At 41.7% G+C, this 60,948-nt stretch overlaps 1 protein-coding gene across 1 annotated transcript; it reads left to right on the top strand.

Moving 5' to 3' along the window:
• Nucleotides 1–2,360: 2,360 nt before the first annotated feature.
• Nucleotides 2,361–59,996, top strand: RORB (RAR related orphan receptor B). The gene is made up of 10 exons (XM_032595511.1): nt 2,361–2,383; nt 3,187–3,349; nt 8,610–8,751; nt 17,159–17,560; nt 36,736–36,857; nt 38,256–38,388; nt 41,927–42,034; nt 43,545–43,655; nt 46,580–46,692; nt 59,012–59,996. Exons 1-10 carry the CDS (start codon nt 2,361–2,363, stop codon nt 59,165–59,167), a joined length of 1,473 nt encoding a protein of 490 aa, XP_032451402.1. The 3' UTR covers nt 59,168–59,996.
• The last annotated feature ends 952 nt before the right edge of the window (nt 59,997–60,948 follow it).

Consider the following 60,948-nt stretch of genomic DNA (forward strand, 5'->3'; position numbering starts at 1 on the left):
ATATGTATAAATATGCAGATACTCTACCGAATCATTCCTGATCCCATTTGTATTTTCCAAGTTGTATAAGATAACCTTTGTGGCTTTCAAAAACATCTTCTCACACCCTAGGGGGCAAATTACCTCTATTTTCATTTCCTTTAGAGTTAGATCATTTTATAATTAAGAACTTATTGAAGCAGATTCTCCCCACGTGTAAGTTACTCCCTGGGGAGTAATTTATGCAAAGAGCACCTCTGACTTAATATCATATAAGCTTAACAACTGTACAATGGATACCTGGTATTTTTAGTCAATTTTGTAATCATTGTAAAGAATCCACTGTGTGAAAGGTTATCGGTAAAAAAAAAAAAAAATACAAATTATGTATAGTGTCATTCGTTTGTATTTTTTAAATAAGATTTTTAGTAAAGGAATAATAATGTGGCTTGTCATAATTCTCGTCCAATAGCATTAGAAATACCAGTTAGCAATGATTCTGACTCTGTTAAAAACTGACATTTTGTAGCTCTTCACTATTTGCAAGGCAGTTCTACATAAAATATCTCATTAAACCTCAGAAATCTATGAAGTTTGTCAGCTAACTTTATAAACCAGGAAACAAAATAAGACTTTTATCTTACCTATGGACCCAATCATTATCAGGTTCAGGACAGGAATCCAGGAAAACAGAATAGAAATTACATCAGATCTCACATGTTTTCCCCATATCACAAAATCTTGAAAACAAATACTAGTTCATATAATCTGAAAGCTGAAAAAACAGAAGCAATAGAAATACTTAGTCTAATAAGTATTTTAGTTGACTTTGTCTCGTGTCTTGATATTTTTATCATTGTCTCTTTAGCTGGTGCTATTAGAATAATACAGAAATTTAAAATTGTATTCATGTTGTGTCTCTGTGTAAGCAGGGAAAGGGTCACAGAACAAAATATCAGGAAAATTGGCTAATTTCTGGTTGCCATCTCCCAATTCAACTCAAAGGTATCATTAACCACTTGGATTCTGAGTTTTCTCATATGAAAAATAGGCCATAATGCTGAATTTTTTGCTTATAAAGATGATTTGAACATACCGTGAAATACTGAATTTCAAAAAAAATTTAAGATGCTCTCCTCAAACTAAGTATTATCTTTTTTAAAATGTAAAATAATAAGACAATGAGGGTTATGTCTTGCATTTATCTGTTTTGTATATTCAAGGGTGAGAAACTGTAGAAAAGCATCCACATGGCAGATTGATGTACAAAGCATTTTGAGGCATATTTTGCATAATTATTTTAAATTGGGAACGGGAATAGCAGATCTTCCTGGTGTGTATAATTTTAACAACACTTAGAATACTACCAGAGACATAGGAATTACTACATTCTAAATAAAGTGTATCTCGTGGATTCATCCATAACCTCAATGCTGATGCCTTAAAATCATCTTTCCAGAGGGTTCTGTATACAGGTGCTTGCACATGCACACATGCAAACTGGAAATCCTGTCCCCCACCCCCACCATGTTCCATAAAGTGGTTGCCTTACCAACAATTCCATTTGTATCAAACCAACTGTTGAACCTCATCCTAAGGGTGAAGCTAGAAGTCATCTTTGGAGTCTTCATCAGTTTCTATCTCTGTGTCCTTTCTTTCATTTATCTTCATAGAACTGTCCTTCTATTTGCTTCTCCCTCTCCCCTTATCCTGCCACTGACGTCTTCCACACTTCCATCTCCCGACACCGGGTTCGGAATAGCCTTTTAGTCTCCTGCCTGTTTCCAGTTAGCAAAGGTACCCAAACCACCACTTTGATCCTGTCGTCACCCTGTTCCTTCCCTTGAGCCCTTGTGGCCAGTGGTATCAGGTAGAAATTCCTCTGCCTAACTCCCAGGAGCTCCATAATCTCTTATCCCTCCCTCTACCCAACCATATGGCCCACGTCTCCAGTGGAGCCGAGGTGTTTGTCTCAACGATCATGAGCCACAGTCATTCCAGACGTCCTTCATTCCATTCTGCTTGCAGAAACAGCCTTTTCCTTTCACTTCAGCCCAACAGTCTTCGGAATCAACCCTAATGTCTTCATCTCCACGAAATTATTTTCTTCGTATTGAAGTCATAGGAGCCACATTTTCTATCATTTTCTCCTGGTTTTTCCATGCACTAATTTTTTTTATGAATGAAATAATCTGTGTCACTAATATATCTTGTGTCAACAACTTTTATTATTTTAGAGGACGTATGGAGTGTGCTCAATAAATATTGTCACCACTGACATACTCGAAGTAAACATCCAGCCACGTTATTTATAAAATCACACCCTTCCATTTCAGCTTTGCTTTGTTTACTTATTTAAAATACTGTTGAAATAAGGCAGCATGATAACTCTCAGTGACTTGATGTTTGAAGTGCAAAATAAGAAAACCGAAGCCACTGGTTCAAGGGATTTTTTTAGTCTAATTAATAACCAGGTCAGGTTTATTTTTTGAATGTGCTTTTTTTTTTTTTAATTTTTAAGTTTACTTGTCTATTTTGAGAGAGAGAGAGAGAGAGCAAGAGCATGTGCAAGTAGGGTAGGGGCAGAGAGAGAGAGAGAAGGAGAGAGACAGGATCCCAAGCAGGCTCCAGGCTCTGAGCTCTCAGTGCAGAGTCCGATGCGGGGCTCAAACTCACGAACCGTGAGATCATGACCTGAGCTTAAATCAAGAGTCGGACACTTAACTGACTGAGCCACCCAGGCGCCCCAATAACCGGGTCAGGTTTAAAAAGGAGAAAGCAGGGGTGCCTGGGTGGCTCAGTCGGTTGAGCGTGCGACTCTTGGTTTCGGCTCAGGTCATGATCTCATGGTTTGTGAGTTCGAGCCCCACATCAGGCTCTGCACGGACAGCACAGAGCCTGCTTGGGATTCTCTTTCTCCCTCTCTCTATCTCTTCCACTCCCCCTCAGCCTCTCACTCTGTCTCTTTCTCTTTCTCTCTCTCTCAACAATAAATAAAACAAACATTTTAAAAAAATAAATAAATAAAAAGGAGAAAGCAGCGAAGTAAGAGTTTAGAAGACTTCCGGTCCCTGGTTATATTTTGTAGTTTTCGAAAAACAAAGCAAACCTTGGTAGATGGACAGATACCTTTTCACTTAGAAGAAGATTCAGGAAGCCGGGCCAATAGTGGTGGGTGAGCCCACGCCAGGGTCTTCCAACACTCAGGTCGTGCCAGGGGGAAGTGCGGAGGGAGCCAGGCAAGCAAAAGGAAGAAGCTCAAAATGTCTGTTTTCCCCTTGCAGCACAAATTGAAGTGATACCATGCAAAATTTGTGGCGATAAGTCCTCCGGGATCCACTACGGAGTCATCACGTGCGAAGGCTGCAAGGTAGGGGGACTTTGACAGGACACTGCCAACAGCGTCTGTGTTTGCCCCAGGCATCCGTGTATGTCACCGTGCGCGTGGTGACATCTTTTTAAAGAGGGCCTGCTAAAGGATTCTTGTGCTTTCTGCTGACACTCGGGAATCTCTGCTTGGTGTGTGGGTGGGTTGGCTTCCCGTTCTTGGCCTTTCAGCTTTTTGTGATCGTCTAACTGGTCAACCGCGACTGGAAAATGGATTGTTATTTAAGAGCTTGAGTTATTCACATTTACAGAGATATAAATACTACCTCCTGCTCTCTTTTAACTGTACTGCCTTCAGTAAACTCAAGGGCATTTATTACTGTATGAAACAACCAAAAGTTAAAGATGGCAAACCAACGGCCTATGTTTCCTTATCTGCTTACAAAAGAAGTTCAAGGTAACAGTTGCAATATGCATATGTTCATCCTTTATTCTCACATTCCAGAAAAGAAGAAGTAGAGTCGTGGAATGTTAGAAGGATACCAGATAATCTCTGAAGTAATTAAAAATTATCTGCCCCAACCTCCTCATTTTCAATGAGATAATGAAGTATAAACAAGATTATGTCATTTGGCCAACATCACTGATCTAGTTAGTGAAAAAGTATGGCCAAAAACACAGGATTTTTCATTCTTGGTCCAGCGTTCCCCTCCAAGGACATTGAACCAATCCTTCCAAAAACAACCTAATTCCTATGAGCAAGATGCTCTTAAAATACGAAGTTGAAAATAGCAGTTAACAGAGACTTAATCTGAAATAAGGGAAACTTGAAACTTCACAGTAAGTGTTTAAAATTCTTCCTTAGAAGGAAAAACAAGAGAGACTAAGTGTCAAGGGGGAAATAAGAAACAATTCCACACCTAATTTCAAAGGGCAACGTGTCACCGGAACAAAATGCAGTGTAATCTGGGAGTGAAAAGTGATATGTTGGCGAAGTTATTGATGAAAACAATCATATTTTTGATCAAAGATGCAAGCAGGGCAGGCGCCTGAGTGGCTCAGTCGGTTAAGCGTCTGACTTCAGCTCAGGTCACGATTACAGTTTGTGAGTTCGAGCCTCGCGTTGGGCTCTGTGCTGACAGCTCAGAGCCTGGAGCCTGCTTCCGATTCTGTGTCTCCCTCTCTCTCTGCCCCTGCCCCACTTGTGTTTTCTCTGTATCTCTAATAAATAATTAAAACTTTTAAATTTTTTTTAAAAAGATGCAAGCAGAAAGAATTTAATATCAGTAGACTGTGGGCACTGGCTGACTCAGTCCATAGAGCATGCGTTGTGAATTCAAGTCCCACATTGGGTGTAGAGATTACTTAAAACGTTTTTTTAATTAAAAAAAACAAATAAGTAGCCTGAAAGAGATGTAACACGATCACAGATTCTAAGGACTAATCTTAATCCTCACAGAGTCAAACATACATGAGACAAAACATACCATAACTCTCCAGTAGTCATGCTATGAGAACACTTGACAAGGTCTTCATAATGGTCTCAAAAAGTATGAATTCTGAAATTGAAACTGAAGCAAAGAAAAGGAAAAGAAAGAAATGAAACTAAAGTGGGAAGAGGACACAGAGAAGGGAGAATAACGTGAATGTAACTCGCCCATCGACATCCTGACCTCGAAGGTGATTAGTGATAATCCATATTTGAACATCCTGAGATATTCCTTGTATTCCTCTGTTTGCTCTGCGGACCTATGATTAAGAACTGCATGTTATCCACCTTGATGCAAAGTTTTCAACTCATCAGAAGACACAATAAAGAAAAATTCCTAATCAGCAATTTTTTACCCTCCTTAGAGTAAGCTATTACTACCTCAAGGAGGTAGGCAAATAGTTTTCTTCATAAATGCTAATAATTTCGGAATCCAAACCCTCCAGAGAAAGCATTTCCACTACTGTGTTGGTTTAGTAGGTATTTTTAAGGCCTCTGGTCTAGTTTATTAAGTACCCACCAAGCATATATATTTTTAGATCAGTGTCAAAGTGGAGATCTGTGTCATTGTGAAAGCTCTATTTGGAAAATGCCCGATTTCAAAATAGGAAGGTATGTTCCTGTTAAAAAGCAAAACATTTTACACAGAAGGTTTAACTAACCTTACAAATATATTCCATAAACCAACAGCTAAAACAAGTGTGTAGGGTACGGCCATCTTTTCTATTTAAAGCAGAGAACACAAAGAAATTATGCTGTTAATTTGAAGCATACTCTGAAGTTTTAGTCAAAATGACATTTTACAGGGCACTACTTTTTTTTTTTATTTCATGGAAGAACCCACATTTGTAAATATGCTGTGTTTTTCACCAACTGGAAAACTCAAGAAATTCCGTTTAGAATAAGATGTCAGTGTCAGCGCATTCGGTATCAACCTCTGAATTTTCATAATACCATTCTGAGTCAACATGAACAACCCATTTTAAATAACATCAGTTCAGCTTGCGCACTTAATTCAAATTCCTATTCATTCAATAACATTTGAAACAGAATCTCTTTTTCGTGCCAAAAACCTCATTTGCAATAATGAGCAACAGATAAGCAAGAAATGCCTCGTAATTAATGTCAAATTGGCCTTAAATTAGGCCTGTAGCTGTGACTTTAGAAGTCTTCTCTGTCAGCTCTTTTGCTAAGTGGCACTGGAGTATCCGAAGATAAAAAACCACCAATTCTTTCTTAAAATGTAAATTCCCAAGTCATCTCTCACCAAGACTGATGGGCCCAAGTTTCGCTTTCTGACACCTTTGCTGGCACAGATCTTCCTTGACTTACATGGGGTCATGTCCCTATAAACTCACTGTGAGCTGAACCTATCTTAAGTCAAAAATGCATTTAATACACTTAACCCAGTGGACATCATAGCTTCGCCTAGCCCACCTTAAATGTGCTCAGAACACTTGCTTTAGCCTACAATTGGGCAAAATCGCCTAATACAAAGCCCCTTGTATAATAAAGCATGGAATGTCTTATGTAATTTATTGAATACTGTACAGAACATGAAAACCAGAATGACTGTGAACGCTGTCGTTCGTTGACCCCCACAATCGCTGGGCTGATTGGAAGCTGTGGCCGCAGCCCTGCCCAGCGTCACAAAAGAGCATCGTGCTGTCTCTCACTAGCCTGGGAAAAGATCCAGACTGAAAATTCGAAGTATGATTTCTACTGAATGTGTATTGCTTTCAGACCATCTGTAATGTCGAAAAATCGTAAATTGAACCATTGAAGTCAGGGACCGTTTGTATATGGAGTACGTCCTCTCAATCCCTGGCAGCTTGGATGGGATCTCTGTTTGAAAGGGTTCTGTGAATTCATTCACACTGGACAGTTGGATATCTCATCCTGCCACCACTGGTCCGTGGGGACCAAACTAGTCCTTGTTTTGAATGGCTTGGGGCTTACAACACAAAACCAGTTGGCATTTTTTTCTCTCTTGTCCCATTTCTGAGTTACCCATTTCCGGAGTTCTTCATAAGAGTGGCAAGCTCACAGGGCACCTGGGTGGCTCAGTCGGCTAAGCGTCGACTTTTGGTTTTGGCTCAGGTCATGATCTCGCAGTTTCTTGAGTTCAAGCCCTGAATCCAGCTCTGTGCTGGCAGTGCAGAGCCTGCTTGGGATTCTCTCTCTTCCTCTCTCTGCCCCTCCCCCACTCACACCATCTCTGTCTTTCTCAAAATAAATAAACTTAAAAAAAAGAAAAGAGTGGCAAGCTCTCTTTATAGTGACAGGCCATGTCTAGGAGAGCCCAAAACTAAAGGAAAATCGATGATCTTGATCCTCTTTAAACTTTTTGGGGTGTTTTGCATTAATGTTGATTCTTAATATATTGTGTTAAAATATTACTTATCCTGATTGACAGGTTTTTTGGCAATCCTTAAATTTTGCGGCCAAGGTGGGTGCCTGACTAGCCACACCCTAGTCCCAGCCCTGCTCTGTCCTCTTGCTGATAATCGAGGAAACCCAGATTTTCCTCTTTAGGGTTTTCTTTTCTTTTTTTTAACGTTTTCTTTAATTTTTTTAATGTTTATTTTTTCAGAAAGAGAGAGGAGAGACAGAGCATGGGAAGGGGAGGGCAGAGAGGGAGGGAGACACAGAATCTGAAGCAGGATCCAGGCTCCGAACTGTCAACACAGAGCGTGACGTGGGGCTCGAACCCACAAACTGCGAGATCGTGCCTTGAGCTAAAGTTGGATGCGTAACTGATTGAGCCACCCAGGAGCCCCCTGCCCCACCTTTAGGGTTTTCTGTAAGATAGCTAAGGCGCATGGTATCCAAAGAATTTTTTAATTAAAAAAATTTGTTTTAAGTTTATTTATTTTGAGAGAGAGAGAGAAAGCAGGAGTGGGGGAGGAGCAGAGAGTGAGGAGAGAGAGAGAATCCCAAGCAGGCCCTTCACTGTCAGTGCAGAGCCTGATGTGGGGCTCGAACTCACAAATCACGAGATCATGACCTGAGCCAAAGTCAGACAACCAACTGAGCCACCTAGCTACCCCAAAGAAATTTTTTTAATAATTAACTCAGTTATGGATTTATTTAGAATGGTAACGTAGGGTTCATGGCAGTTAACTGTGTACCAGAAAGAAACCTAACTTGCACGAAAACCTCCTACATCTCTATAGTCTATTTATTGCTTATTCTTATTGAACAGTTTATATATACCATATTTGCTTTATTTAAAAATATGGTTAATTATAAGGCACATCACTGGTTTAAAAAAAACAACCTTGCAGATGACTTCTGGGCATATTTAAAGTTTTTCAAGTGGGTAAAATGCTTCTTAGAAACCGGGAAGATATTGGCACATGCTGAACCCACCCTCCTCAGTACGGCTCTTGTGACCAATGTCCCCCACAGCACTTGACATAAGCCTGTGTTATTTTCCTCCTCAAGTTTTGTCATATTTGGCTTAGCAGTGACACTGTCCTCTGCCATTCCTTTGATGCCCGGAACCCTGTCCTGTTTTTCTTTGCAAAGAACACAGCACACAAATGTCTTTAGTAAACACTGATTAAATGAATGAATGAAAGATGCCTTCCTATCTCTGTAGATGGTACATATTTTCCCCCAGGCAAATCATCTGTAAGATATCCAAGGAGAAGTATCCAAAAAAAGTTGTTGTTTTTTTTTATTAAACTCCATTACATTCACGGTAGAAAATATAGCAAATGTGTATGTTAATTGTCTCAAACATGTATGTTAATTATCTCCGTTTTCCTTCTTATAAATAATATCTCCCTCCCATTCTCTTTTCTTCTAGGGATTCTTCAGGAGGAGCCAACAAAACAATGCCTCTTACTCCTGCCCAAGGCAGAGAAACTGTTTAATCGACAGAACCAACAGAAACCGTTGCCAACACTGCCGACTGCAGAAGTGTCTTGCCCTCGGGATGTCGAGAGATGGTAAGACATGCCTTCCAGGTTCTTACTTAAAGGTTTTCACGTGGGGCGCTTGGGTGGCTCCGTTGGTTAAGCATCTGACCTCAGCTCAGGTTTTGGTCTTGTGGTTCATGAATTCAAGCTGTGCTGACAGCTCAGAGCCTGGAGCCTGCTTCAGATTCTGTGTCTCCCTCTCTCTTTGCCCCTCCCTTTCTGACATATTCTCCCCCCACCGCACCCCCCCCCTCGAAAATAAATAAACATTGGTAAAAAAATTAAAGGCTTTCACATGGATGCTTTGCTGGAGTCTATTTAAGCCATTGGAAGGATTTTAGACAAAGGGAATTGGAGATAAAAAGACAAGAAAACGATGTGCTGGTAGAACTTATAAAAATTTCATATTGCCCATGAAATAGGAATACAGGAAAGACTTTGCTGGAGCTCATGGAGCAAGCTGTACTAATAAGGTTAGGTGAAAGCCACATTGGCCTAGGTTCAAAAGTTTGCATGTGCATGAGTGGTTCCTAGGATGTGAGATTTTTCAGAGCTAAAACCAGGGAACATGCCAGGCAAACCAGGACCATTTTGTCACTGGGTGAGTCTGACTAGTACCTGAGTTGCTTGGTGTGTGGAGATATTAAGCAGCAGAACCTACTTCCATAGGAAGCCCAGAAGCCCTACTATTATTGGCCATGGACTTTCTAAAGCATCATGAAAATTTCAAAAGCCATTACATAAGTCCAAGCCTTAAAAGGGCTGTGTAACTGGTGTCCTTCTCAGAATATGACCCAAATGGGTGAGCTGGGCCCCCCACTGATTTTCTTAGATTAATTAAAGAAGACAAATAAACACACACAAAGAATTTTATCTAGTGTTGCTTCCATTTTTAAGCACTCGTCTAAACTCATTATCTCCCACCCTACCCCCACCCTCTCACCCCCGACACTGGCTACAGCACTTCTGTATCAGATTGTGAGCCACCCTGAGTCCTGAGGGCACTTCTGTCTTGTTCTCACTGTATCCTTAGGATCTGGTTAAAGGCAGGCACCTAAATGTTTGTTGAATGAACCATGGAATTCTCTTTTACCTAGAGCCTGAGACAGACAGTTCCCCTGGTACTTATTCTCTTTATGTGAATCATTGTAGATTCTCTACTCCTGGTCACATTCTTCTAATGAAGTTCAAGGTAGTGTGGACAAAAGGAAGGAAGGAAGGAAGGAAGGAAGGAAGGAAGGAAGATAGGAAGAAAGGAGGGAGGGACAGAGAGATGGAGGGAAAGAGGGAGACTTCCAGATCTTAAAGAAATAGGGATAATTGGCATACACCATTTCTTGGTATATAGGGAGTTTTATGAGTTATTAAATTAAATGTGAGCCTTTTACTCATTTGGATAGAATCTGTTCTGCATAAGTCTTGATATCTAAACCTAAAAACTGCTTACTTCTTAGCTTGCATTCTCCAAATACTTATATCATAAAAGTTTACCTTTTTTTCTACTTCCCATCCCACCTAAACTTGTATTGCATAAAAGTATACCTATGAGGCAAATAGGATCCAGAAAATAAAAAGAATTTGCCCTTGAGCCCTTCGGTTTAGAGGTAGCTTCTAAAACTGCAGAGATATGTTTCCAAGCTTTTCTATTAACTACCTGACTTTGTGTTTATTTGCTTTTCTAGACTTGCTAGCCATGTAAATATACTCCTAGGGTGTGTACTTTCACATAACTAAAGTGAAGAAAGTGGAAGGTAGGGATTTAGTGGTTTTAAGCACTTATTTAGTGCAATCCTACGGGAACTTTAGTTGATGATTTTGTACTTTGTTTCTGCTATATGGAGGCAGCATATTAATTGACAGTATATGAAAAACTCCACTAATTGTGCAAAGAGATTGAGCCATTGGTTATTTTTCTTTGTTACTTCTTCCTACAATAAAAGGAAGTGTCTCTTTTGGAAGGGCAGATCTTTGGTCTGTGCTGGTGAACAGAATCATAGACAAGAGATGGGCTTATGGTCCAATGTCTACAAAATCTAGGAGATTGTTTGAATACCATGGCAAAAAAAAAAAAGTGTGTTGGGAGGGAGGGTCATTTAATGGACAGAGCCACGATCTTTTCTCAAGGGGGAAGAAATGTAGTGTAGCATATAAACTTGCGAGTAAAAGCAATACAGTGTCTGAAGATACTGGAGATTCAGGATAATGATCCGTCTTGGTTTTAGATCCAGAGACCATTCTGAGGATGCCAGGGACATCCTCCAAAATACCTCCTGACTGTGTCTTATGTAAAACTAATGACAAGGAGAAATGCTCCAGGGTAGGAGCGGTGGTTGGAAATAAGGATAAGAGGTTCCAGCAGAAGGAAAAAGAAAAGGATTCTTCCTAAGGGAGAACAATTCTTCCTGTTACACAAGAGGAAGTTTCGTCTGAACCTTCATTACAAAGAGTATTTCCTTTATACCAAATAAATTCTACTAATACCAGGGTAGCTGAATAGGTTTTATCTCCTGTTTGATATGTAATGTCTGGCCTGTGGTATTGATGGCTTAAAAATCCCTGAACTTATTGGTGATTACCTATTTGTAGTGAGGACCCAGCAATGAGAGCTGGGACTTCCCCTGCCATTAATTGATTATATTTACCTTCTACTGGTTGAGCAGGTATTTTCAAAGTGCTTTCATAGTGGTGCTAGTAGCCAAGTTCAGATGCCCTCATACCTAGCTTCTTTCCACATACACCTTGCCCACGTTCCTTCAGACACAAAGTGGCATCTTCATTTTGATAATCGCATTTGTTTTCGGTCAGGGATGCATGGCACCAAGAATGTTTATTCACCTACGTGGCCACTGAAAAACCATGGATGGCTACTTGTAGATAGCTTGATATAACTTTTAAAATCCCTGGACTTTCATTCTGTCCTGAATTTCCACTTTGATCATGGTTTATTAGCCATGGCACATAGATGAGTGGACAAAAAAATTCAGCAGTAACAGATTTGTTCAAATTTAGTTTGGGCAGAGAATCAAAAATCAAATCCACTTGGAATATATACGCGTGTGTTTATGTGTATAAAAAGGTGAAACCGGGACACCTGAGCAGCTCAGTTGGTTAAGCGTCCGATTCTTGATTTCAGCTCAGGTCATGATCTCAGGGTCATGAGTTCAAGCCCCGCGTTGGGCTCCTCACTGGGCGTGAAGACTACTTAAAAAAAATTTTTAAAGGTGAAGACATGCATGTATTTATGTGTGAGAGCTGATAGCATGTATATGCCCATCACATATTCTCCACCATCATATTTACTTTTCTTTTTAACTGGAAGCTTCATAAATGTTAGTTGCAGGAATCTTTCAGATAAACTGTTTCCAACCGTACTACTACAAACAAACAAATAAAAACCAGAAAAATGTTTGGTGTCCGTAGGAAGATACTGAGCCCCAAAGAGAAAACATGATACTCACATTGCAATAATTGAATAGGCATCCTCCTAATGATATGTAAGTAGCTACCTTACGAGGACAGATTTCACAAATTAGGTTTCTATTTATCCAGAACAGCATTGTCCGATATCCAGAATGGTAGCCACATGTCACTATTTAAATTTAAATTAATTAGAATTAAATACAACTTAAAATTCACTTCTTCAGTCACACTAGCTGTATTTCAAGCGCTCAATAGCCCCATGTGCCTGTGGCTACCATTTTGGAAAGCATAGATGACATTCGATCATCACAGGAAGTTCTATTGGAAAAGGAGAGGGATGTGAGAGAATATTTTGAAATTAGGAGTAAGGTTGGGTAGATTGAATCTGATCTTTTCTACAAAGCTTGGAGCACTATAAAAAAAAAAGGCACATCCTTGAAACTGAAAAAAGTTAAATTAAGACCAGTTTACTTGGGAAGCAACAAGATATGAGCATGGTGAACTTTACAGCCAGAAAATTGTGAGATACGATAATTTCCAAAATGACTACAGAAAGTCACAGATGATAGTTCTACAATTGGGCTCTCTTGAAACCAACAGCATATATCTAGTTGTCGTGTGTTGGTAAGCAGAAATCTTCAAAGAAGCAATGACTTTGTTTTACAGTTACTCCAAAAACTTCCATTCCACTTAGAATGCCACAATCCAAATAAAAATGAAAAGATCCCCGATACTTTGCATAAAATCGTTCTTTGCTAGTATGAGATCAGAGTGAGTGATAAGAGCATATCATGAGTAAATACCACCATCACTGAATATTTATAAGGCACTTGCAATGTATACAGAATCGTGCAAGTTTCTTTGAGAGCTAGCAGTTTAACAAGGGGCTGCCTCTATACTCAAGTGAAAATCATTAACAGAATGATTCAAGTCTGAGAGGGGCAAACACTTAAAACATGTGCCATTCTGATTAATGGGTAGTGGTAAGAAGAATGCTAATCCTTGAAAATAGAACAGTAATACAGCCTTTGTTAAAAATACCCCTATGAATACAACAAATGTTTTTACAGATAGTGACAAAGGGATTCTATACATGTCAGGAAAGTTGGGTAGATTTATTTGTTCCATATACCGTAACTGTTTTCCCCAAATATGCCATTACTTTTATGATAGGAAAGGGGCACAAAACCACTAGGACATCACTGTTTCTGACATGAATGGAAAAATCTATTCTAAAATAATATTAGAGTAATTGCCAACAAAGTTCTTTATTTAGAATGAAGTCTGTTAGTTCCAAAATGTAGTGGAGCTTTAGGTCGTCTCTGAAAATATTTGTTTGCTCAGTGACCTGATAAGTCAATACCTTGGAAAAGGCATCACTATTCACCATTGGGTTTTCAGATGTTTACCAGGACAGAGGTCTTGACAGCCTACTGATTTGACATTGTTTGCCTGGATTATGAGATCTATGGTCAACAGCAGATTTCTGGACCTAAAATTATTAAATGTAGAGTCTTAACTGGGTTCGCTCATTCATCAGCTGCCAGCTAGAGGTCAGTCTGTGCCTCTGCTGAGGGTAGATGGCCTTCTCTGCAAAGACCTTATCGTCTAGCAAGCTAGTGCAGGCACATCCTTTTTGTGGTGAGAGATTCAGTCACCTAAGAACTTTTGTAGCTTCTGTTTGTATCACATATGTCAGTATCTCACTGGCCCAAAGCAGGTCACATTGAGAGGTGACACTGGGGCTCATGGGGTCCAGAGCCGACAACCAAGAAAGAATTCTTGAAGATGTCTTTTGGTGCAAAAAAAGTGATTTTATTAAAGCATGGGGACAGGACCCGTGGGCAGGAAGAGCTGCCAAGGAACCAGGAGAGACTGGTTATATACTGTGGGGTTGGGGGAGGTAAAGTCCCGGGAAGTTTCCAGAGAGATTTTCATATGCTAAAGACTCACAGGTTACTGAAGGCTGAGCTGTTGTCAAGCTAAAGTTGTTTTCCCTCTAGCAAAGCATTAACAGGAAGACAGTAAGGAGTTAGTTCCTGGAGAAACATTTTACTCTGCCTGCCTCAAGTATTTATCAATGCGCTGCAGGCCATAAGGAAATGGAGTTCTATATGCCATTTCCTTCAGCCTTTATTTCCCACAATCACTCTGGAGGGGTGATGGAGACCTTTAGGTCCTTCAGGACTATGATCTCTATCATTTTTTCCCCCTTTCCTTTGTTCTTGGGCAGCCAGGAGTGCCTGAGGAATATCACACATATCCCACCTGGGGGTAGGGGTTGGGGGGGGGGGGGTGTCGCCTGTCAGCTTGCCTTAAGCTCCCTCATCAACGTGCCCCTGAGGCAAGTGGTGAGGCAGGGTGCCTGCCTGGAATGAAAGGGCATTGCATATTTACACCAGGAAGGTCATAGAAATAGTTAAGAGGAATGAGGGTCATTAATGAAATCAATCTACCACAAGTATATTTCACCTAACTATAGAGTGCATGGAAATCTAAAGCAAGGTTTAAATGGAAAGGGTTTTAAAAGGAGGCACTGCATTTATGTCTCCATGATAGAAGAGCCTCCTCTTCTCAGTCTTTGCTCTCTAATAGATTTTAAACAAACAAATGCAAAAGCTCTTCTACTAAAGTAACTCAGAAAGTAATCTACTTCCACCAAAATCTTAATCTACCAATAGATAGAAATTTTGTATCACCCTCAGGAGTTCTGTAACAAATTGCTGTTCTGAACCTACCTGAATGCAAAAGACAGGTTAGCAAATAAAGAATGTCGCATTCATATCTTGCTGGGGGGGGGGGGGGGGAAGTCCTTCCTGAATCAAAAGTTATCATGATTTATTTTTTTTCTGATATAAAAAGTTTTTTCCCCAGAGAATTTATATTTATTTATTTATAAATTTATTTATTTAAAAATTATTATATTACATAATATATAATATTTGTAAAGTTATAATATAAAGGTACAAAGGAATGCTTTCCCTAAAATTTACTTTAGGATTTGCCCCATGGACAAACTGGAAATATCACCGCAATTAATAAGCAAATCCATGTGTCTCTGAGAAACAGAACCTAATAAAGATAGTATCTCTACCAACAAAGTTAAACACAATGATCTAAATGATTCGAGACGCTATTAAAATGACAGTAGAGGTAGAAAGGGGAGTTTGGTCTGAATTAAACAGATGAATTGTCTTCACTCAGAAAACTTACTGGATAAATCACCCCTTTGTTTTTCTATTTAGGCAGCGTCAGAATGCCTGCCTGAACATTTTTTTTTTTTTTTTTTTTTTTACTGAGGATTAAGGAAAAACAGGAAGTTTGGGCTGCTACAAATCCAGTCCTCATATCCACAATCCAGCAGGCAGGAAAGAAGAAAACAGTGAGCCCCAACACTGAGAAGTATCTGCAGCATTTCTATTTACCTCCTCTTATCCAGAATTTAATCTCATAGCTGCACCTGGCAGTGAGGGAGGCTGGGAAATGTGGTCTCCATTCTGAACAGCCGATGCTCAGATAAAATTTGATAACTCTGCAGCCAACAGAAGGAGAAGACGAGCACTGATGGAACACGGCCAGCGGGGAGGGGGGTGGCTCTAACACAGTAGGAATCTCTTCTGTGGGCCCTCTGTGCTGGAGAGTCCTTAAGCACTTCACCATGTAGTTATTTTCAGAAATCATTCTCACGAACCCGACTAACTGAATCCAGGAACTGGACCTGTTCCTACCCTCCACTTCCTTCTTTCTACATTCCCTGGGCTTCCAAATACCAACAGGTGATGAGAACACTGTCACGAAAGAAAAGAAAATAGAAACTCAGGAGCCTCCAAGTCTGCCGTAGTCCCCACCGTTAACATGAACTGCAGGACATAGTGTTTGATGATGCAGACAAGGTGGCCTCTCACTTAAAATATTCACAGCCTAAACTGGGAGTTGACAGTTTGTGAGGGAAAATGTCGATATCCATAACAAATCAGGAGGTCAAACTCTACCAGTTAAGAAACAATGAATTCAGATCAAAGCATCCTCAGATTACTCTGTGGCCTCTTAGAGACTTTTCCTCCTTTTTCCTCACGATGGCTAAGGATTTTGCCAGAAGAGAAGGGCAATATAAAACTTGGGGCTGGTAGAACAAGAAAGGAGGGGTAGCTGTGGGCTTCCTTGCTGAGTATTCGACTTAACAAGATTGCTGTTTTCCAAATATTCTTTGAATTGGATCCCAAAAGCCAGCTGAAGACAAATACTTACTTAAAATTGCGTTTATCACCCTGCCCCACAGTGTCGGTCTTACCCAACATGCTGTGTAGAAAATAGTGAGGGGGTGCCTGGGTGGCTCAGTCCGTTAAGCGTCCAACTTCGGCTCAGGTCATGATCTCTCAGTTCGTGAGTTCGAGCCCCTCATCGGGCTCTGTGCCGACAGCTCGGAGCCTGGAGCCTGCTTCGGATTCTGTGTCTCCCTCTCTCTCTGTTCCTCCCCCGCTTGTGTTTCCCTCTCTCTCTCTGTCTCTCACTCAAAAATAAATAAATAAACATTTATAATAAAAAGGTGAGGCATGTCCAGAGATTTAAAAAAAAATGAAAATGGTGAAATAATAGGGCCCTATCCAACAATCTAGGAACCCTAATGCTTAGTAGGGGAAGCTAATATTGAATGTCGGTTGACATTTTAACAGCAGGTACTATTTGTAGTTTTTGGTTTGTGTATTCCCCCCCCCCCCCCCCACACACGCAAAAAAGAACCAGGAAATATGCCTTCTAACTTCATGGCCATCAGAAATAAACTTAAGTCCTGGCATTCCTTCCTAGCTCACGGTTAGCTCTCGCTCTGCTCATAACACCAGCACAACACCCCTGAACATAGCCTTTCACCAAATGTGGGGTGCGAACGCATGGAGCCTTCCGCTATGGTGCTGGGATTTTGTGCGCTGGATGCTGAGGGGACAACCGTCCGTGACCCCTCGGATGGATCGGGAATGATAACCCCAAGTGCCCTCTTCTGCTTGTCTCTCCAACGCAGCTGTGAAGTTCGGGAGGATGTCCAAGAAGCAGAGGGACAGCCTGTACGCCGAGGTGCAGAAGCACCAGCAGCGGCTGCAGGAGCAGCGGCAGCAGCAGAGCGGGGAGGCGGAAGCCCTCGCCAGGGTCTACAGCGGCAGCATCAGCAACGGCCTGGGCAACCTGAGCAACGAGGCCGGCGGCGCCTACGCCAACGGACACGTCATCGACCTGCCCAAGTCCGAGGGCTATTACAGCGTGGATTCCGGCCAGCCGTCCCCTGATCAGTCAGGACTTGACATGACTGGAATCAAACAGATAAAGCAAGAACCTATCTATGACCTCACCTCCGTACCCAACTTGTTTACCTATAGCTCTTTCAACAACGGGCAGCTAGCACCCGGGATAACGATGACTGAAATCGGTAAGTGGCGGTCTCCTCCCCCACCTCGCTGTTGGCAATCGCGCTTTGAAGCTGCCATGGTCTTGTTTAGGCCGGGCATTTTCTCAGGTGTAGAGTCAATGACTTGCATTCGTGGCTTCTAAAGAAAAAAAAAATGATAATAATAAGACTGTCTGATTTAAAAAGTGCGTTGTAATAAATGGCATTGTTCTCCAGCCCCATAAAAGTTTATGTCAAGCAAAGGAGGAGAGAAGAAATTGAAAACGGAAAGACGCTATCTGTAAAGAACAGAACCTATCTGTTGGATTTGGGCTCAATTTGGCATAAACACGGGAATTTCAGCAAGAATTCTGAGTGATACTATTTAAAATAAAATAGGGAAGGGATGTAGAACGGGTATGTGATAACTGAATGAGCAGGGCTCCGATTCTTGCTCTAAGATAACTGGGGACAAACCGTAAGCAAATGGGACCTCAGTTTGCTTCTTTTCAAAGGCAGAGGGGTAGACCAGAAAGATGGCTAAGCCTCTTGTAAATCTGAATTCATGAATTCTACATGGGAATAGAGTCTGAATCACTGGCAGTGAAAAGAGGGTAGTCTGGAATGTCACGGAACATACGAGCAACAAATGAGCTACAGCGAACAGGGCTAGTCACAGGCACGATGGCATGCTTGCTTCAGCAACCTGACCCTCCTTTGGCTGCAGTGAGCTTTGATCCCTTAAGGCGTGGTCCTCAAGAGTGCCCTGTCCCTAGGTATGCGCTCTCCCGACCTGTTACAACTTTGTTTTACCCTGTTAAGCTCAGGAGTCTATTAAATGTTTAACCAGTTGAGCTCATCAACTAACTCCCATAAAAATATTGATGGTTTAACACAGCCTCCTGGGTACCGAGGCTGCATGTCTCTATCAGGCTTCGTTGTGGTATTTGGGGGCTGGGGGGTGGGGAGCAAGCTCGGTCTCGGGAACCTTGGAGCAACCTCCCCCTCTCATCCTGACCTCATCCTGGCCGAGCAGAGTCCTTAAGACCCAGGCCACCTGAGTTCAAATGCTGACTCTGGCTTCTTTCAGCTGGGATGAGTTGCTGGATCCCGGCTTCCTCCTCTTTAAAAAGAGAAAAGTGTTAGTTCCTAGATCACACGGTTGTAAGTAAGAATTAAATGAGTTCATACTCACAAAGCAGAGGGATGTTGGACACTCGGCAAGTGTTCAATTGCTCTTAGCTGTTATTATTTGGATGCCAGTCACCTTCTCTGTCTAAACTGTGAGTAGGAGCCCGGAGCCTACGAGTGTTTTAAATAAAGTTGACGTGAACACATAATGAAGCACACGCCATATGTATCCTGGCTACTTCTGCCATCTGGGTGAGGAAGAAGTGATGTTACACAGTTATACAACCTGAAACGTTATTTCTCTCGTTCAGCAATTTAGCACGTGACCGTGACTGAAGAGGTGATTGACAAAGCCCCTGTAAAGACATTCACAACTGAGAGACACAGAAAACAGAACATCCGCTATCGCAACAAAAGTTCATTATTCATTATTATTGCTCCCTTTAACCTTGTTTTTTAACAATGTCACAGGCACTTCACATACATTTAATTTTTACAAACACCCTATAAGTAAAAGTAGGATTCCCATTTTACAGATGTGGACACAGAGGCTTAGAGATGTCTCATGACCTTCCCAGGGTCCTTCGGGTCCACCAGGACAGTCTGATTCCAGAGTCCTTTTGCTTATCTATTACCCTGTTACCCGCTCTGGGGTTTAATATCCACGAACTGCACTGTCAACCAATAGGGACAGTCTTTTAAGGTGGGCTCACTCAATTTCCAAGAGACATGTTAAAAAGAAAAAGAAATAGGTTCCATTTTTTCCTTAATAGCTAAGTGTCTGAGTCTGCTACTGATTTTGAACATCTGTATAAAACATAATGAGGCAAAAACTCGTCATCGTCGGGCAGTCTTCTGCCCCGTACGAAGACTTAGAAAGTCTTCCAAGAATTCAGAAAGCAGTTTCTCTGTGATTTAGAATCAGTTGGAAGTATTAGGGAAAGAGAACTACAGCCAAAGCCATCAAGTCTGGGTACCCTTCTCCAAGTAACACTTCCTCTCTGGCCCTCAGTCTATTTATTTATGAACTGATGTATTTGGACTACATGGTTTCAAAACGCCTCCAGATTTTCTACAAACTTCGATGCTCAGAAAAAAGCCAGCATAGATTTTTCCTAACTAGTTCTCGGTACCACTAGTCTTTAGAGTTCTCTGGATATGCTGTCAAGTTTGGAGGTTTCTTCCATCAGACTGTCAGGCATGGAATTAGATTGTCGTGGCTGGTCTCAAATTTAGCAGGCAACTAAGCCAAAGTGTTGACTTGGTTCTCGTTTCGTTAACACAACAACGCCATCTAGTGGACACAAACTCCTGCCATGGGTATCAAAAGTAGGTACCTTTGGCGAGCGGCAGTAATGGGATACACTGTTCTTTCCTGCACCATCCAGAAAACTGCCACTCATTTCACGAAAACATTAAGTCCGCAACAGCATCGCTGGGCAGAAAGGCATCGGTAGTGTGGGGTGGTGGTATGATTCTAGAGCTGAAATTTGCCTGAGTTCAAAACCGGGTGTGCCCTTTCCCATGAGCAAGTTACCTAATAGCCTCTTTGAGTCTCAGTTGTAAACCTGGAACAATAGTAGTCCCACCAGTGTGTGTTGATGAAGTGAGTTAATATTCCTAAGTTCTTAGGACAGTACCAATCAAGCATTCGCCTTATTATAATAGAAATGGTATTGCAATTTCATTCATCTCACGATAATTAATAACATTACCAGCTGTTACAGACAATATAATTACCTTTTATTGAGCACCTACATTGTGCTGGCCAACGTCCTATATTTAATTTTCATAACAATTGTATTATGCCTATTATGGAAGTATGTTTATGTCCATTTTACAGATGGAAAAAAAGGCCCAGAAGTTACAAAACTTTAAAAAAAAAAAGAATAATAAACATACGAGCTCAGGTCTGAGAACATCAAATGCGATTCTTTGGACCATCATATTATATGTCCTCCCACCAGACAAAGGGAGCCCCTCGCAAGTTAGTTGGCATTCCCATAGCAAAACATGCTTGGTGTTTGTTGCCTGCCTGTTGCTTTTCTAAGTGCTGCAGAGGAGTTCTCAGAGTGGGAAAGCTGACCTTCTGACCTGACTTGATTTTTTTTAATGTTGATTTTCATTTTGAGAGAGACACAGAGAGACCCTCAAGCGGGGGAGGGGCAGAGAGAGAGAGGGAGACACAGAATCTAAAGCAGGCTCCGGGCTCTGAGCTGTCAGCACAGAGCCTAATGAGAGGCTCGAACCCGTGAACTGTAAGATCATGACCCGAGCTGAAGTCAGACGCTTAACCGACTGAGCCATTCAGATTCCCCTGACCTGACTTGATTAATGAGCATCTATACTAATCTAGCTGGTGACAAGCTGTCACAGAACAAACCCTATGCAGACAAAAGAGACAATCTGATTTTAGCCACATTTTTGACTGGGTGAATTGAAGGCTGTAAGGGCGCTACAGGATTTCTGAACATCGTGCCTGGCTGTTAGAAGCCCTGGTCTGCTTCCTCTGGTTTCTGAAGGAACAGTGAACTGTGTACAAGCAGGACACTATTCTGACATTGAATTATCATAAAAACAGCTGTAAAACCGGTTTTCGGACTAGTTCATGTAGAATATGGCCTTACAGCTTGGAATTGTTTAATAAAAATACATGTTTATGAACCATCAAACAGGGGTGCCTGGGTGGCTCAGTTGGTTAAGCGTCCGACTCTTGATTTGGGCTCAGGTCGAGTTCTCACATTTGGTGAGATTGAGCCCCACGTCAGGATCTAGAATGATGGTGTAGAGCCTGCTTGGGATTCTCTCTCTCCCTCTCTCTCTTTCCCTCCCCCCCACTCTCTCTCTCAAAATAAATGAATAAATATTTTATAAAAAGCATCAAACAAGTGTATAAGCAAAAGCAGGCAGATCCCAAAAAGTAAGCTTAAGGAATATCATCAGAGTCAGGAATATCCCCCAGAAAATCCAAACTTGTCTTTCTAAAAATGTACCAAAGAAACTACAGACTTCTTAGGTTAAGGACCTAAGACTCAATGTAAGGAGAGAAGTGTAGAAAATGCATGTTAGCCATTTTGAACCTCATAGCAATGCCTTCAAATGGGTAGTGACGAAATCATTCCATTGTGCAGATGAAGAAATTAGGGGATTTTCCTTGAACAGAGTGAGTTAAGTGGTAAAGCTTAAATTCCAACGTAGGTTACTACCTCAGACTGCCAGGCGTTCTTTCAAAAACATATTTTTGAAATGTGCCAGGCACTCACAACCAGCAGACCGTGGCTCCTGCCCTCACCGGCTACGACGTGGACATGAAGAAAAATCATTGCAATTCAGTGCGTCCTTTACTGTAAGTCCTGGGCATGATGTTACCACAAACCCTCCTGGAGGTGAGGAAGAGGGGGGTATGGCTTGCCCCAAGCCATATCTCTTATCAGAGATGGCTTCTTCCCATGGTCTTGGTAAGACAAAACAAAATGTGGATAAACAAACAAAAATATGAAACATGTCAAGAATTATACCCTTGGGTTTCTCAAAATCCCATCGGAGAAAAAGCGATGAAGTAACGCAGGGACAAAAGTAAGCTGCAAATGAATATTTAGGCAGGAGTATTAACTGGGTTTAGCTGGAATTTCACTGCAAGCTGGCATGAGGATGTGTTCTATCTTGGGTAAAATTTTGCAGTGGTTGGTGGTAGGGAGGGGATGCTGGGGAAGGAGTACCCGGCAAGCAAGCAAAGAATAAAGGGGAGACTCTTGTATGCCCTCCCCGCCGTCGCTCTCAGATGGGCTGGGGGATTCCGCAGGACTAATACTCTTAACAAAAGCCCATTTAAGTTCAAAGATGATTGATAATGTATCTGTGAGGAGCTAGACAATAAGATAGTCCAAATAACCAAACAAATGCTTTCATTTCTTTTTAATTTTTTTAAGTTTGTTGATTTGTTTGCTTGTTTTAATTTACATCCAAATTAGTTAGTATATAGTGCAACAATGATTTCAGAAGTAGGTTCCTCAGTGCCCCTTACCCATTTAGCCCATCCCCCCTCCCACAACCCCTCCACTAACCCTCCGTTTGTTCTCCATATCTCTTTTGTTCTCCATATCTCTTATGTTCTCCATATCTCTTATGTTTTGTCCCCCTCCCTATTTTTGTATTATTTTTGCTTCCCTTCCCTTATGTTCATCTGTTTTGTATCTTAAAGTCCTCATATGAAAGAAGTCATATGATATTTGTCTTTCTCTGACTAAATGCGCTCAGCATAATACCCTCCAGTTCCATCCACATAGTTGCAAATGGCCAGATTTCATTCTTTTTGATTATCGAGTAATACTCCATTGTGTATATATATATATATATATATATATACATATATATATATATATATACCACACCTTCTAATCCATTTATCCATCGATGGACATGTGGGCTCTTTGCCTACTTTGGCTATTGTTGATAGTGCTGCTATGAACATTGGGGTGCATGTGCCCCTTCAAAACAGCATACCTGTATCCCTCGGATAAATACCTAGTATTGCAATTGCTGGGTCATAGGGTAGTTCTGATTTTTTGAGGAACCTCCATACTGTTTTCCAGAGTGGCTGCTGCACCAGTGTGCATTCCCACCAGCCGTGCAAAAGTGTTCCTCTTTCTCCTCATCCTCACCAACATCTGCTGTTGCCTGAGTTGTTCATGTTAGCCATTCCGACAGGTGTGAGGTGGTATCTCATTGTGGTTTTGTGTTGTATTTCCCTGATGATGAGTGGTGTTCAGTATTTTTTCATGTGTCGGTTGGCCATCTGGATGTCTACTTTGGAGAAGTGTCTATTCGTGTCTTTTGCCCATTTCTTCACTGGATTATTTGTTTTTTGGGTGTTGAGTTTGGTAAGTTCTTTATAAATTTTGGATACGAACCCTTTATCTGACATGTCGTTTGCAAGTACCTTCTCCCATTCCGTTGGTTGCCTTTTAGTTTTGCTGATTGTTTCCTTCGCTGTGCAGAAGCTTTTTATTTTGATGAGGTCCCAATAGTTCATTTTTGCTTTTGGTTCCCTTGCCTCTGGAGAGGTGTTGAGTAAGAAGTTACTGCAGCCAAGATCAAAAAGGTTTTTGCCTGCTTTCTCCTCGAGGATTTTGATGGCTTCCTGTCTTACATTTAGGTCTTTCATCCATTTTGAGTTTATTTTTGTGTATGGTATAAGAAAGTGATCCCGGTTCATTCTTACGCATGTCACTGTCCAGTTTTCCCAGCACCACTTGCTGAAGAGACTCTCTTTACCCCATTGAATATTCTTTCCTGCTTTGTCAAAGATTAGGTGGCCATACATTTGTGGGTAAGTTTATTTATTTATTTTGAGAGAGAAAGAGAGCAAGTGAGTAAGGGAGGGACAGAGAGAGAGGGAAAGGGAGAGAGAGGGACAGGGAGAGAGAGAATCCCAAGCAGGCTCTGTGCTGACAGGCCCATGTGGGGCTCGAACTCACAAACCTTGAGATTGTGACCTGAGCTGAAACTAAGAGTCGGGTGTTTAACAGACCAAGCCACCCAGGTGCCCTGCAAATATGCTTTTAAAAACAGTAGGGGAAATCCATCAAGGGAGCTGTGAGACTAAGGGGATAAACTGCCTTTTACACACATTACCTGAGTTGGCTGTTGTATTTAGTAATTTTCTGTCCAGATAAAGGCAAAGAAATATGAACTCCTTGGTCTCGCCTATATAATCTTAAATGTAGATTTAGTTTCATCTTTCTTGTGTGTTCTATTTATGGAGCCTGAAATTTTAAGCATCAAAACTAGACGTAAACCTCTTTTTTGAAAAAAGTTACCTGTTCCAGATGCTGAGTATTAATAGAGGAGAGTACAAAAAGAGAGGAGTATGAAAGTGATATAGTCCCTTCCACTACCACTTTATTCTATGAAGTCTACACAGAGACAGAGTGAATATCGCTAGTGTGTTTTATTTGGGGGATTCTATCAAGATTGCTGTTTTAATCGTTACTTATTAACACCAAGCAGGTGCTGTGGTCTTAAGGCAGCACCTTTAATGACACATGCTTCTACAGATCAATCTTCTATAACTGCTTAAATCTATGTATGCATATTCACATGTATATTTAATAAATATACATTTCTCTATGCATATTTAACTACTCATTCAGATATGGTACAGGGAATAGAATTTAACTCTACCTACATATTTCCCTCGTCCCTCTCATGGCACTGGTAGCAAAGACAGGTAGGCACGCGATTCCAGAACAACTGTCTGCTTAGTCATTGAAATGGATAAAAATAGAGTAAATGAGAAAAATGATTCGAGCAATAGGGGAAAAGGAAAATGCAGTGTTGTTTGTTTTTCCTGTCTTGCTTTTGGAGAAGACACCTTGTGAGCTTCCACTGTTCTCTAATACCTCTTGCTCCCTTCCCCAACCACAGGCCCTTTGCAGGTAGTTTAGAGACCACGTTGAAATTGAGAGTCCTTACTCTACATGCTCGCCATGTGACTTTGTTCAAACTTGGTTCAGCTTTCTGAGGCTCCGTCTCTTCATCTGAAAAATCAGGTGGATTGCATATAATGACTTTGAAAAACTATGACTCTCCCACCTTGTGGTGGGAGCTTTGATCCTATGTATAGACATTCCCTTTGTTACAGCCACTTCCCAAAGAGAAGGGTAGGGTGGTGGAGAGGGGGGCTTGCTGGCAACTAGACTGTCCTGAGAGAAGCTCAAACCCTAGCCTGAGACCATGGCCAGCCCTGCCTCCTTCACAGGGAGGAAGACCTTAGGGGGTGGGATGACCCTGTCCGTGACGCAGTTAATAACCACAGTCAAACCAGAACTATGTACCAGCGTCTTCTCTCCATTCCTGCTCCTGAAAAAACAAAACAAAACAAAAACAAGAAACCAGATTAAAATGAGCATCAAGGATAACCAGAGGCAGCTGAAAAAGAAGGTGGCAACCAATCTCCAAATGCCCCAAGTTTAGGTACATTCAACGTAAAGGATGAAATGCTGTACAGACATAGCTTCAAGGTAAATCCACCTGTCCTCACCTCCCAGACCTAGCCAGATCACCTTGGTCAGGTCTTACTCGACTCCTCTGAAATTTTAACACCCCTTTGTTCTTTGCCACCTACAGGAGAGGCTGCTATTTCTGGAATCCTGCTTTCTATCTTAAAAGAAATTTCCTGAGTATGGGGACTGGGCTAATCAACTCCATTTGTCACATTTCTGGGATCTCTACCGTGGTCACACTATTGTATTGACCAGTCCGTAGCCATGCATTATTCTAGAGTGTCCTAGGATCAGGGAACTATAGTTCTTTTCTAGGGTCATTCAAATCCATATCCTTCTAGATTTTCTTCAATAACCTCACAAAGATGATCTAAAATCACCCACTGATATGTTGCACCCACTTTAGTATCATGCTCAGTGCAGCAATTCTCCACAACTGGAGTAAATGGCATAATGGATACAAAAGTACTTTGTGACCAGCAAGGCTCTATAAAGAAATATAAATATGGCTTACATTATAAGCAATACAAAGACGTACATGCAATTCAGGTATTTGTACATGAATGCATATTAGTCCCTACATGCTTGTACCCCCACTAATACAGCTTTCCTAATGTGCTAGCATTCGCTAGGTGAGGTAATTATTCCAACTCACCTTTTCGAATTTCAGTTGAAAATGTGCAAAATTGAGGCGCCTGGGTGGCTCACTCGGTCAAGCGTCCGACTTCAGCTCAGGTCATGATTTCACAGTTGGTGGGTTCGAGCCCCACGTCAGGCTCTGTGCTGACAGCTCAGAGCCTGGAGCCTGCTTCAGATTCTGTGTCTCCCTCTCTCTCCGCCCCTCCCCTGCTCACACTCTGTGTCTCTCTGTCTCTCAAAAATAAACAAACATTAAATTTTTTTTTACAAAAATGCGCAAAATTGATCTTCCTCAGTGGACTTTTCCTAGAGATACGAGTTTGGGATTAATTTTTGATTCAGAATTCAGAACATCGTAAGAAAACTCTAAAATCCACCAGCCAATCAATCAATCAATAAACATTGAGAAGCTGCCAGAAAACCAATTCCACTTTATATACTCAATTTTAAAAGCCATAGTAGATATGAAATATTCCACAGTAAGGAAGAGGAAAGGAGAGAGAGATTCTGCCTATGGCTTGTGGAGGGAGGAAATGTCTATGCTTATAAGGTAGCCTCTGAAATAGCCCCCATGTCAGAAGAGCGTTTCAGGTCATTGAGAGCTTTGACACTAGCTCTTGGTGAGAGCCCTGAGTTGCTTTTCCACTGACTGGAGTGGATATGTACCACTTTCACCCTAGTCTCAAGCACCTATTTTGGGAAGAACTGGTTAAGGTTAACCATGTGTTCCACATGGGCCATGGAACACAGACATGGCATTTGATGGCCAGGTGACTGGAGGTGAATACACTCGGGTTTTGTTGGCAGAAGATACAACCAACTTCAGAGGCTCTCCTGCTCAACAGGTACAGGATTTACCTCTGTGATGTTCACAAATGTGGGGAGATCTGTTGGAAGTGTTCCAAGCTGGAAAGACTTTTTGTTTGTTTGTTTTACTTTATTATTGCTTTGCTTTTATTTTAGGATATAAACTTTTTCCTGTGACAAAATGCCTTCAACGCCGAGGAGAAAAAATTTTGCTCTTTAAATTTGAGTCACATTTGTAAGACTCATTGTGGAACTGCTCTGTGGTTTTCAGACAGGTTTGTCGTAGGACGATTTGGTGCTAGATGACTTAGAAAAAACTTATTTTAAAACACTAGTCAATTAAAGGCCTTATTTAAGTAATCAAGTTACTTTTAAAATTTTAGATTAAATGTTTGAAAATGTAAAAGTTACCTCCAAAGATTTCCTCTGAATTAGTTTTTCCTTAAGGTCAGAAGTACATTGACTAAAGGGGAGGAGGAGGAAATTAACGGTCAATCCAGGGCACCTGGGTGGCTCAGTCAGTTAAGCGTCCAACTCTTTTTTTTTTTCTAATATTTATTTATTTATTTTGAGAGAGAGAGAGAGAGAGTGCGAGGAGGGGAGGGGCAGAGAGAGAGGGAGACACCGAATCCAAAGCAGGCTCCAGGCTCTGAGCTGTCAGCACAGAGCCCAAACTCAGGACTCAAACTCACAAACCTGAGTTTGATCATGACCTGAGCCAAAGTTGGATGCTTAACCGACTGAGCCACCTACGCGCCCCAAGCATCCAACTCTTAAATTTTTTATTTTTTAACATTTATTCATTTTTTTGATAGAGAGAGACAGATTGTGAGTGGGGGCCGAAGCAAGCTGCAGGCTCTGAACTGACAGCACAGAGCCCAACGCGGGGCTCGAACTCACGGACCGTGAGATCATGACCTGAGCTGAAGTCAGATGCTTAACCGACTGAGCTACCCAGGTGCCCCCCCGCCAAGCATCCAATTCTTGATTTGATTTTGGCTCAGGTCATGATCTCACAGTTAGCGAGTTGGAGGCTTGCATTGGGCTCCGTGCTGACAGTGCGGAGCCTGCTTGGGATTCTCTCTCTCTCAAAAATAAATAAATAAACTTTAAAATTAATTACCTAACAGTCAATCCGTATGCCAACAAAATCCAAATAGAAAAAGTCAATCCTAATGATGGCCCTGAGCAGTTTTCATAATTAGGTTTTCATCATTTGTGACCCACTAATTGTCCTTTGGGTAGGGTATGGAGGTGCAGTTTTTTTCAAGAGAGCAGGGAAGGATTTTAATGGGCTCTGACTTACCTTGTTCTTGTTTGTTCCATCTGAGACTCTTCAAATGCTTTTCAGACTGTGAGCTGTACCCTCACTGTCTGTAACTCTGAAAGACTTCCCCTTATGAATCAAAACAAAGAGAAATTCCCACGTAGCCCCTCAGACTCAAGTCGCCATGCTTCACACAGCCCTTAGAAGATGTCTCTGCTGCTAAATCCTTCTGTAGATAGAAAATCAAACCCAAAGACACTAAGACTCTAAGATATTAAGTGACGTCCCAAAGGGCACAAAGGAGAAGTCTAAAGGGGTCCATATTGGCTTCTGCTGTTTTACAAGATAGCTCCCTTAGAACTCATCAACTCTAGGGCATTGAAGTAAGTTGATGTCTTCTGATTGTTCTTTGAAGGAGATCTTTCACTGTGAAAGTTAACTTTGAAATGTAATGTTTTCATAATAGACTCTTTCTCAATTTTATCAGCTAGTTTGAAGAAAAGAAACTATAATTTCCCCCCAAGTTAGACATATACCATTGCAATAAAACAAAACACTTGGCGATTCCAAACACCTTTCCATTATTAAATTATTAAGAAAGCCGCCCCTTGATGGTTCATTTCTTTTGCTGCTTGTGATGCTTTTTTCATTTGGTTTTAACACAAATGCTGGATAAATTCTTTCAGTTTTTCTTTATGCTTTAGATTGTGCTTCCTTTCCTTCTATTAAAATGCTCTTACCTGAGCCTCCCGAAATTTGAGAAAATATTAGCCATTTTATTAACCATCCATTCATTCAGTCTTTGCTCAGATATTACTATTACTTATCTGATTTTTTCATTGTTTTTCTCTATGTTCCTATTTTGTTGAACTGTGTGGATCACCTTTTCATCATTTTTTATAGTTAAGGACATCATCTCTTATTTTGCTAATGTATTTTTTTCTGAAGAACTCTACGAACATTTTGGTTTCAGTCCACATGAAGTACAAATCTGTTATACCAGTTTTTGATAAAATAATTGGCAATAGAATTTGTATGAAAAGGAGACCAGAAGCTCTCTTAATTCACTGGTGAGGGAGTAATGGTGGTTAGACGGTGAAAGTGAGCCAACAAAGGGACTGTGGGTTATTTATGCCCCAGCTCCTTCTTAAAAGAATTTGAGAAACTTAAATGCTAAAAATATACTACTTTCCTGTCGAGGCTATGCGTCACTAATAGGTGGCTGTTTTAATTAAGCTTAAAGGTTGTTGATGTTTTTATGCTGACAGCACAATTCTATTTATGCTAGAAAAACAATAATCACTAAGTAGAGATGAGAAAAACCAGAAAGTCTTAAAATTGACATTGTCCTCTCTGACACTGTCTCCTAGTGCATCCTAACCAGTACACTTGTTCTATTTAATGACAGAAAATGTACAAAACTAGCGGTCTATGGTCAAAAAGCAAAATGCACGCTTGGTTAAATGTTTCACTTTTCAACCAGTTGTTCTAATATATTATAGTCACTGCCTCGGAGTGTGGATTCTGAGGAATCGTGATATCCCAAAAACTTAACACAGGCACTTAAAACTCGCCTTGAGCAAGTCCGTAGAGATATCCTGGCATTCATTCAAAGTAAATCCCCTAAGAATTCCACTTTCACACTAGTAGTACAAACGAAACAGAGAATTGAGTGGTTCTCTAGATCCTTAAGGCAAGTGATAAATTAAAAATTCATTAATCATTTTGATGGAGGCTGAGATACAGTATTTTAGGGAGGATACTGCCAAGTTTAAAAGAAATCTCTTGTGGAGGAAAATGAATAGAGGGTATAGTTCACCAAGAAGAAGCTGTACTTTCTCATAAAAAAAAAAAAAAGGAGGGGGAGGAGAAAAAATTAGGAAGTTCAGATGCAACCCCCTCTAGTCCTATATATAGCGTGGAGTCTCAGCTTTCTCGCCTTGGTACAGTTGGGCCACGGTGCTCTTGGTAATAACACTGAAAGCAGCAGTTTTTAAAGATATACTCAACTTTCCCCGCTCCCAGGATGTGGGATTCTAATGAAACCACCTGTGTAATCCGTGTCAGAGATGCTGCAGCCTTTGGAGAGCACCGTTTGCTGAAATGTCTAGTGAGGGCTAAAATAAGCCCCTTTGGTGGAAAAAAACCCGCTGAGTGGTTGAAATCAGAGTTGCAGAAGGTCACTTGCTATTTTAAAAGCTGCAAGCTGGTCCTCATTTTATAGCATCACAGTTATAAACAAGAAATTGTCACCTTGCTTGTCAGTTTATGTATTTCTCGCTGAAATAGACACACGTAGCCTTTTTTTCTGCAGAGAATTAATTAATTTGGACGACTTGTTTCCAAACTGCTTTGCTGTGCGGAGCAGTATATATGAAAAACTATTTTTCGTGTATTTCTTTAAGGGTTACTTCCAAATATTATTTTTGGCATTGTGCTATGATTAGCTTTTTAAAAATTTTTTAATGTTTATTTTACTCTTGAGAGAGAGAGAGCGAGCGCACATGCAAGTGGGAGAGGGGCAGAGAGAGGGAGACACAGAATCTGAAGCAGGCTCCGAGTGATCCGCACAGAGCCTGACATACAGCTCAAACTTGTGATCTGTGAGATCATGACCCGAGCCGAAGTCGGACGCTTAACCGACTGAGGCACCCAGGCACCCCTTTCTTTTTTTTTTTTTAATGTTTTAATTTTGTTTAATGTTTATTTATTTTTGAGAGAGAGAGAGACAGAATGTGAGCAGGGGAGGGGCAGAGAGAGGGAAACAGAATCTGAAGCAGGCTCCAGGCTCTGAGCTGTCATCACAGAGCCCGACTTGGGGCTCAAACTCACGGACTCGAGATCATGACCTGAGCCAAAGTCAGACGCTTAACGGACTGAGCCACCCAAGAGCTCCAATGTTATGATTGATCTTTAAAACTCCCTTTACCTTTGTGAACTTTATCATATGCATCTCAACCATCTCTAAATGCTTTAAGGAAAGACTTCCTTCCTACTTTTTTGATTTATTCAACAGATCATGATGAAGATTGATGTGGATGGGGGAGAGGTGCGCACAGAGACTAGGGAGCCAACTCACTTCTGGAATTATTTAGATACAGTCCATTTGGAAATGGAAGAAAGAGGTTAGCTCCAGCCCCAGGGTTCTGTAATTTTTGCACACACCACTGAGAATTACCGTCAATTTTATTCCAGCTTTCTCTGCAAAATTTTAATTTTTCTCTTCTTATCGCCCACATCATAAGTGGATTTAAGATTACACCTAAGAGTTCCAGAGAAGTGTGACAATTTTAAAAATATTTTTTTTAGAATTTTTTCATCAACGATGGTAATTTGCTTATATCAGTTACTTTCTTTATTATTTTATTTTTTTATATCAGTTACTTTCTCTTTATTGGGGGACAATTGGCATACAAAAATCTGTTCCTATTATTAAATATGCAACTCAGTGAGTTTGGAGATACGTGTACCAAAATCTGTGCCATAAACATTTCCCTATAACAGTTATTTTAAAGATTTCTAGGATGACTCCTACACTTGACTCAGATGTTGTTATTTCTATCTCATAAAGAAAATTACTTAATATGTGAAGTTACCAACTCTATTAGTCGCTTATAAGTCTTGTGTGCCAACAAGCCTTCCTTCAAGAAAAGTAGCAGGGTCAAAGTCTAAAAACAAACAGCCATTTTATGGGGGGGGGGGGCGGTGGCAGGGGTAGAGAGAAAGTGAGAGCAAGCCATTTTTTCATACAATTTATAAACAGAAATAAGGATCATAGACTTGATATTAACCTGTAATTACACACCCAGTTTTCCCTTGCCAGCATCTATGTTTGCATTTCACCTCACCAGGATCGAAAAGAAGTGACTGAGCATATAAAATTGTTTTTTTCTCATTCCTTGACATCGTTTTATAAACTAGCAAAGCAGCTTGCGTACTCTCAGTGAGCGAGACAAACCACTATCTCACTGAACATGTACAGAACACATATACAATCTTAACTCCTGAGAAAATGTAGCTGCGTGTTCCTATCCACTTTCGAAATATCTAGCCTCATCCCTGATATCAGGAAGAGCAGAGGGTAGAGTTCATGGACATTGCTTCTCAGGGCGGGAAACTTTCCCCTTTGCCAGTCACCTGGGCCATACTGCTGTCGAACCCCTCATCCCAGCACCGTGCGGGCGGGCTCTGTCTTTAACATGTGCCATCCAGGGCCCACGCTGGTTAAAGAATCCGACAAGAACTGGGCCCTAACAAGCAACTGCAATCCAAGTCCGGGAAACGGATGAAGGGTGTGCGATTGCCCAGAAAGATTCTCTGTCCTCTACTCTTTTACCTCAGTCTCTTTGTCTGGGCTTCTCATGTGGTCGGTCCCTGGAGAGGACTGCGTTTACTATTACCTTTTCTGTTTTTCCAGGCAAGGACTCTTGAAAGTTCCTTTGGCTCCTAGCAGGAACTTTGTATACTGTGTTCTTTGTCTCTCCCTTTGTCCCCTTCCTCTTAAATCCTTCTCCCCTTTTCACAACCGCAGACTCTCAGTCCAGGCAGACCATCTCCTCTAATGGCCATGCATCTTTCTCATCGACAGAACGCGCCCTCGGGCCCTGCTCCCGTGGGACCAAGTCTAGCTTTACCCTGTGTTTTATTGACCTGAGCCTTGAGAGGGCCGTCAGGTTTTGCATGTGGCTTGCCTCTGCATGGCAGACCCATGGAACAAAGTGGGGAAGGGCTGTCCTGCAGCTGCCACTACTGTGTCTTTACTGTCGCTGATAGTTATAAATCTTATGTCAAACAGAGATTTGCCTTCTATTTCTCGCCACAAGGGCAGGGGAAATAATAGCGCACGTTTGATGTTTGACCTCAAAGCCATCGTGCGTGCTTAGGCTTTAAGATGTCACGGTTCGAGGGGCACCTGGGTGGCTCAGTCGATAAGCGTCCGACTTCAACTCAGGTCATGAGCTCACGGTTCGTGATTTCGAGCCCCGCATCGGGCTCTGTGCTGACAGCTCAGAGCCTAGAGCCTGCTTCGGATTCTGTGTCTCCCTCTCTCTCTCTGCTCCTCCCCCACTCACACTCTGTCTCTCTCTCAAAAATAAATAAACGTTAAAAAAAAAAAAAGATCTCACGGTGACGGTACAGAGCAAGTTACATAATACAGTACAGAGCCTGCTTGGGATTCTCTTTCTCCCTCTCTCTCTCTGTCCCACCCGTGCTTGCACGCACACTCTCTCTCTCTCTCAAAATAAATTAAAAAATAAAAAAAGATTTTTGAACAAAGGATCAGTATAAGCTTTCTAAAATCCTTGTGAAATAAAGCAGAAAATGGAAGAGTGGGTGGGTGGGTGGATGGATGGACGGATGGATAGATGGACATTTTCAATATTACCTTTATTAACTCAACATTGGTTGAGCACCTTCCATATTTAATGTTCTCTCCACCCCCTCTCAGCCACATCTTCTGGTCCTGTACATAATATATCAGAACTGTCTTGAATCCAGAACCTCCTCGTATCTTGCTTGAATGATCACCAACCCTGATTAATCTCACATACTCCCTAATGCCACTTCATCTTTCTGCCATGGCCAAGGTCACCTTTGTAAGACAAAAAACTGACCGTGTCGTTCTCCTGCTTCACAGCTTCTACTAGCTCCCCGTTGCCTAAAGTTAAAATCCAGATTCCTCGGCGTGCCTTACTCAGCTGTCGGATCTCTAGTGACAATTTCCTTGCCTGGTCTCATTTCTCCCCATCTCTCCATGCACTCTGTGCCGTAAGCACGATAGTGTTCTTGCCGGGAAAGACAACCTGATTTCAAAACACCACTTGCTAGCTCTATAAAAATGGATCTAAAGTCACTCCCTCATTCCCTCAGTAAGAGGGAAATTGGTTGTAAAAGGTAAGGACTGTAAGGACATGACATGTAATATGAGAAATTATCTAGCTCCTAACTAGCTTTCTATCTGTACCTTTGTAATATCACTCCCTCTACCTGAGGTATACCTATCTCTTCTCCATGTGACAAACCTCTCCTCAGACCCAGATCAACAGGCATCTTCTCTGTGGTTATATTCCAGCCTCCTCCAGACTGAGTTAGATACATTCTTATTTGAGCTCCCTCAATAACTCATGGGCATTTATTATATCATGATATGATATGATATGATATGATGATACAATATGATATGATGATATGATACATGATATTGTAAGATCCTTTTAAAAAAAGAGACAACATCCTTTTTTAAAAAAAATCTATACTTTATAACCTGGTTCATAATAGCCTTTCAAAAAATATTTGTTGAACGAGTATATGAAGTCACTTGTGCTGGGCTCTACAGTCCAGCTCTTGAAGAATTCACACAACCTCGAAGGGTAAGAAACAAACAGACCCAAACAAATAACCACAGTGCAAGTCTGAGCGGAATAAGAGCTCTGGAGGTAGAATCAAGTGTAACAGCCGCCGACCCCTCTACCAAAGGGCCAGGGGAGGAGGGAAACCTTCACCAGAAATGGACATCTGAGCTGAGTCCTAAAGCCTGTGTGTGGATTTAACTTCCAATTTTGCCTTAACCTGTCCATGTATTTATTATGCCCACTCCTTCCTCCTTATGCCCTACACCCCCAAGCTTTCGTGGCAGAAGGCTAGAGAATTTTTAAACCTTGGCCAGTAGTTCCCAGGAGATGCCATAAAGGAACAGATAAAGAGTTTTTCATAATGCAATTTTGAGTGGCAGCTGTAGTTTTGCTTATAAACCCTGAAGCCTGTAAATTACTGACAAATCAGCATATCTTTGAAGATGAAAACAGACTACACCAAGAAGATAAAGGTTTGAAAACTAGAAAGCCATAGAAATCTTATGTTTTCATTATATACTGACTGAGAAATAGATATGTTTTTTTTTAGCTTCTAAGTAATTAGACTGCCCAAGTGAAATTGAAAAATGATGAACCATGACATCTATTTTAATATGATGTATAAAGTAATTCCTGCCCCTTTTTTTTAACAACATAGGAGGATATTCAATAAAATTTGCATATAGGATTTTTTAAAGAAAGGATTTTAGAATATGATAAGCGATGAAAGTCTAGAAATGCTAAATGAGGAACCCAATAGAGCATGACTATAATCCTAAGTTAGCATTTTGTAGCATCTTCTACATCTAGCACTTGATGGTTCTGATTGAGAAACTCTAGTAAACATTGAAATGGCTTCCTTCAGTAGCACTGACTCCAAAATTAAATACCTCTGTTTTGTGCCAATTGGAGTCATCGCATTGCTTCCCTGATGACAAATTCTACAGAATGTCCTAATAATGATAATTATGAGTACCATTTATTCAGTGTTTGTAATATGCCAGGCAGTGCGCTCTACAAGATTTTTTATTTTTGGAAAGTTCATTAGAGGTGCAAGCTTCCATTTTCTTATTCTCTACATCACCAAAGCTCAATATATTTCATACCACATATACCAGAAGCTTAGCGAGGTAAAAGGAAGGTACTTACAAGCACTGCTTTGAGAGTTATCCTGGAGAAATGAAATATGGCTATTTAGAAAGAACAGAAATTGCATTTGAAATGGCATGACCTAAAACACTAGAAAAAATCTATTTCTCTATTAGCCAAGAACAGTTATCAGGCAGACAATGTGGTCATCTTCCTTTCTACTCAGGCCCCCCAGACAGAATCCCTGTGTCCTTTGGTTTCCCAAGATGTCACCTTCTTCAAAGAGCTGGGGGGATTTTGAGGGAACCTCCTCACAGCTGTATCTAACTTCAGGGAACTCGCTGCAGATTTTTGAGAAATCTGCCGTGTCTGGTTCTGTTGCTCAATTTCCATACCTCCAAATCCAGAATGTTCAATATTGAAAGTTTAATACCAAATACAACTCATTTGAGGTAAACAGCCCCCAAAGACTTGATTGTGTTTGTTCCTGCTTTTTTGTGAATGTAATCCTTTTCTCTTTTTAACCTTTTTAAAGAAAAGCTCTAGTGATTCTAAAGATATTTTAAAGTCTTTGGACCATACATGTCAAGACTGTTAGTGGAATTTTAGGCCACAGAGTAGGAAACATGGTCGTTTGTATTTATTTTTAAAATAATTATTTGAACACTCTACAACTCATAAGCCCTCAGATTTGTGACCAGAAGGGGGAAGTAAAGGCAGTAAATTTTGATTAAAAGACTGAAAATTGGGAGGGAAAAAAAAGGACAACAGTTTGGAGATTGTTAGGTAGAGAGTAAGTAGTGTTAAAGACAGTCGAGTACAACTGAAGGGTCTCCAAAGGTATTCCGGTGGTAAACGTGAAGCGCTTGTTTCTTTGCAGAGCGAGAATGTATTCACGAGCCCTCAAACTGACATTCTTTCCCACAGATCGAATTGCACAGAACATCATTAAGTCCCACCTGGAGACGTGTCAGTACACCACGGAGGAGCTGCACCAGCTGGCATGGCAGACCCACACCTACGAGGAAATTAAAGCCTATCAGAGCAAGGTACTCTGGGAAACTATGACAATGTTTCTCCCTGTGATGTCTCTATTTCCGGCTTCTCACTCAGCGTTATTGACATTTGGGGCTGGATAAGCCTTTGTGTAGGGACTTGTCCTGCACGCTGTAGGATGGTTAGCATCATCCCTCGTCTCTACCCACTAGATGCCAGTAGCAACCCCCTCACACACACAGTTGTCACAAGCAGGTGTCTCCAAATGTTCCCTGGAAGGCAAAACCGCCCCAATTAAAAAAAAAAAAAAAAACCACTGCCCTATTTAAGTGACCAGGGAGACTGTGCCCACATCAGATGACTTTAGAACCTTTTCACGGTGGCTTCCTGGGGCCAGGCAAGGAAGAGAAACGATTGAGAAACTATAGCAGTAATAATAGTTGTAAATCTATACTACAAAGATATGCAATAAAGCACCTTTAATGTTTCTCTTGCCCTACATGTTTAAAAGGGCCAAAGGAAAAAAAAAAAAAAAGACAATTCACCTCATCTTATTACCATTATTCTTTTGATTGCTACTTTGTCCATTAGAGAAATTTTTAAGAGAAGGAATTTGCTGCTGTTATATATTCACGTTACTTTCCTGTGGGGTTGATAGCCACAATTACAAGATCTACTAGTAAATGACTGGTATTATCATTTTATTTTAAATAAAATATATAAGTGTGTCTATATCTGAACATATGATTACAAAATACTGATTTTTCTCCATGGGAACAATCATATCTTACCCCTTTTATGTAAATAAGGAAACAAAAGCATAGGTATTGTTATGGTCAATAAAAAGCAGAATCAATACACTTGGATTTATGTTTCCAGTTGCGAAGAAAATAACCCCAGGATCAAAATACATTTCTGAGATTCTATATTACTTAAGAGAGTGATTTGATTTGAGGTCTTTTCCCGTGAAATTCTTTTTATACCAAAAAAGCAACCTCCGTAAGTTCTGGGAAAAGAACACAACGTAAAAATCTTACAGATATAGTGTCTGCTAGGCACACATAAAAGTGACCGTACAGAAGCCTGGGAACGAAATCACTAGTCCTCAGTGCAAAAGTTTGTTTTCACAAAACGGACTAAGAGCCTGAGTTTGTTTAGGTGAGCAGAAGGAGGAGAAAGAGAGTAAAGAAACTGTACATATCTATCTTTACATATTATTGCAGTGTTTCCATTATTTCGGTCTCAGTACATTGACATTTGTGCTGTAGCAAGGCTCAAACAGGGCAAAACAGTCTGTTCGAAAATACTGTCTTCCTCTTTGGAAGGAGTGGGGTAGAGTCCCACCTTGGGCCCCAAGTGACGGGTGAGCTCCAGGAGGGAAACCCTGAATGTTGCATTGACTCTCCACGTTGCTTTTGCTCTATGTACGTTGTGTGTCTCGTCTCTTGAAGTCCAGGGAAGCACTATGGCAGCAATGCGCCATCCAGATCACTCATGCCATCCAGTACGTGGTAGAGTTTGCAAAGCGGATAACGGGCTTCATGGAGCTCTGTCAAAATGATCAGATTCTACTTCTGAAGTCAGGTAAGCGAGGAGAAGATTCATGGGTGGGGCACCTGTTTTAGCCTGGGAGGTGGTCAACCCTTTGCTCAGTGTTGGCTGTAGAAAAATCTTCCTTCCAGTATGTAGTTCATTTTTACCACCCACACTGTCCGCCAACTCCCAAAGGAAACTCTCAGTAATAAAAATGCCCTGATACTCATTCAGTTCCCCTTTGAAGTCAAACACAATTTTGCTTATTGAAAGTGGAGCTATTAATTGCGGAGGTTGAGATACCCAGCTTGACAGGCAGTGCAAGTAATTAGCGTGTCAAGGTGGCTGAATTGCTGAGCTGGCTCTAAAATGCACTACTTGCCTTCTGTTGGGGTGGGGGGGGAAATCCAGGCTAGCAGAGCTCTGCCTCTGTGGTCATCTCCAATCATTTTAATGAGGATAGCCTGCAGCCAGTATAGACCCGGAGAAACTCCCTGAGCTCTAATCCTTCCCTCCCCTTCTTCCAACACATGCTCTGCGACACACGCACACTTAGGAAGGAGCTCAAGAAATTCCGCACATGACTGACCTCACGGATGGTATTACCCAAACAGGAAACAAATTTTCTTTCCCTGACCCCCAGCTTTGAAAGTAGAAAATAAGAGCCGCCATGGTGTTTGTTAACCCTCATGGACCTGGGCCAGAGTGCTAAGCATAACATGTATACGTGTGCGTGTGATAACCCACCTGCGTATGTTAATGTTTGCCCATGACAGCTCGTTTAGTCTCGTGACACCAGTATTATTTCCATCTTACAGAAGGAGGGGGAGATTCAGAGAAGTGAAAGGCTGTGTTCAATATCACAAAGCCAACGTATGGCAAAGCTGGCATTTGAACTTGGGCCAAATAGGGTATAAGTCGCTGCTGCTTCCTCACCACGTGATTAAAGTTGATGCAGATCTTGACCCAAACATGAACTTGACCTATCAGTTATCTATTGCTGGCTAAAAACAACCCCAGAACTTAGTTAAGATGACAGTAATCATTTATTTTGCTCCCAAAGCTACAATGTGAGCAGGGCTCAGCAAGGAATGCTCCATGTGGTGTTCACTGAGGGACTTGACGGAAGGCAGGAGGATCCGCTTTTAAATTGTCTCCCTCACACGGCTGGCACTGTGTGCTGATTGACGATCCCGAGTTTGGCCAAGGCTCTGAGCCACAGGCCCCAGTTCCTCTCCATGTCAGTGTCTCCATGGGCCCCTTGGACTTTCTCATAGCATGGTTGTGAGGTTTCAAAAGCTAGCACGCCAAGAGAACAAGGCCACGGTGCATCGCATTTTTCTGGCTTACCTTTAAAAGTCATGCAGTGCTATTTCCACCCCACTGTATTGGTCAAGGCAGCCATGACGGCTCACCTGGGCTCAAGGGTAGATGAACTGGATCTACCCTTTTTTTTTTTAAGTTTATTTATTTATTTTGAGAGAGAGAGAGAGAGAGAGCAAGCAGGGGAGAGGCAGTGAGAGAAGGAGAGAGAGAGAATCCCAAGCAGGCTCTGCACCATCAGCACCGAGCCCGATGCAGGGCTCAAACTCACAAGCCGTGAGATCATGACCTGGGCCGAAACCAAGAGTCGGACGCTTAACCGACTGAGCCACCCAGGCGCCCTGAACATGGATCCTTCTTGATGGGGGAGTGGTAAGGCTCTTAAAAAGCATGTGGGATGGAACATATTTTTGCAGCTCTCCTTGGGAAAAAAAAAAAAATCTGCCACATTTGATACGTGACCTTGAGCTAACCTCTGTAGATGGCAGATTCCTCATTTGCAAAATGAAGAGATGGACCAGAAATAATGAATTCCAAACTTACAATTGCATCAGCAGCATCAGAGGAGAATATTGACTGCTGAGTCGGAGGCATCATCTGAGGCTCGTGGGTCTGAATCTCCTAGAAGAGAACCCAGAACCCACTTCACTGTCTTTCCAGCCAAGTCTCAGATATAACCAGTCCATAGACTGACATTGGAGAACCACTGCACCATATAATCATTTAACATCCCTGCTGCTGTAAAAATGTTGACTCTAGTATAAAAGGCAGAGTACGTAACCTCCTTAAGCCTCCTGTAACTCACCTATAAGAAAGGGCTAATAAAAGTCACCCAGGAGGCACCTGGGTGGCTCAGTCGGTTAGGCATCTGACTTCAGCTCAGAGCATGATTTCACGGTTCGTGAGTTCGAGCCCCACGTCGGGCTCGCTGCTGTCAGTGTGGAGCTTGCTTCAGATCCTCTCTCTCTCTCTCTCTCTCTCTCTCTCTCGACAAATAAATAAACATTTAAAAATTCACCTGAAATGGTATTGTAAGGAGCAAATAAAATAATGCAAGGGGCCAAGGAAAGTGACTTCCACCCTATAAATACTCAATAAACGGTACCTATTATTGTTTTTGTCGGAAAAACACTGTTTTAATTAATATTGACAAGTCCCCTTCTATGTGTAAGCCCCTGTGCTAGGTGGCACATAAGGGAAAGCAAGGAGAAATCAGCAGATCAAAAAAAAGAAGACAGAGACATAAATATTAAGTGGCAGCATAAGAAAGGCACCACGGGTCCCTTGGGAACACCATGGATGTAACCAAAGCACCCGTATCATGCTCTCCTGCAAATTTGTGGTTTCTGAGTCTGGCCGTCACCTTCCAACACACTTTGCGGCAAAAGCCCATTTGTCCATAATGTGGAGAAACTGCACAGCGCTGGTTCCTCAGAGCATCAATAAATGTTCAGAGGGAAAAACAAAGGTGGCAAACTAATTCACTCACTAAATATTTATTTATTTACGTGCCAGGAACTTTTCGAGGTCCTGGAGCTATACTAGTGAATAAAATAAGCACCACTACCTGTGGCTGCGGACAAAGGTCCCGCCCTCACCGGGCTAACAGTGAACTCAGAGAAATGCTGGGCCCATTGAGGTTGAACAAGTTCCTTCATGTTGGGACTTTCCCAAGCCTTCGATCTGTGAATGTGGATTATAACTCTCTGAAGTTAGATAATATTCAGTATTTTGCCAAAACTCATTTGACCAAGAAAACTTCATTTCCAAGACATCAGATGTAAATGGTGCCCTCAAGAAACACCCTCAAGGGGTTCCTGTATAAAGTCATCCTGTGCTGAAATATACATGGAGGATGTTTAAAACAAACAGAGAGCAAGTTTTCCCAACAGCAAAACTTTTACAAAAGTTAACAAACTGCAAAGCTCCTTGTGAATTCATGAGTGGAAAATACCTTTAATACTAGTCCAGAAAACAAAAAACAAAAACTATGTATGCTTCCCCAACACGTGTTGTTGCTGCCCTGCATTTTAGCCACTTTTAAGGTATATTTTATCTTTAATTCCTCACGTAAGCATGTCGAGAGGTTTCTTTCTAATAATAGTTATCTTTTACTTGGGAAGAAATCTTGATGCATTTCTGAATGTGTGTGTCTGTGCATCTGCATGGGTATGTTTTTTAAGTCTGTTGACCTAAATACAGTAAGAATTGCTTTACTATTGCACATATATACCTATTTTCTTTCTTTTTTTTTTTTTATACATAGGTTGCCTGGAAGTGGTTTTAGTGAGAATGTGCCGTGCCTTCAACCCATTAAACAACACTGTTCTGTTTGAAGGAAAATATGGAGGAATGCAGATGTTCAAGGCCTTAGGTAAGTTTACCTTTGGTGGTGACATAATTTTCTTAGCTGCCTTCAGTTTCTCCACTCAGATCGAAGTGGGTAAATGAGATGCCTTGATTCTTTAATGTGAACTGGTATCTCATTTGATAAGGTCTGGACCAGGTGAGCCTCCAATATTTTATCCAACCTGTGAGATGCACAATCATGCATCCTAATATGAAAGGCAGGAGAGAACCACAGACCCCATTGAGATCGACCACACCTCATTCAGAAATCAATGAAGAGCTGAGATGTGTTCTAGGTCATTCTTTGAAGGATCAATTTGTATTTTCCTTGTAGCTTACTGCCCCACAGAGTATATTAGGTAGACCTCTGGTGGTCCATGGGTGATCTCTTAAGTTTCTTATGTAAATCGATAATATTTAGTTAAGATATTTAATTAAAAGAAGAGCTTCTTCACTGGCTTCTCGCTAAGAGCACTGACATTCTTCCTGTTAAGTCATGCAGCTCTGGAAGCACAGATAGAGTGGGTGCCAACCTGCCCCAAATGATCCCCAGACCTTTCCTGTGGGTGGGCACGGGCAGAGTCAATCTTCGGGAGTGTTGTGTACCATTCACATCCAGTCATCAGTACACGGTGCAGATAAGAAGAACGTTAGCAGATGGGCCGATGCCAGGAAAGGTTTTCACGATGACGGTGCCACTTGTTCCATACCCGGCCCACGGGCATCACGGAAGGCCAGTGCCCTTTCACCTTTTGTGCTGTTAGCTGATATGGTAGCTAACAGCAAGTCCATCCGACAGGCAGCGTTTCCCTTCTGCAGTTGATACACATCCATGTCATCTACAAGGCTAGACTTTCAAGAAAGGAGGAAAAGTCTTGGCAGGCAACTTGGCTGTATTTCCAGCTTCATAAAATAAACATTTACCAAGGATCAGTGTAGGGATGAAGCATTATTATGCCAAAATTCACAATTGCTAAGCGACTGACCTGAAGCATCCATCAGAAAGCAGAAAGCAATGAATGCCTGCCCCCTCCGTAAGATTTCCAGGGAAGTTACCAAATTGAAAGGTACCTCATCTTCCATCTATAAGATGTTTTTAACATCTCAGTTTGAGGCCTCTCGGCGTTCTAAATTGCCAGGTTCAAGTGCCACTAAGACTGACAGCCCTTGGCCCCTCATACATCATGTTTTAGGTTTTCTGTGAATGCTGTCTCTATACCAAAGGATCCTGAAATAACGTATTAAATTTTTTCTAGTTGGAGCTCATCTCAACATTACAAGATTAGATTTAGTTTATATCTTCCCAGGGGAATATGGCAATGAGCATACACCATTTCTGTCAGCCCCTCATTGGTGACGTCAACACTCCGTACTTGATCAAGACGTTTCCCAATTTCCTCATTCTATAATTATTAGGAACTTGGAAATATTGTTGCCTCGTGTGCAAGTCCTTGAGTAACTTTTCGACTATGGGACTTTCTTACTATTGCCCCATTCCATTCAAGTGTTCTCACTTAATCCGCCTTCTCTTACAGGTTCTGATGACCTAGTGAATGAAGCATTTGACTTTGCAAAGAATTTGTGTTCCTTGCAGCTGACTGAGGAGGAGATTGCTTTGTTCTCATCTGCTGTTCTGATATCTCCAGGTAAGGAGGTCTGAGGCTCTGTCTTAAAAAAAAAAAAAAAAAAAAAAAAAAAAGTCCTATCTTTAACGCGGATTATCCCCACTAAACCTAGGTAGTCAGCAGAAATTTAAAAGAACTGTGTTTACTTTGACAAGCTTGTGATATTTATGGACCACTCAAAGGAAAGTAGCCTTAAATTAATTAAAATGACCGATTTTGCCCCACAAGCAAGAGTAGGATGTGTGCTAAGGGTCACTCCAGATTCAGACAAGCGAAAGCATTTCTTAACAGATAAATGAGGACACACGGCGGCCTGAGTTACAGCTAAGTCCTATTTTGATTTTGAGAATAAAAGACATCGCAAAAAAAAAAAAAAAATGCCCAGGAAGAAAAGTGAGACTTAGTAGAAATGTATTTAAATGAGAGATCCAGCATGAGGACAAAAGTAAATAAAACGAACACCTTCTCCTCTTTAAATACCTCTTGTGTTGGCTTCTCCACCTAAATTAGTGATATTAGGGGCTTTAAAAGGAGGTACGGACAACAGAGGGGGAAAATGACTCCCTCTAAAGACTGGAAAAGGAAGAGTCTCTGATGTGCCAGTGGACATTCCAGAACGGGGATCTGTCATCATTTATCTGTGAGACCCTAAATGCTCGACGTCCCAGACCCGCAGTTTCCTCGCCTATAAATAGGGTTTGACCTCATTATAATGAAGATCATTTCTACCTAGCTCTAAAATGCAATAAAATACCAAAATTTTCAGAGAAGGTAAGGGGTGACGGTTATAGGCCACACAGAATCGTAGCAATTGAAATGCTGCTTAAAAGTATATGCCAGCTCGAAAATGTATAGATTGCTAATGAATACGTGGCTCGTTCAGCCAGAAGGAGAACTCAGTCTCTCAGTTGTCTGCTCAGTTAGAATTCGGTGAGGAGACGGCAGTGCCATTTACAGTTCTCTGTTGGAACCCATTCCTAATAATTTTTATGGCCAAGAGCCTCATTCTTTCTATAAAATCCACCTTAGAGACGAGATTCCTTCTGATACCTTAACATGGTTTTCAGTGGGGCTGGAAGAAATTAATCTCACCGGTGACGGTACATTGACGTGTCATTCTAGTGATATCTACCAATAACCCCAGCCTCTACCCTTCCTATCAGTGAGGCTTTATCTATTTATTTTTAAGTCTTATGAAGGTTTTTTTTTTTAATGTGCTTCTGTTTTTTATTTAACCACATTATCAAAAATGGAAATTATCACTTGGCATGTTATCACTAACAGTTTCTTTTGTGGCTCTGTCTACAATCAAGCTGTTCCTCTAGGCCTCTTTTGGTTTTACTTTTTTTCTTTTTTTTTTTTTTTGAACCTGACCAAGTTTCCCAGGCCTAGAAGCACAAAGATAAATGGGAGAAGTGACAAGAAAGATTTATATCTGATAGCAACCACATGCCAAATAATTTTCCTTGCTACCACTTTCTTATTGCATTTGACTGTTTTTATGGAATATAGTTCAGCGTTAGATTCATTCTAAGCCTGTGGTTCTAAGATGAGGGAGGAGGCTTCATTCGGGTTCCTGCTTGCTCAAAGAACGTGTTGCCAAAGTTCACTGTCCTTATTAGGTACGTTTGTAATAAGCCAGTAAATTCCTAGCAGCAAATACTTAAGACATGGTATATCAAGCCTAAATAATCCATGAAGATAATTGCCCGAGATGTAAGGCAAGCCTGTTGTTTATAGGTCAGAACTCAGCTGAATTATAAGCCTTTTTCCAAACAGAACATACTATAGCCATCAAATTCTGCTGGGTTTGGAAACAGGACATTTCTTACTCTACCTAGTGGAAAATCTTCCAGTCCTTGTAGCAGACCCACACTCAGAGCCTTCTGAAACTCTCAAATACCTCGTCTGCCACCCTGGCCTAGTGTCACATTCAAAAAGAGAGGAAAGACAGATAGATGTCCTGCTCTATCTCATGCCAGACCCCACCCTTCCCCCAGTTCTTACCCTAATAGCCACGCTCTGTTCAGCTCCAGATAGTTTAGGGAAGGGAGAGGGAAGGAAACTTAATTTATTCTGATTGACAATTGTCACTGAAGGCTTTTGTGCTCACTTACGTAAGGGTTTGCTTAACTGTTGGCTAGACTTGTCCTTACCCTGTCTAGGATTACAGAATTGAGTTTCTTGCCTGACCTGAACTGTGTTCAGATGGATCATTTCCAAGTTCTTTTCCATGAGTATTTGTTCATCATTTGGAGACTCTAGATGTCTCTTCATTGAAGCGCCAACCTGAGGCATTGATGTTGGACTGAATTTTGTCACCATGGCATATAAAGCTTCTTGGAAGAAAGGAAGGGAGGAGGGAGGGGGTGGGAGGGAATGAAGAGAGGGATGTTGGAAGGAAAAAAGAAAAGAAGGTAGGATGGAAGGAAGGAAAGGAGGGATTATTTTATCCACCATTTTAAAATTCCATGTAGAAAAACAGCTTAGTTAAATTTGGGGGATTAAATTTTTGAAACTGATACATGCAGATTCTATGCATTATAGCATAGTTTAAAAACGGAAGGGGAATTATAGTTTAAAAGGGGAAGGGGAATCCTGAATACAAAAAACAGTCCTGTGCAGATTTTCTTACTTCTATAATTCATTTTCTTCATAAGTCACTGACTTCTACTTTGAAAGAATCTAAGGATATGTCCCCCAAAAAGAGTGAGAGATGTAAATGGTCACAGGCAATAACAAAAAAAAAAATACTGGTGCTTATTGGAACCATTGGGTTCTAACTACTTCCATCCTCATTTCCTGTGTCAATGTATCTGACATTACTGTCATCAGGGTATTTCTTATAAAATATGTGCGGTTATGTAAACAGAAACTAAGCACTTATATATGTAGATAAAAGGTTACATCCCCTCCCTTCTTACCTAATTCTTTTCCTTTGTCAGACCGAGCCTGGCTGATAGAACCAAGGAAGGTCCAGAAGCTTCAGGAAAAAATTTATTTTGCACTTCAACATGTGATTCAGAAGAATCACCTGGATGACGAGACCTTGGCAAAGGTACGTCCTCAGATCGTAGAGCTGTGGCCACTCAAAGCACCGTGGCCAAAAAGGGCTAGTTATAAAGCAAAGGCATTTATCAGCAGCAACAATTTCTGGAAGTTACCAAAGGTGCATAAATGTTGAGGTGGCCATTTTAAAAGGGAGACTAGTAAATTATAATAGATTGAGAGGAGAATGACTTTCTTAGGAAAGGATGATACTGATGGATCTGAACCCCAGGCATAGGAAGACAAGCAAAGAAACCTAGAGCGTTTTATCTGAAGAACAAAAGCATGAAGCAGGGAATCAAGCCTTCAAAATTGACATGTGATGAAGGAGGAGACTTTGTGTCACTTCAGAAGTCAGATGCGGGCCAAAGTTAAGAGCAAGTAGATATTTATTCAAAATAAGAGAACTATAAAATGATAAGAGGGGCGCCTGGGTGGCTCAGTCGGTTAAGCGGCCAACTTTGGCTCAGATCATGATCTTGCGGTTCGTGAGTTCGAGCCCCACGTCGGGCTCTGTGCTGACAGCTCAGAGCCTGGAGCCTGCTTCGGATTCTGCATCTCCCTGGCTCTCTGCCCCTCCCCCTCTCACGCTCTATCTCTCTCTCAAAAATAAATAAACATTAAAAAAAATTTTTTTTAATGATTAAAATTGCTGACCAGAGAGGTACACCATGGTGAGGTTGTGAGCTCCCTGACATTGGTCATAGTCGAATAGATACCGCTTGGTTTCCTGTCAGGTATCTTGTAAGTCAGAGTCCTTCCCAGAGTAGAACACTAGACTGATTACTTGTACATTTTCCTTCAGTTCTAATCTTTTCACACAAGATATGCCCTGGGGTCCGTTCAAAATGGTGAAGAATCCCAGGGGCAAAATGCCATCAATTTCTCGGTTCAGCTTAATTAACAATAGTGATCTTTAAGAAGAGATATTTATCGGAGTAGAATCCTCATAAGAGGAAGTATATTCTCATGATTGATACTCAGCATTATTTTAGATCATAAAGTATCTTTGATTTCTTAAGAACTGGACTTTTTTAGCCGGTAAGCAACTAGGAAATGGGGCATATTCTTGGTTAAAGATGATAGGAATCCTAGTCTATATTTATAAACATTAAAACCCTCCCACTTTGCTCTTAAAGTTCTTTATTTTTAAAAAAAGGGGAAGACTCTCTCTGAGATATTATCAGATATGACTTCACACATACAGAGGCTCCTTTAAAAAAAAAACCTCTATGAATCAAATATGCTGTTTCTTTATGGTGACATTTTTATTAAAATGAACACCTCATTTTACAGTGAAGAGTGATAGTTATCTTTGGTAGAACTTTCTACTTCTTATGTGAGCAAGGACAAATCACCTGGTCTCTGCACCTCAGTTTTCTTTGGGTCTAAGGCAAACCTTCCACATGCTTGCAGATCTCCTGGGCAGAAAAGATGGTTATAGAAATATATGCATCTGTTTCTATAATCGCTCTGCAGAATATACCATAAATACATCTGGCCACTTAATGGAAGGGGATGTTTCCTGCATTTTGGATGTCCCAAAGACCTCCCCATATTTGCCGTCTTAAAATTAAGGCCTTGATGTGAGGATAATGAGGATTATCATTTTTTGCTTTTGTACAGATGTTTTGAGGTTTAAGATATTACAGTGCATAAATTTTCACGGTTACACCATCTTCTACCTCCTGGTGTTCTAAGGGTGGCAGTCGGAGGCATTTGCTATAGAAAGGAGACAGAAATTGAAGCATGAAAGATATTTAATGGCAACAAAAAATAAAAATAAAACACTGACTGTGGGTCACCTCCCCTCTCCACTCGCCATCTTTCAGGGGAGAAGTACACAGTTCAGTCCTATTCTTATAAAGTGTTGTAAAACTGGGGAGCAGAGAAAGAGTTAGGAGAGGATTATTTCTTTTTTTTTTTTTTTTAATTTTTTTTTTTTTTTTCTCAACGTTTATTTATTTTTGGGACAGAGAGAGACAGAGCATGAACGGGGGAGGGGCAGAGAGAGAGGGAGACACAGAATCGGAAACAGGCTCCAGGCTCTGAGCCATCAGCCCAGAGCCCGACGCGGGGCTCGAACTCACGGACCGCGAGATCGTGACCTGGCTGAAGTCGGACGCTTAACCGACTGCGCCACCCAGGCGCCCCGGAGAGGATTATTTCTTGTATAAAGTTCACTGGAGCCAGATGACAAAGCATTGCTTCCACAGGTCATGTGTAGGTATAGGGGTTTGTGCGGCCCCTCCTTGTAAGTCAACATTTTAATAGGATGCTCTGTGGAGGGACCATGAAACTAAGGAGGGACCACCAGCTAAGGTGGAGGGACCATGAAACAGAATGAGCGGTGGATTCTAGTTTATCCCAGTCCTGAACTTTGTGGCTTTGGCTGAGTCATTCTATTTGTCTAAGTATCAGATTCCTCAGCTGTCAAGGGCTGGGGGTGGCAGGAGGGATGGGTAAGTGTCTCAGGTTCCTGACTGCTTTAACCCTGTGAGGACCCTGTGCTATCGATGTATAGGCACGCCCTCTCATCGTGCCCGCTAAGAGAAATCATTTTATTTGTCTATCCTACCACAAATTCTCATCTTTGCAGAAATTCTCCTTCTGCCTTCATAACCATGGAACTCTTCGGCCTCTACAGTGCCTCTGTAACAGTGCCAACCGTTCTTAATATTTGTTATTTATAGACCCCTTGGGGAGCCTGGCAAACATCATGAAACCCATCTCTAGAAAAATGTGCGCATACCCGACTGTGGTATTCAAGTCTGTGGTAGTCGGGGTACATCTGCCTTCTGGGTGATGTGCAAAGACTTTTTATAGTGCCGACCAGTTTGCCCCTGAAGGAATGTAACGGATATCAGGTGAGAGAGGCAGGGCTCGGGTACAGTCACTGGGCTTCATCCTGAAAGAACAGTCTCCACCACACTTCAGCCGTGCTCACTTCCTGAAATGAAAGTTCAAGTAGCCGTGCCTTATCCTTTTGACCAAACTTGGACCTAGGGACGGTATGAGAATTCAGGAATTCTGTATGCACTCACTAGACAATTTCAAGCCCAATATAGTAATCATTTTGTTGATTTAGTTATTTATATTTAAAAAAAAAAAACACCCTTTTGGAGAATTTATTTTCCTTTCCTTATCAGCATCGTGATGGTATGTAGCATATTTGTAATAAACCATCAGAGCCATTTCCTAGCTGAGTGACCCTGCAAAAGTGGCCTAACTTCTCTGTGCCTCAGTTTCCTCATTTGTAAAATGTGACTAAGGATAGTGTCAAGGTCATGTGGTTATTGTGAGGACCGAGTGGTATTAAGTGCAAGCAAGCTGCACGTCCATAATAGGTACGGTATGTAAGTGCTATTGTTGTAGCTGTGGACGGAAGAAATTCTGTTTCGGCAGGGAAATTTTTATTCGAAGTGGTGTTTTTGAGTTAATTACGAATGGATGAAAACTCAAAAAATGGAAGCTGGGGGCGCCTGGGTGGCTCAGTTGGTTAAGCACCCAGCTCTTGATTTCGGCTCAGGTCATGATCTCACAGTTTGGGGGATGGAGCCCCATGTTGGGCTCTGGGCCGACAGCACAGAGCCTACTTGGGATGCTCTCATTCTCCCTCTCTCTGCCCCTCCCCTGCTCATGCTTCCTCTCTCTGTGTGTCTCTCAAAATAAATAAATAAACATTTTTCAAAAGTGCAAGTTGGAGGGCTGAGATGGGGTTTGGCATTCTAAGTGATGGGGAAATGATAAGAGGTAAGAAAGTACAAGGTATGTTTGAACTATGAGTGATGGTTAGATCTGTCTGCATCCTGGATTTCAAAAGCCAGGAAACAAGAGGACACTGGTCACTTTCGCGAAGCTCATAAAAATAAGAAATGAAAAAAAAAACCCCACAACATATATATTTTTAAGCTCCCATCTGTTCTCTGAGTTTCACTTTCCCTGTCTAGGAAATGAGTAGGTTGGATTGGCTGGTCATTAAGGTCCCTTCTGTAGAATGTTCTTTGACTCCAAGAGAGAAAAACAAAGCTTGCTCCTGACATCTTCATTCATCCTCTAATACTCAGTGCAACGGGCTCATTTTAAGGACTTTTTAGTAATTCTACCATTACAGCTAATAAAGAAATAGACTGCTCTCACCAGGTCTTAAAGCTTCAAAGTCTTGAAGCTACAGTGATCTAGCTTAGGATGATATTCTGGCCCCAAAGCTGCAAAGAGCACAGTGTTTTCGAAGCCCCCGGCCGGAGCTCAGCATTCCTGTCAGGCCTTCAGCCAGGGCTCCATCACCTTGTGCTTTGGGTGCTGTGGTGGCTCAGTCTGAGGTGTTTACTTCCTGGGAGAGGAGCGTGCTGGGGGAGTTCCTGTTCCTGTGGTTCTTTCTCCGCTCAGCTGAGACCAGCATGACCACTGCCAGGGTGCAGTGACTATTTCAGCTGCAGACTGGTGACAATTCCATTCTCTGGACTCTGGGCTTCCTTTATGACAAGTCACTAAATCTGCCATTTTTGTTGCTCAGACTAGAGGACAGAGGGTGAAGGAAACAAAGGAGCCAAGTTAGTTCGGGCCAGGTTGTGGCAGCACACTCATGGCCAAAGGCTGGGCTTTGATCGGGACGACTTGCTCACATCCCAGCCCTACCCTAAGTGCAGCCTCTGGGTCAGGCCATAGTTGGAGGCTTGTTTGGTAAAGTCTGCAGCCCCTACTGTTGAGTCTCCTGGATAATCAGAGTCATGAGATATTAGGCAGTATATTAACTTTTCCTAGCACTCCTGTAAAGACACGCAGCCCTCCTGAAGGTATGTTCTTGCCCCAGGCTGTACTGAGAAGTTTACAAGTAGCAAACTCCGTAACAACACATATCCAATGGAAAGGCGTGGAGAGCTCGTAGGGCAAGTCGGATCCCCAAGCTCACTCATCTTGCCATATGCAGGGACTGGAGGGAGTGCCATTTTATTTTACCACAACTTCAGCGACGACCATGCTTTCAATGCACTTCTCCAAACAGTGTTCAATTGCTCGTGCCTTGTCATGCCCTATAGATGGGCCACGCCACCCTTCTGGGTGTTTTTAAACATACAGCTCTGTGCCAACGGAACTTCTAATTCTTTTAGAATATGGAGGAGTCTAGTTATTATGCTAAAGCTCAGAATGTCTCTCACTCCTCTCTTTCCTCCTATTCCTGGATGGCCAAAAAGTTCTTACCTGACCCTGTGGCTTTCTCTCTTCCACTCTTTTTAAGCCTTTGCTGCCAGGAAAGATGTTCCACCACAACCCTTCAATCCATAAGGTAGTCGTCTAAGTTTGCACCATGTTAATGAAAACACAGGAGAGAGCTCAGGTAAACTGTGGAAAGAGATTGTCCTGAACAAGAACAATGTTTGCACCATGTGGTGACAAATCTGTTTCTTTGAGGTTCATTTTCTCAGATCTGGAAGGCTCTAGCCTTCCCAGAGAGAACTGTGAGGGGTTGAGCTGGGAGAGGTACAAGCCAACAGATACACTAACGTCTTAAATCCTGAGGCCCTTTCTAGCATAACAGCAGCAAAACTGTACCGTCAACATAGATAGGGAAGCCTCTCTTTCTGTTATAACAGAACCAAGATAGTAAATAAAACCTTACAAGATGGAAGGCTTAGACAGCCCTATTTCACATGCTAACAAATTGAAATTTTACCTGAAAGGAGTCATTCCTGGTCACTCTCACATTAACGGTGTGCTTCTGATTTAGATTTAGAAAGAAAAAAAAAAAAAAAAAAACCATGTTGATTCACAGATAGAGTCTATGGAGCAAATCCTGACTGAGAGATGGATGAGAACCGCACAGCGTCATTTACATTGACCTTCGTTGTTTTCTCAATGAGGTCAAAACAGACTATGTCCTGACTAATAATGAAATGTTGCTATCTAAAGTCTGCTTTCTTCTTGGAAGACACTAGGTGTTATACTAGAATTCTTAATAGGTGGCTTTAGGGATTTGGGGTCACTTTAATCTTAAAGAGCAGTTTGTCCAGCAAGTATTGGGAGCCCCTACCCAAATGATGAGCCTCCTCATTCCTCTTTCTATTTGGCTAAGGCTTTGTTTCAGACTTGAAAATTCCTGTGCTTTCTGGGGCGCCTGGGTGGCTCACTCGCTTAAGCATCCAACTCTTGATTTCAGCTCAGGTCATGATCTCATGGTTCGTGGGATTGAGTCCCATGTGGGGCTCTGCACTGACAGTGCGGAGCCTGCTTGGGATTCTCTCTCCCCCTCTGTCTCTGCCCCTCCCCTGCTTGTGCACTTGCTGCATGCATGCTCTTTCTTTCTCTCTCTCTCAGAAATAAATAGACGTTAAAAAAATTCCCATGGGGGCGCCTGGATGGCTCAGTCGGTTGAGCGTCCAACTTCCGCTCAGGTCACGATCTCGCGGTCTGTGAGTTCGAGCCCCGCATCAGGCTCTGTGCTGATGGCTCAGAGCCTGGAGCCTGCTTCCGATTCTGTGTCTCCCTCTCTCTCTGCCACTCCCCCATTCATGCTCTGTCTCTCTCTGTCTCAAAAATAAATAAACACATTAAGAAAAAAAATTAAAAAAAAATTCCCATGCTTTTTAAAGTATAACACATGCTGAAAAGCTCTTAAATGATAAGTAGCGCAGTGAACACTCACAAAGGTAACATACCCACATAACCACTTCCCCGGGTGAAACCGGGCACCCCAGAAGGCCTACTTCGGCTTCTCCGGCTTCCTCACAATGGTATTTATGCTTTAAAATAACCCAAGCATAGGCAAAACTATAGAAAGCAATTCAGCACGTCACTCAAGATTTTAAATTCTGAATCCATACTCAAGAAATACAGCTTTCTTCTGGGGTAGTTTTCCACCTCAGCGTATGTTTATTAGGAGCATGTGCTCTGTGCCAGATGCAAGGGAGAAAGTGGTGATGACACATGGTGGTGTTCCTGAGCGGTTCCCCTGCAGAATTCCTGTGAAGGATCAGATTATTTTGGTCCATTTTAGCCGTCCAGAGTTTGCTGGCGTGCGCCACATGTCTAACACCCAGACATCCCAGAGTTCTCCATTAGACTAACGGTCCGTAAATGAAAAGAGAGGTCTTGATGCAATTTCCCACACGTCAAGTTGGAAGTTGGTGCATTCATTAGAAGTCTGTGATAACAAGTAATAGGAACCAACTCACACTAGCTTAAGCAAAAAGAAAAAAATAAAATAACGGAGAGAGATCTCGTGGAACCTAAGGATGAAAACTCGGCCACCATTCAGGGTGGCCCTGGAACGAGGAATCGGAAAGCCTTCCTTCTTCTCTCCCCTCCCTGAATACCAGCTGAGTCTGCTTCCCTGGTCCGCATAGTGAAATACAGCTAGCTCTCAGCTTCTTCACTTACTGGAAGTTTCTGCTACATTTAGAAAGTAAGCTGCTGGCTCTCGGTCCAATTCCAGATTCTGACCACAGATGAATCAATGTCCACTGCCACTGTAGTTGGCCAGCTCCACATGGATGCCAAGGATGGGGTGAGGAGGGGCAGGGAAGGCTTATGACCTGATGAATATTTCAAATCCTATATTCCAATTCTAATCCATGTGTCTAGGTCTAGCTAAACATAAAGAAATAAGGAAATAGCAAAATAAAAAATATAGAAAAGCGAGTGAGCAAGTGAAATAGATATAGTTAGCCTCACTTGATGTGCCCTGTGTTTATCAGTGATTTTGAAGTTTCTTCCACTTTGGTCAAACCATCGTTGGCTTCCTGCTTCAGGTTGGAGGGCATCGCAATGGCCGGGAAGCCCGTATGAACAAAATCACTAGTTTTACCCTCTGCGTGTTCCATTTTCCATATCGAATGTACTCGTTATAAAATTGTGGGTTTTCTCATAAAACCACTCCCTAGAAAGAAGCATAGGATTATTAGCCCTTCTCCAACAGCCGCTTTTTCTTCTGGTCAACCCCTGTAGGTATAAGCTAAAGCTTCCTTATCTTATAGGAAATGCTTGGTCATAAGAGAAAGAGGAGGGTGAAAATGCCTTTTTCTAGACCCTCTGTCTACTCCTGCTATGGGGATTATTTAAACATGAAGACATTTCATGATGATTTGAAATCGACTACCCCCTCCATCTCCAAATGCTTCTGGATCACCTCCCCAGCTGTTTAAAAAGTTGTTGAGCCATTAACTGCTGCGGAGGCTGCTCTAAACTCCCTTTGAAATGGGGGTCCCCCAGCTGCGGTACATAATATTAATGAGCAAGTAAGTGACTGCCTGCTGCTTCCTCCACCAGGCCCTTCTGGGCTCTGACAAGTGCTGCTGCTGTGTCCACATGGCCTCCTGGCCCTTCCCGCCTCCGGAGTGATGGATGCCCCTGTCTATCAGAACTTCTATTTCCACAGCTGACTGGAGGCTTCTAAAACAGCCTCTTCCAAGAGCACGCAGGTTAGGGTGCTCTTTGCTCAAGCAGCCCCATTGCCCTTAAGAAAAAGTTATCCTCACCATCCCGGCCCATTATACAGATGAACAGCAGGGATAAGATCCAAATCCCATAAAAGAGGGAAGAACTGGGACCCGAACCAGACATTTCTTAAACCCCAGTTTGGAGCAGGAAGGAAGCAAGAGTCCATATTCATTTTCCAAAGCCGAACTCATGGCTAAATATTACCAGTGCAAATGAGCAACTACAGAAGGGTCATCCTCTTATGCATCTAATTTCTCATATCTCCCCTTCACTAAAGGAAAAAAAAAAGTTTTAAGAATTATATAGGATGCTACAGAGGGTTACTGGAGGGATTGTGGGAGGGGGGATGGGCTAAATGGGTAAGGGGCATTAAGGAATCTAGTCCTGAAATCATTGTTGCACTATGTGCTAACTAACTTGGATGTAAATTTAAAAAATTAATTAAATTTTAAAAAAAGAATTCTATAGGCTTCTACTTTATACATCACAGTTTATTAGATCAGCAAGTTACTTTAATTGCTCCAAAAAAATGATCATCCATATGATGTTGCTTTTTCATTTCAACAAAAGTAAATGGCTGATTTCCCCATACGTTAACACGTGACTCCATTTTCGGTGCTCAGTTAAGGGTTACATTGGGTTCTTGCCCCCTGATTGAGCATAGCCTTGACTATTCCTCTCTTTGAAGGAAACATTATGTGGAAACGGAAGCATAACACCTAACACGTTTATGGCCACCATGTGCCAGGCACCGCTATAGACAGTTTGTATTGACCCAGGTAACCCTGACAACAATCCTCTGAGGTAGGGACTGTCTGACGGATAAGGAAGCTGAGAAGTTAACTGACTTGCCCAAGATCACACAGCTGTAAATAGCAGGCCCGTGATTCAAACCCAACAGTTGGGCTTTCTAACCCATAGCTTTTGTTTTTGTTTTTGTTTTTGTTTTATCACTAGGCTAATCTTCTCTATGTTGTATTTGTGTGTCATAGGGAACTCAGGGAATCCCATTACCGGTCCCCCCAGCAAACTAATAGAGCTAAGTAAATGGAACCCCCCTTCTCTGGGAATGATGATTCTGTTTCTGCCTCCTGAAAAGGAGCTGACTTTCCATTTGGCTCCCAGGACTGTTTCAAATTTGATACAGAATTTACTTTTCAATTTTGAAAATTAGTTGTAAATTTATATGATTTGAACCTCTGTAATAGTTTTTTTTTTTAAGTTTATATATTTTGAGAGAGACAGAGACAGTGCAAGTGGGGGAGGGGCAAAGAGGGAGGGAGAGAGAGAGAATCCCAAGCAGGTCCCGTGCTGCCAGCAGAGCCCCACACGGGGCTCGAACTCACGAAACTGTGAGATCATGACCTGAGCCAACACCAAGAGTCAGATGCTTAACCGACTGAGTCCCCCAGAAGCCCCTATAATAGTGTCTTTTAATGTCCATTCCATGGACCGAGTCTATCAGTATCCCAGGAGATGTTTGTTTCAAACGTGGAGTCTCAGCTCCACCCAGACTTACTGAAATAGAGTCCCTAGGGGTAGATCCCAGGAATCTGCATTTTTAGGAAGCACCCCAGTGATTCTTATGCAGAGTAAAGGTTAGCAGTCATTGTAGAATCACATCTGGAAGTTTCAGGAGCTCTGCATAGCATCAGTTCAACTGCAGATGATTATAGAAAGCTTTCAAAACCTCCCTGCATTCAATAGCTATTTCAGGGAGACCGTCATGTATAAGAAGTGTTCCAAATTGTAGTCTCCGTCTGTGTGAACCAGTTGGTTGAGAGAGCTTGGATGATTTCCCAAGGGACTTTAGCTATGTGGACACTGGGATAATCTTTACCTGTGAAAATACGGAAAAGACACCATTTTCCACCCCGGAACCAAAGTGACTCTTTGATCGTGTGATTCTTATCATCTTTCTTGCTTGCCCGAAACCTTTCCGAAGCGTCTTAACATAGACTTGCGTATTCTGGTCACGTCCATCTCTCCAGCTTTTCCCTCAGACCTGCTCACCCATACTGCTCAATTCTTCCAGTGCGCTAAGCACGAGGCCATCTTTACGCCTGGCCCTGCGGCATATCATGGACCCCAACATCTGTTTGGCTCTTGCTTTTACCTCAGAGCTCAGCTTAAATGGCCCTTTCTCGGGGAGGCCTTCCCTGGCCTGACAGAAGAAGTCAGAACGTCCTTTTACCTACCACTTCTAGATCATTCCTGCATGGCACCCACCGCAGGTTTTCAGTCTGCTTTCGACCGTGTGGTAACGTTACTCACATCTGTCTTCACAAGGTGGCTGTGAGCAGAGAACCGTACTGTCTTAAGCATTTTGACAGCTAGCAGAGTGCCTGCTACGGGTTTAAGTAACTCAATGTTGGAGAGAAAGTCTGGATTCTCAGTCTAAAACTTAACATCCATTCCATAAACAAAGATTTCACATTCCTTCTTGCTACCCCTGTCGTTAAATAGCCCTGGAAATGGAAAGTCCGCACCCCAGATTTCTTTATGTGTTCTAGATCCCTTTAAGAATATGTCAACAGCTCTAATCCTTATGGTATTTTGAATTGCTCATAGTGTGGTTACATAGTCATGAGTTGTTAAAAGGAAAGTTAATGAATGTGGAAATTTCTGATTTTGAAGAGCCACAAAGTAACTAATTATCTATTTGCTCTTTTACTCCAAAGGCTGAAAATTGCTTCTTATTACCGAATAGGGGAGGGGGCACAATGAGCCTAACTGAGGACTAGATGGGGTTTATTTCATTTTATTTTTATCGTCACTTTCAAGTGTTCCTATGGTCAGCTATATAAACTATCAGGCTTATCTTTTCTGAGAGTATTCTCTATATGAGAACACATCTGATTCCAACAGTAATTTGATCACAGTGATACTTGGTTTTAAGCTAATTTTGACATGAAATGATGAATTCTACATGTTCCTAAATTATAAATATGTGAAAAGCTAGAGCTGTTCATCTTCTAAGAACGTTATAGCATTTTGCAAACTGTGGACATTTTAAAATGTCTTCTGGGTATTTGAACTCAAAAAAAATAAAATAAAATCACATCCTGCATGATGCATATACAATAAAACCTACCAATGGTAAGTGGATATTCCCCCACGAGTTTTTTAAATGCCTCAAGGAAGCAAGTGCCAGTGACCTCTGAAATTCTCTCTTGATTAAATATAGGTTTCATTCTATGCATTACAGTGGGAAAGAACTAGAAAGATTCAGGCAGGCTAGTCCTGACAGTTATGGATCGCGCCTCGTACAGTTCAGGTCCTACCTTTCCTAACAACATCGCCTTCCAAAACCGAGAATCTCGTGTTCATATCATAAAAATCTTTGGGAAATAATAGATAATATTAGGTCCCAATTGCGTTTCACACCTATAGTGTTCTTACCACTTTTATATGAACTACCTCAGTGCACACAACAATATGAGTAGGCCCATTTTACAAATAAGAAAGCTGAGACCGAGTATTTCACAGCCAAACAGCCATTTAGCTATTTTGGAACCAGGATTCTGACTCAGTCAGCCTGGCTGCAAAGCACCCACTCGTATCGATTAAACTCGACTACCTCCCATACACATTTTATTTAAGAGCAGTGACTCAGGAAGCTTGGCCCCGCTGGCTTGCCTTCTCTATTTTCCCGAGGGGGGTAGGAGGTCCGTTTTGTTTTGTTTTGTTGAGAAGGAGAAGCTCAAAGTGAGCCTTCTTTCTTTGTGAACGTCTTTTCCCAAAACCATTTTCCTTCATCCCAGGCCAGGAAGGACCCTGATTCAGAAGCCAGAGCACTAATGAGCTTCCCCTTTTGTTTCTCCCCACCCCCCTACTCCCCGTCCCCCCCCCCCCCCCCCACAACACCCGACCCTGGTCTCCTGACTCCGCAGTTAATAGCCAAGATACCAACCATCACGGCGGTCTGCAACTTGCACGGGGAGAAGCTGCAGGTATTTAAACAATCACATCCAGACATAGTGAATACACTCTTTCCTCCATTGTACAAGGAGCTCTTTAATCCTGACTGTGCCACCGTCTGCAAATGAAGGCAACGAGAGAACTGTCTCCTAGTCGTGGAATGCGTCACCATTAAGACAAAAGCAATGTGTTCATGAAGACTTAAGAAAAATGTCACTACTGCAACATTAGGAATGTCCTGCACTTAATAGAATTATTTTTCACCGCTACAGTTTGAAGAATGTAAATACGCACCTGAGTGGGGCTCTTTTATTTGTTTGTTTTTGAAATGACCATAAATATACAAATATAGGACACTGGGTGTTATCTTTTTTTTTTTAATTTTATTTTATTCGGGTATGTTTTGGGAGACAACTGTTTATAGAATTTTATTGTAGATACGTACAAGAACAGAGCGGTACTTTACATGATTACTTTTCCTTTAATTGTTCAAATATAATTTAAGAAAATTCCACTTAATAGGCTTACCTATTTCTATGTTTTTAGATAGCTGATGCATGTGTAAATTTGTAGCTGTCTTGGAAAGCGCTGTGCATGTATGTAATAAGCATATAATATCTGAGAATATTATATATGACTATTACTTATACATGCACATGCACTGTGACCTAAAATCCCATACATACTAACAAAGGAGGTTCAGTCAGGCTCTCTTATATTATTTACCTTCTGTGTTATATGTTACCTTTATGTTAGACAATCAGGATTTTGTTTTCCCAGCCAGAATCTTCAACTATCGTCGATGGCAGGATGGTACCAATTCAGAGATAACGTCTACAAAGGAATAAATATAATGCACGGCCTCTGTATAAGAACTCTGTTTCTATCAATGACATCAAAGCCTTGTCAGGATGGTAAATATCGGCGGGTGGGGGGGATGGGGGGAATATTTGGAGCCATTTTCCTGTTTTAAGAATTCGGCCACAGATAACGTTGTGGAGTCCAGGACTCTTTTGACCAAACAATCACTATTTCCTATTTTTCACCAGAACACATAAAACACTTTTTTTTTTCCTTTGGATTTCAAGTGGGTAAAGAAACTGATTTTGGTGCTCACTGTGTTGTCACCAGAGAAATGCAGTCTGTAGGTTTGACCACCAGCAATTTTTTTCTAATAAAATTAGAGTCACAGAGGAAACCAGGACCCAGGGCCCCGATGCCATTTCATGTAGACATTTTTTCTCTAACCTGTTGTGTCTGGGTTTGATATTTTTTGTTTTTTGAGGTTTTTTTTTTGTTTTGGGGGGCTTTTTTTGGCAACGAAGAGGTAGAAAGAGCTTGGTTCTTTATATTCACTCTCTTTGCTACATTTGTTAGAAAAAGCAGCAATAAAAGGGGAGGCAGGATTTGATATGTCCTTCTAGGGGGGGGGGGGGGTCCTCTAATTTCTCTCAACTCCAAAGTGCTGTACTATAAATACAGAGCAAGAACTTGACAGATAACGAAAACACATCGGAGTTATTCCGTAGAACTAATACACCCCAAAGCCCAAACTATTTCCTATGCAGTTTGCAATTAGATCATCCGTCTGGCCTGGGATTCTTTCTTTTAGCAACTTGTCAAAAACACAGAATACAAGAGGGGATATGAGGCTTGGAGTATTAAGACTTCCTAGTATAAGTCTCACCTCTCCACCTGCTCCCCAAGCAAACTGAATACCAGAAAAGCATAAATCCCAAGCAGCTTGTTCTGCCTGTGCTCCAGAGGCCCTATGCCTTTGGTCTTAGCCGATCCAAAATTAAGAGTTTTTAAAAAGGAAGCCAGAGCAGAGCCTCATGTAACACAGTGACATTCACGCTCTCCTGTGAGTAAAGCCCAGCAGCTAGCTCCCGAGGACCCGCCCTTTTCT

Source organism: Lynx canadensis, chromosome D4 (assembly GCF_007474595.2).
Source record: "Lynx canadensis isolate LIC74 chromosome D4, mLynCan4.pri.v2, whole genome shotgun sequence".
Taxonomy (NCBI): Eukaryota; Metazoa; Chordata; class Mammalia; order Carnivora; family Felidae; genus Lynx; species Lynx canadensis.

Bases quoted from the DNA above. Each gene is read 5' to 3' on its own strand.
- RORB (XM_032595511.1), top strand. From the start codon at position 2,361: ATGATAACTCTCAGTGACTTGAT. The intron at 2,384-3,186 runs GTTTGAAGTGCA...TCCAACACTCAG, and splicing joins ATAACTCTCAGTGACTTGAT to GTCGTGCCAGGGGGAAGTGC. The intron at 38,389-41,926 runs GTAAGCGAGGAG...TTTTATACATAG, and splicing joins GATTCTACTTCTGAAGTCAG to GTTGCCTGGAAGTGGTTTTA.